Consider the following 72,089-nt stretch of genomic DNA (forward strand, 5'->3'; position numbering starts at 1 on the left):
ATAGAAGATATTTATAGACATTTAGAGAGGCCAAAACGTTTTGCGATAAATGAGATTAATGGCCATAAATCTGACGGTTTGAAAATAGGACGAAAAAGTACCTGAACGGTCACCCACCTTTGACTGTCAATCAAAGGCCTCCAAAACCGCCCAACAGTCACAATACAACATTAACTCGATATGCATGCAACTTAAAGCTTTTCAAACGGCCAGATAACTCAAATCGAAAAGCAAAACGGATATTTACACCTCATAAGCACCTCGCACCACTGCGAGCGTGCAAAGTGCAAAGTACAAAGTGCAAAGTTGCAAAGTGCCACATTACGCACGCATGCGCGCCCGTGTGTGCGAAAGGGGCACTTTGCAAGCAACTTGGAAGTCATCATCAAGATACATACCTTCTTCTTTGATCTTATAGGCCAGTATTTGCATCTCATGAATTTGAGCAAGTATCGGCTTATCATCAACAATAGAAAAATTAACATACTGATCTACGATAAACCTTTTGTTATCAGCATCTTCTGCATTGTACTTGATCTTGAGAGCATTCCACAACTCTCCAGCCGACTCCAATGGTGAATACAGGTCAAAGAGTGAATCGGCTAAAGTGTTCAGGATATGCCCTTTGCATCTGTAGTTGTCAGTATGCCACTTCTCTCGCTCTTTCTTCTGTTCTTCTGTCTCAACTTCTCTAGCAACGACAGTGGGACAGGGCTTTTTTAGGACATAGTCGATATGCAGCTCGGACAACAAGAAAGATACCTTTGATTGCCACCGCTTGAAGTTTGACCCATCAAATCGATCGAGTTTTTCAATGTCACGGCAAGTTTGCAGCCACCATAAAGGTTTTAGAGATTACAACAACAAGCCTTTCGTCTGACTCATTTGGCTTAGGACCAGTCCTCTTCCGTTCTCTGCATTCTCTAACAAAATCGCCAAACTTGCCACAAACATAGCAACTAATTTTCTTTTTATCAGTTGGTTTTTTCCCTTTCACAAAATTCTTTTTTATTTTCTGGGTTTTCATGATTTTGCCACCCTTGTTACTAACAAAATTCACTTTTGGATAACCTTCTTTAGGACTCGAATTCTTTTTGTCACGAAGACGAGTCTCTTCCAAAATTCTGATGTCCTTAAGAAGGACATCTAAAGTGATTTTCTCATTTTTATGTTTTAGGTGATTCCTATATTCTTTCCAGGAATCCGACAGCTTCCCAATGATGACAGCAACTTGGAAGTCATCATCAAGATACATACCTTCTCCTTTGATCTTATAGGCCAGTATTTGCTTCTCATGAATTTGAGCAAGTATCGGCTTATCATCAACAATAGAGAATTTAACATACTGATCTACGATAAACCTTTTGTTACCGGCATCTTCTGTATTGTACTTGATCTCGAGAGCATTCCACAACTCTCCAGCCGACTCCAATGGTGAATACAGGTCAAAGAGTGAATCGGCTAAAGTGTTCAGGATATGCCCTTTGCATCTGTAGTTGTCAGTATGCCACTTCTCTCGCTCTTTCTACTGTTCTTCTGTATCAACTTCTCCAGCAACGATAGTGGGACAGGGCTTTTTGAGGATATAGTCGATATACAGCTCAGACAACAAGAAAGATACCTTTGATTGCCACCGCTTGAAGTTTGACCCATCAAATCGATCGAGTTTTTCAAGGTCACGTCTAAGCAGATTGATGGAGTTGGATGTCGAACCAGAGGCCATAAATGAAGTTCTAAAATTGTTATACCAACCTTGTGAAAATGGATTTCAGAAAAAGGATCTCAAGCCTAGAGGCACGTTCTTAAGATCGCTATCTTTAGAGCTTCAATCGCCCCACTCCGGGAAGACCGAAGATGCGAAAAGGGGTTTGATGCGACTGAGTTCCCAGGATACAACTAGGCTTGAACCTCCAGAGAGTCACTGCTTTGCAAGGACAGATGATCTCTACCACACTTGTACTCTGCAAGCCAAATCGATAAGAAGAAAGAAGAAGATTTTGGAGAGTCGTAAAGTTCTTGTGTTCTCAAAAGACGAAAATAGAAGATATTTATAGACATTTAGAGAGGCCAAAACGTTTTGCGATAAATGAGATTAATTGCCATAAATCTGACGGTTTGAAAATAGGACGAAAAGTACCTGAACGGTCACCCACCTTTGACTGTCAATCAAAGGCCTTCAAAACCGCCCAACAGTCACAATGCAACATTAACTCGATATGCATGCAACTTAAAGCTTTTCAAACGGCCAGATAACTCAAATCGAAAAGCAAAACGGATATTTACACCTCATAAGCACCTCGCACCACTGCGAGCATGCAAAGTGCAAAGATGCAAAGTGCCACATTGCGCACGCACGCGCGCGTGTGTGCGCGAAGGGTGGCACTTTGCACGCAACTTGGAAGTCATCATCAAGATACATACCTTCTCCTTTGATCTTATAGGCCAGTATTTGCATCTCATGAATTTGAGCAAGTATCGGCTTATCATCAACAATAGAAAAAATAACATACTGATCTACGATAAACCTTTTGTTACCAGCATTTTCTGCATTGTACTTGATCTCGAGAGCATTCCACAACTCTCCAGCCGACTCCAATGGTTAATACAGGTCAAAGTGTGAATCGGCTAAAGTGTTCAGCATATGCCCTTTGCATCTGTAGTTGTCAGTATGCCACTTCTCTCGCTCTTTCTTCTGTTCTTCTGTCTCAACTTCTCCAGCAACGACAGTGGGACAGGGCTTTTTGAGGACATAGTCGATATGCAGCTCGGACAACAAGAAAGATACCTTTGATTGCCACTGCTTGAAGTTTGACCCATCAAATCGATCGAGTTTTTCAAGGTCACGGCAAGTTTGCAGCCACCATAAAGGTTTCAGAGATTACAACAATGAGCCTTTGTTCTGACTCATTTGGCTTAGGACCAGTCCTCTTTCGTTCTCTGCATTCTCTAGCAAAATGGCCAAACTTGCCACAAACATAGCAACTAATTTTCTTTTTAGCAGTTGGCTTTTTCACTTTCACAAAATTCTTTTTGATATTCTGGGTTTTCATGATTTTGCCACCCTTGTTACTAACAAAATTCACTTTAGGATAACCTTCTTTAGGACTCGAATTCTTTTTGTCACGAAGACGAGTCTCTTCCTCAATTCGGATGTCCTTAAGAAGGCCATCTAAAGTGATTTTCTCATTTTTATGTTTTAGGTGATTCCTATATTCTTTCCAGGAATCCGGCAGCTTCCCAATGATGACAACAACTTGGAAGTCATCATCAAGATACATACCTTCTTCTTTGATCTTATAGGCCAGTATTTGCATCTCATGAATTTGAGCAAGTATCAGCTTATCATCAACAATAGAAAAATTAACATACTGATCTACGATAAACCTTTTGTTACCAGCATCTTCTGCATTGTACTTGATCTCGAGAGCATTCCACAACTCTCCAGCCGACTCCAATGGTGAATACAGGTCAAAGAGTGAATCGGCTAAAGTGTTCAGCATATGCCCTTTGCATCTGTAGTTGTCAGTATGCCACTTCTCTCGCTCTTTTTTCTGTTCTTCTGTCTCAACTTCTCCAGCAACGACAGTGGGACATGGCTTTTTGAGGACATAGTCGATATGTAGCTCGGACAACAAGAAAGATACCTTTGATTGCCACCGCTTGAAGTTTGACCCATCAAATCGATCGAGTTTTTCAAGGTCACGGCAAGTTTGCAGCCACCATAAAGTTTTCAGAGATTACAACAACGAGCCTTTCTTCTGACACATTTGGCTTAGGACCAGTCCTCTTCCGTTCTCTGCATTGTCTAGCAAAATGGCCAAACTTGCCACAAACATAGCAACTAATTTTCTTTTTATCAGTTGGCTTTTTCCCTTTCACAAAATTCTTTTTGATTTTCTGGGTTTTTATGATTTTGCCACCCTTGTTACTAACAAAATTCACTTTAGGATAACCTTCTTTACGACTCGAATTCTTTTTGTCACGAAGACGAGTCTCTTCCTCAATTCGGATGTCCTTAAGAAGGCCACCTAAAGTGATTTTCTCATTTTTATGTTTTAGGTGATTCCTATATTCTTTCCAGGAATCCGGCAGCTTCCCAATGATGACAGCAACTTGGAAGTCATCATCAAGATACATACCTTCTCCTTTGATCTTATAGGCCAGTATTTGCATCTCATGAATTTGAGCAAGTATCGGCTTATCATCAACAATAGAAAAATTAACATACTGATCTACGATAAACCTTTTGTTACCAGCATCTTCTGCATTGTACTTGATCTCGAGATCATTCCACAACTCTCCAGCCGACTCCAATGGTTAATACAGGTCAAAGACTGAATCGGCTAAAGTGTTCAGGATATGCCCTTTGCATCTGTAGTTGTCAGTATGCCACTTCTCTCGTTCTTTCTTCTGTTCTTCTGTCTCAACTTCTCCAGCAACGACATTGGGACAGAGCTTTTTGAGGACATAGTCGATATGCAGCTCGGACAACAAGAAAGATACCTTTGATTGCCACCGCTTGAAGTTTGACCCATCAAATCGATCGAGTTTTTCAAGGTCACGGCTAAGCAGATTGATGGAGTTGGATGTCGAACCAGAGGCCATAAATGAAGTTCTAAAATTGTTATAACAACCTTCTGAAAATGGATTTCAGAAAAAAGATCTCAAGCCTAGAGGCACGTTCTTAAGATCGCTATCTTTAGAACTTCAATCGCCCCACTTCGATAGGACCGAAGATGCGAAAAGGGGTTTGATGCGACTGAGTTCCCAGGATACAACTAGGCTTGAACCTCCAGAGAGTCACTGCTTCGCAAGGACAGATGATCTCTACCACACTTGTACTCTGCAAGCCAAATCGATAAGAAGGAAGAAGAAGATTTTGGAGAGTCGTAAAATTCTTGTTTTCTCAAAAGACGAAAATAGAATATATTTATAGACATTTAGAGAGGCCAAAACGTTTTGCGATAAATGAAATTAATGGCCATAAATCTAACGGTTTGAAAATAGGACGAAAAAGTACCTGAACGGTCACCCACATTTGACTGTCAATCAAAGGCCTCCAAAACCGCCCAACAGTCACAATGCAACATTAACTCGATATGCATGCAACTTAAAGCTTTTCAAACGGCCAGATAACTCAAATCGAAAAGCAAAACGGATATTTACACCTCATAAGCACCTCGCACCACTGCGAGCGTGCAAAGTGCAAAGTGCAAAGTTGCAAAGTGCCACATTGCGCACGCGCGCGCGTGTGCGCGAAGGGTGGCACTTTGCACGCAACTTGGAAGTCATCATCAAGATACATACCTTCTCCTTTGATCTTATAGGCCAGTATTTGCATCTTATGAATTTGAGCAAGTATCGGCTTATCATCAACAATAGAAAAATTAACATACTGATCTACGATAAACCTATTGTTACCAGCATCTTCTGTATTGTACTTGATCTCGAGAGCATTCCACAACTCTCCAGCCGACTCCAATGGTGAATACAGGTCAAAGAGTGAATCGGCTAAAGTGTTCAGCATATGCCCTTTGCATCTGTAGTTGTCAGTATGCCACTTCTCTCGCTCTTTCTTCTATTCTTCTGTCTCAACTTCTCCAGCAACGACAGTGGGACAGGGCTTTTTGAGGACATAGTCGATATGCAGCTCGGACAACAAGAAAGATACCTTTGATTGCAACCGCTTGAAGTTTGACCCATCAAATCGATCGAGTTTTTCAAGGTCACGGCAAGTTTGCAGCCACCATAAAGGTTTCAGAGATTACAACAACGAGCCTTTCTTCTGACTCATTTGGCTTAGGACCAGTCCTCTTCCGTTCTCTGCATTCTCTAGCAAAATGGCCAAACTTGCCACAAACATAGCAACTAATTTTCTTTTTATCAGTTGGCTTTTTCCCTTTCACAAAATTCTTTTTGATTTTCTGGGTTTTCATGATTTTGCCACCCTTGTTACTAACAAAATTCACTTTAGGATAACCTTCTTTAGGACTCGAATTCTTTTTGTCACGAAGACGAGTCTCTTCCTCAATTCGGATGTCCTTAAGAAGGCCATCTAAAGTGATTTTCTCATTTTTATGTTTTAGGTGATTCCTATATTTTTTCCAGGAATCCGGCAGCTTCCCAATGATGACAGCAACTTGGAAGTCATCATCAAGATACATACCTTCTCCTTTGATCTTATAGGCCAGTATTTGCATCTCATGAATTTGAGCAAGTATCGGCATATCATCAACAATAGAAAAATTAACATACTGATCTACGATAAACCTTTTGTTACCAGCATCTTCTGCATTGTACTTGATCTCGAGAGCATTCCACAACACTCCAGCCGACTCCAATGGTGAATACAGGTCAAAGAGTGAATCGGCTAAAGTGTTCAGCATATGTCCTTTGCATCTGTAGTTGTCAGTAAGCCACTTCTCTCGCTCTTTCTTCTGTTCTTCTGTCTCAACTTCTCCAGCAACGACAGTGGGACAGGGCTTTTTGAGGACATAGTCGAAATGTAGCTCGGACAACAAGAAAGATACCTTTGATTGCCACCGCTTGAAGTTTGACCCATCAAATCGATTGAGTTTTTCAAGGTCACGGCAAGTTTGCAACCACCATAAAGGTTTCAGACATTACAACAACGAGTCTCTCTTCTGACTCTTTTGGCTTAGGATCAGTCCTCTTCCGTTCTCTGCATTCTCTAGCAAAATGGCCAAACTTGCCACAAACATAGCAACTAATTTTCTTTTTATCAGTTGGCTTTTTCCCTTTCACAAAATTCTTTTTGATTTTCTGGGTTTTCATGATTTTGCCACCCTTGTTACTAACAAAATTTACTTTAGGATAACCTTCTTTAGGACTCGAATTCTTTTTGTCACGAAGACGAGTCTCTTCCTCAATTCGGATGTCCTTAAGAAGGGCATCTAAAGTGATTTTCTCATTTTTATGTTTTAGGTGATTCCTATATTCTTTCCAGGAATCCGGCAGCTTCTCAATGATGACAGCAACTTGGAAGTCATCATCAAGATACATACCTTCTCCTTTGATCTTATAGGCCAGTATTTGCATCTCATGAATTTGAGCAAGTATCGGCTTATCATCAACAATAAAAAAATTAACATAATGATCTACGATAAACCTTTTGTTACCAGCATCTTCTGCATTGTACTTGATCTCGAGATCATTCCACAACTCTCCAGCCGACTGCAATGGTTAATACAGGTCAAAGAGTGAATCGGCTTAAGTGTTCAGGATATGCCCTTTGCATCTGTAGTTGTCAGTATGCCACTTCTCTCGCTCTTTATTCTCTTCTTCTGTCTCAACTTCTCCAGCAACGACAGTGGGACAGGGCTTTTTGAGGACATAGTCGATATGCAGCTCGGACAACAAGAAAGATACCTTTGATTGCCACCGCTTGAAGTTTGACCCATCAAATCGATCGAGTTTTTCAAGGTCACGGCTAAGCAGATTGATGGAGTTGGATGTCGAACCAGAGGCCATAAATGAAGTTCTAAAATTGTTATACCAACCTTGTGAAAATGGATTTCAGAAAAAAGATCTCAAGCCTAGAGGCACGTTCTTAAGATCGCTATCTTTAGAACTTCAATCGCCCCACTCCGGGAAGACCGAAGATGCGAAAAGGGGTTTGATGCGACTGAGTTCCCACGATACAACTAGGCTTGAACCTCCAGAGAGTCACTGCTTCGCAAGGACAGATGATCTCTACCACACTTGTACTCTGCAAGCCAAATCGATAAGAAGGAAGAAGAAGATTTTGGAGTCGTAAAATTCTTGTGTTCTCAAAAGACGAAAATAGAAGATATTTATAGACATTTAGAGAGGCCAAAACGTTTTGCGATAAATGAGATTAATGGCCATAAATCTGACGGTTTGAAAATAGGACAAAAAAGTACCTGAACGGTCACCCACCTTTGACTGTCAATCAAAGGCCTCCAAAACCGCCCAACAGTCACAATGCAACATTAACTCGATATGCATGCAACTTAAAGCTTTTCAAACGGCCAGATAACTCAAATCGAAAAGCAAAACGGATATTTACACCTCATAAGCACCTCGCACCACTGCGAGCGTGCAAAGTGCAAAGTGCAAAGTACAAAGTGCAAAGTGCAAAGTTGCAAAGTGCCACATTGCGCACGCATGCGCGCGCGTGTGCGCGAAGGGTGGCACGTTGCACGCAACTTGGAAGTCATCATCAAGATACATACCTTCTCCTTTGATCTTATAGGCCAGTATTTGCATCTCATGAATTTGAGCAAGTATCGGCTTATCATCAACAATAGAAAAATTAACATACTGATCTACGATAAACCTTTTGTTACCAGCATCTTCTGCATTGTACTTGATCTCGAGAGCATTCCACAACACTCCAGCCGACTCCAATGGTGAATACAGGTCAAAGAGTGAATCGGCTAAAGTGTTCAGCATATGCCCTTTGCATCTGTAGTTGTCAGTATGCCACTTCTCTCGCTCTTTCTTCTGTTCTTCTGTCTCAACTTCTCCAGCAACGACAGTGGGACAGGGCTTTTTGAGGACATAGTCGAAATGTAGCTCGGACAACAAGAAAGATACCTTTGATTGCCACCGCTTGAAGTTTGACCCATCAAATCGATCGAGTTTTTCAAGGTCACGGCAAGTTTGCAACCACCATAAAGGTTTCAGAGATTACAACAACGAGTCTCTCTTCTGACTCATTTGGCTTAGGACCAGTCCTCTTCCGTTCTCTGCATTCTCTAGCAAAATGGCCAAACTTGCCACAAACATATCAACTAATTTTCTTTTTATCAGTTGGCTTTTTCCCTTTCACAAAATTCTTTTTGATTTTCTGGGTTTTCATGATTTTTCCACCCTTGTTACTAACAAAATTTACTTTAGGATAACCTTGTTTAGGACTCGAATTCTTTTTGTCACGAAGACGAGTCTCTTCCTCAATTCGGATGTCCTTAAGAAGGGCATCTAAAGTGATTTTCTCATTTTTATGTTTTAGGTGATTCCTATATTCTTTCCAGGAATCCGGCAGCTTCTCAATGATGACAGCAACTTGGAAGTCATCATCAAGATACATACCTTCTCCTTTGATCTTATAGGCCAGTATTTGCTTCTCATGAATTTGAGCAAGTATCGGCTTATCATCAACAATAGAGAAATTAACATACTGATCTACGATAAACCTTTTGTTACCGGCATCTTCTGTATTGTACTTGATCTCGAGAGCATTTCACAACTCTCCAGCCGACTCCAATGGTGAATACAGGTCAAAGAGTGAATCGGCTAAAGTGTTCAGGATATGCCCTTTGCATCTGTAGTTGTCAGTATGCCACTTCTCTCGCTCTTTCTTCTGTTCTTCTGTATCAACTTCTCCAGCAACGATAGTGGGACAGGGCATTTTGAGGATATAGTCGATATACAGCTCGGACAACAAGAAAGATACCTTTGATTGCCACCGCTTGAAGTTTGACCCATCAAATCGATCGAGTTTTTCAAGGTCACGGCAAGTTTGCAACCACCATAAAGGTTTCAGAGATTACAACAACGAGTCTCTCTTCTGACTCATTTGGCTTAGGACCAGTCCTCTTCCGTTCTCTGCATTCTCTAGCAAAATGGCCAAACTTGCCACAAATATAGCAACTAATTTTCTTTTTATCAGTTGGCTTTTTCCCTTTCACAAATTTCTTTTTGATTTTCTGGGTTTTCATGATTTTGCCACCCTTGTTACTAACAAAATTTACTTTAGGATAACCTTCTTTAGGACTCGAATTCTTTTTGTCACGAAGACGAGTCTCTTCCTCAATTCGGATGTCCTTAAGAAGGGCATCTAAAGTGATTTTCTCATTTTTATGTTTTAGGTGATTCCTATATTCTTTCCAGGAATCCGGCAGCTTCTCAATGATGACAGCAACTTGGAAGTCATCATCAAGATACATACCTTCTCCTTTGATCTTATAGGCCAGTATTTGCATCTCATGAATTTGAGCAAGTATCGGCTTATCATCAACAATAAAAAAATTAACATAATGATCTACGATAAACCTTTTGTTACCAGCATCTTCTGCATTGTACTTGATCTCGAGATCATTCCACAACTCTCCAGCCGACTGCAATGGTTAATACAGGTCAAAGAGTGAATCGGCTAAAGTGTTCAGGATATATATGCCCTTTGCATCTGTAGTTGTCAGTATGCCACTTCTCTCGCTCTTTCTTCTATTCTTCTGTCTCAACTTCTCCAGCAACGACAGTGGGACAGGGCTTTTTGAGGACATAGTCGATATGCAGCTCGGACAACAAGAAAGATACCTTTGATTGCCACCGCTTGAAGTTTGACCCATCAAATCGATCGAGTTTTTCAAGGTCACGGCTAAGCAGATTGATGGAGTTGGATGTCGAACCAGAGGCCATAAATGAAGTTCTAAAATTGTTATACCAACCTTGTGAAAATGGATTTCAGAAAAAAGATCTCAAGCCTAGAGGCACGTTCTTAAGATCGCTATCTTTAGAACTTCAATCGCCCCACTCCGGGAAGACCGAAGATGCGAAAAGGGGTTTGATGCGACTGAGTTCCCAGGATACAACTAGGCTTGAACCTCCAGAGAGTCACTGCTTCGCAAGGACAGATGATCTCTACCACACTTGTACTCTGCAAGCCAAATCGATAAGAAGGAAGAAGAAGATTTTGGAGAGTCGTAAAATTCTTGTGTTCTCAAAAGACGAAAATAGAAGATATTTATAGACATTTAGAGAGGCCAAAACGTTTTGCGATAAATGAGATTAATGGCCATAAATCTGACGGTTTGAAAATAGGACGAAAAAGTACCTGAACGGTCACCCACCTTTGACTGTCAATCAAAGGCCTTCAAAACCGCCCAACAGTCACAATGCAACATTAACTCGATATGCATGCAACTTAAAGCTTTTCAAACGGCCAGATAACTCAAATCGAAAAGCAAAACGGATATTTACACCTCATAAGCACCTCGCACCACTGCGAGCGTGCAAAGTGCAAAGTGCAAAGTACAAAGTGCAAAGTGCAAAGTTGCAAAGTGCCACATTACGCACGCATGCGCGCTCGTGTGCGCGAAGGGTGGCACTTTGCACGCAACTTGGAAGTCATCATCAAGATACATACCTTCTCCTTTGATCTTATAGGCCAGTATTTGCATCTCATGAATTTGAGCAAGTATCGGCTTATCATCAACAATAGAAAAATTAACATACTGATCTACGATAAACCTTTTGTTATCAGCATCTTCTGCATTGTACTTGATCTTGAGAGCATTCCACAACTCTCCAGCCGACTCCAATGGTGAATACAGGTCAAAGAGTGAATCGGCTAAAGTGTTCAGGATATGCCCTTTGCATCTGTAGTTGTCAGTATGCCACTTCTCTCGCTCTTTCTTTTGTTCTTCTGTCTCCACTTCTCTAGCAACGACAGTGGGACAGGGCTTTTTTAGGACATAGTCGATATGCAGCTCGGACAACAAGAAAGATACCTTTGATTGCCACCGCTTGAAGTTTGACCCATCAAATCGATCGAGTTTTTCAATGTCACGGCAAGTTTGCAGCCACCATAAAGGTTTCAGAGATTACAACAACAAGCCTTTCGTCTGACTCATTTGGCTTAGGACCAGTCCTCTTCCGTTCTCTGCATTCTCTAGCAAAATGGCCAAACTTGCCACAAACATAGCAACTAATTTTCTTTTTATCAGTTGGTTTTTTCCCTTTCACAAAATTCTTTTTGATTTTCTGGGTTTTCATGATTTTGCCACCCTTGTTACTAACAAAATTCACTTTAGGATAACCTTGTTTAGGACTCGAATTCTTTTTGTCACGAAGACGAGTCTCTTCCTCAATTCGGATGTCCTTAAGAAGGCCACCTAAAGTGATTTTCTCATTTTTATGTTTTAGGTGATTCCTATATTCTTTCCAGGAATCCGGCAGCTTCTCAATGATGACAGCAACTTGGAAGTCATCATCAAGATACATACCTTCTCCTTTGATCTTATAGGCCAGTATTTGCTTCTCATGAATTTGAGCAAGTATCGGCTTATCATCAACAATAGAGAAATTAACATACTGATCTACGATAAACCTTTTGTTACCGGCATCTTCTGTATTGTACTTGATCTCGAGAGCATTCCACAACTCTCCAGCCGACTCCAATGGTGAATACAGGTCAAAGAGTGAATCGGCTAAAGTGTTCAGGATATGCCCTTTGCATCTGTAGTTGTCAGTATGCCACTTCTCTCGCTCTTTCTTCTGTTCTTCTGTATCAACTTCTTCAGCAACGATAGTGGGACAGGGCTTTTTGAGGATATAGTCGATATACAGCTCGGACAACAAGAAAGATACCTTTGATTGCCACCGCTTGAAGTTTGACCCATCAAATCGATCGAGTTTTTCAAGGTCACGTCTAAGCAGATTGATGGAGTTGGATGTCGAACCAGAGGCCATAAATGAAGTTCTAAAATTGTTATACCAACCTTGTGAAAATGGATTTCAGAAAAAAGATCTCAAGCCTAGAGGCACGTTCTTAAGATCGCTATCTTTAGAACTTCAATCGCCCCACTCCGGGAAGACCGAAGATGCGAAAAGGGGTTTGATGCAACTGAGTTCTCAGGATACAACTAGGCTTGAACCTCCAGAGAGTCACTGCTTTGCAAGGACAGATGATCTCTACCACACTTGTACTCTGCAAGCCAAATCGATAAGAAGAAAGAAGAAGATTTTGGAGAGTCGTAAAGTTCTTGTGTTCTCAAAAGACGAAAATAGAAGATATTTATAGACATTTAGAGAGGCCAAAACGTTTTGCGATAAATGAGATTAATTGCCATAAATCTGACGGTTTGAAAATAGGACGAAAAGTACCTGAACGGTCACCCACCTTTGACTGTCAATCAAAGGCCTCCAAAACCGCCCAACAGTCACAATGCAACATTAACTCGATATGCATGCAACTTAAAGCTTTTCAAACGGCCAGATAACTCAAACCGAAAAGCAAAACGGATATTTACCCCTCATAAGCACCTCGCACCGCTGCGAGCGTGCAAAGTGCAAAGTTGCAAAGTGCCACATTGCGCGCGCGTGTGCGCGAACGGCGCGTCCGTTGCTGCACGATGCGCAACAACGTCTGCAATCCACCTAAAGAATCAAGGCTTACCAAAGTAAAGAATAGATAACAAGCTCTCTATTTAAACTTCTTGAAAAACTTTTCTCTCTTAGATATGGGACTAAAACTTTCCTAACAATTGCTGTCTTCTGCGTCCCGCCCAACTCCGGGTTCTCAATGAGCAGCAGCGGTGGGTTGCAGAGTAACAAACGATAAGCGTGAAGCCAGGAAGCAGTGCTTTTGGGAAGTTGTGAAAGTGAATAAGAAGTCGGAAGAAAACAACCAGTCAATTTTTTGCCCAACTACTGTGTCTGTGCATTATCATTTTTTTGTGAAATTGTAGCGATTAGAAAGTGATATAAAAAGTAAATGTAATTTGACCTTGCGTTTAATTTCAGCTTTTGATCCCTCCCCCCAAAAAAAATCGAATGAATCTTAAATGAAATTAAAGATTTGGGTAGGCTGAAATATTTTTTTTGGAGCAAACCCCGTAATAGCATGATTCAATTACTTGACATGCACACGACTCGATTCTCAGGTTTTGAAAGGTGGGATGCTGCAGTACAATGTGATGGGCAATGATACCTAAGTAGTCTTCTAGTCCGATACACATGTGTTGCGCCTCACTGACGAGGCCTTCGAGGATCACGCACCGTTGAGCCTGTTTTTACAAGCGCACTTAGGCGCAGAGGTATGTCAGAGTGTTTCAAGGGGTCCATGGGCGCTTCTTGTACCCTTAGACGAGACCAAATTCCAAACGGATTCTATCTATGTCAGCCATGCCACATATAGATATTAATTTAGTATTTCTAAATATTAATTTATTATTTTTAATAATATGTTAGTAAAAACAACATTTTATATATTAAAACATAAAAAAATTTATTAACTAAATTATTCAAAAAATCCATGTTGCTGTATCTTATTTTTAAAAAAAAAAAATTGGAACACTCGTTACGAACTCTTAGTCATGTGTTGAGTTGTTCCTGTATGTTTGTGACATAGGACTCGACATATTTTGTGTGCTTCAATGGATACATAGATCCAAATGGTGTTTTTGCCAAAAATCGATGCCAATTGGCCCAAATCAGTTTGATTGCAATTCGGCCCAATTCAGGGGTTGAATCAGGCATTTTTTTAATTTTTTAACTTTTTTGTTTTTTAATTTAAAAAACATAAAACCGATCCATTCAGCTGCGAAAATATCAGGTGCAATATGATTGTACAAAATATTTGTGCATTAAGCATCTGATTACCCTCCATTTTGGGGACAGGCCTGTCAGTTGTGGGGCCCAATGCTTGATGGAGGGCAATCAGGTGTTTAATGCACAAAATTTGTGCCATGTGATTGCACCCGATCCGGACTCCATTCAGCTCCCCTTGTCAATTCGTCGAATGGTGATAATGAAGGCCAGGGATAGCGGTGATTTCAAAACACAAGTTTTGGCATATGGCCTGATTCCAACTTGACAGGAATGGGTACCTTTCCACATAGAAGAAAATCAGCCATCAGGTGTGTGACAAAGAACTCAAAACCTTACACTTGCATTATAGTTGATTCATTCAAACAGCTTGCCAGAGTCGGACAAGTATGTGACAAAAAAAATCAAAGTTGCCGTAATGTTACAGGCAATAACAAAAGAGTGTTTACTTAAACTTTGACAATTTGGGAACTGGTCAATGACTTGTGGTCAAGTCCTCGTTCAAAACGTATGAAAGAACCATGTTTTCCAAAAAAAAGAATCCCTACCTCTCACGTTTGGAGGTCTACCGAAAGAGATGTCTCATTTTGATTGACTTAAGGTAGGATGTCCCGTACCTAGGTGGAAAAATCCCTGTATTTTGTTTTCCAGTGTTGGAAAAAGGCTGAAAAGTTGCAAAATTTCAAATCTGATTCTAAAGGGTGCGCTTGTTTCAAAGGGACAAAATCACCTCTACCCCTCGATAATACCATGTTGCCTTAGACGTAGATCTCTCTCTCTCTCTCTCTCTCTCTCTCTCTCTCTCTCTCCAGAATGTCTCGTATCCCCATCTTCTTCTTCCTCTTAGCCTTCATTCCCTATTCAACAACCACCACCTTCAATTTTACTTCCTTCCCCTCGGGCAATATCTCCAAAATCAAGTTCTTGGGCGACGCCTACCCCTCGCCAGAAAGCTTCATCGAGCTGAACAGCAACAACATGTGGAGTTCCGGCTGGGCCTTCTACGCCGACCCCATCACGCTCTACGACCATGGCAGCCGGTTCGTCGCGGACTTCACCACCCACTTCACCTTCCTCATCGACGGCCTCAAGAACAACAAAAGCGCCGACGGCTTTACGTTTTTCCTTGCGCCCGCGGGCTCGATCATGCCTGTAAACCCTTTCGGTCAAGGGCTCGGCCTTTTCAACACCACCACCAACAACAACCCCACCAACCAAATCGTGGCCGTCGAGTTCGACACCTTCAAGAACAATCATGATCCAAGCGCCAACCACATGGGGATCGACGTCAACTCCTGGTACTCCCTCAATTACACCGATTGGGAATGGGACTCAGAGAGAAAATTGAAGGGCGATGCACGGGTGTGGTACAACTCCACGACCGGGACCCTCTCAGCACGCTTGACCTACCGCAACGGCTCGAGGGAATCGAACCTCTCCCTGCCCATCAACCTCACCACGGTCCTCCCGGAGAACGTCATCGTGGGCTTCTCCGGGGCAACTGGGCAGTGGACCGAGCTCCATACGATTTTGAAGTGGGATTTCACGTCTACCCGCGCCCCTACTATGACCCCTGCTCCTGTTCCGGCCACTCCCAACAGTACCCATGATGGGTATCTCCCCCCTGCAGGCACTACTACTGCCAGCAGCGCCCCTACTCTGACCCCTGCTCCTGTTCCGGCCACTCCCAACAGTACCCATGATGGGTATCTCCTCCCTGCAGGTACTACTACTGCCAGCAATAAGCGAGTCGTCATCGTAGTGACATGTTCGCTTGCGCTGCTTCTCGGAGCTTTAGCTACGACTGCAGTTGTTATTGTTATCCGAAGGAGGAAGAATAAAAAGAAGCAGCAGATGACAACAGAGGAGGAGGATGCTGTAGAAGACGATGATGTTGAGGTGATGATCGATTTCGGGATGGGGCCAAGGAGGTTCAGCTACGCGGAGCTCGCTGCGGCAACCAACGACTTCAGCGAGGAGGGGAAGCTCGGGCAAGGTGGGTTCGGTGGGGTATACCGGGGCATTCTGGGGGACAACGGTGAGGCAGTGGCGGTGAAGCGATTCTCCAGAAGGTCGAGCCAAGGAAAGAAGGAATACGTCTCGGAGGTGAACGTGATCAGCCGGCTGCGCCATCGTAACCTCGTGAGGTTGATCGGGTGGTGCCACCAGCGGGGTGAGCTGCTGCTGGTCTACGAGTACATGGAGGGAGGGAGTCTGGACTCGCACCTCTTCGACCCCAAGGCCGGCTCTGTCATGCCCTGGGCTCGGCGGATGAAGGTCGCCCACGGCTTGGCCTCAGCGGTGCAGTACCTGCACGAGGAGTGGGAACAGTGCGTGGTGCACCGAGACATCAAGTCGAGCAACGTGATGATCGATTCAGAGTTCAACCCGCGACTCGGAGATTTCGGGCTGGCGCGGCTGGTGAACCACGGCTGTGCCCCAAACACAACGGCGCTGGCCGGAACGATGGGGTACCTGGCACCGGAGTGCGGGATCACGGGCAAGGCCAGCAAGGAGACCGACGTCTACAGCTTCGGGGTGGTGCTGCTGGAGATCGCATGCGGGCGGAGGGCCGTTGAGCCCACGACGAAGGAGGAAGAGGAGTTAGTGGTGGAGTGGGTGTGGGGGCTATATGGTGCTGGTGCGCTTGTGGAGGCCGTCGACAAGCGGCTGGGTTCGGAGTTCGACCCGAAAGAAGCGGAGTGCATGATGGTGGTGGGGCTGTGGTGCGCACACCCGGACGACGAGAAGAGGCTGACGATGAGGGAGGCGATCCAGGCGCTGAGCTTCCAGGCCGAGCTGCCGAGGCTCCCACCCGAGATGCCCATTGCTGTCTTCTGCGCCCCGCCCAACTCCGGGTTCTCAATGAGCAGCAGCGGTGGGTTGCAGAGTAACAAACGATAAGCGTGAAGCCAGGAAGCAGTGCTTTTGGGAAGTTGTGAAAGTGAATAAGAAGTCGGAAGAAAACAACCAGTCAATTTTTTGCCCAACTACTGTGTCTGTGCATTATCATTTTTTTGTGAAATTGTAGCGATTAGAAAGTGATATAAAAAGTAAATGTAATTTGACCTTGCGTTTAATTTCAGCTTTTGATCCCTCCCCCCCAAAAAAATCGAATGAATCTTAAATGAAAATAAAAGTTTTCAAATGTTGAAATTGAATTTTCAGTATATGTTTCCCATACTCCAAAGAATAAAGAAGCACGTAGTTTCATGCTTCCAAAGCAAGTTTACACACAACTGTGAAAATGGTAATCAAGAGAGAGGCGATAACTTGATTCTCATTGCTGGGAAAGTTAACGGCACTATTGCAGGGACTTCCTGCTTCTTGAATCAAGGAGATCAGTTCCTGCTGGTCAATCACTTTACAACAACCAAATGAGGCAGGTAGCTATCTTTGATAGCTTTCCTGATTTTACATTATCTGATTTACATAACCGAAAATAAGAACAGAAAGTAAATAAAGTAAAATGGTAAAGTAAAAATAGAAAATTATTAACTGAAAATAAGAACACTATCTGATTTACATTATCTTTGATAGCTTTCCTGATTTGCTCAATGAAGAGCCGAAGCCCAGCATAATCGCCGCAGGCAGGGGTCCTAGCCCTCGCATTTTACGCTGCCAGGGAGGCGACGATGTCTCCTGCCCCAGACTCGGTTTTCCCAGGCAAAATATGGAAAAACTATCTCACATTTTAACATTCCACACAAATCAGATCCACTCATCCCGTGTGTCATCCCTATCTTCATACCCTTTTTTGGGATTTCATTGATCCAAATTGTTTTAACCAAATCTGACTCTACAGAAGTAATCTACATCATTCATTATACTTAAGATAGATCGACATTTAAATTGCCAAAATCCAACTTGTATGCAGGTTATTTTTGGTGATTCATAAATTAATGGTTGACAAAATAAAAAATTTGTGATTTAAAAAACCATATTTATTTAGTTGAAAAAATACGATCCAAAGGTAGATTCTTACTTAAACGACCATGTTCAATCCATATAGGGTAAGATTTTGGTCAAAAACAACTTGCATCATAAGATTTAAGATTTAAGAGGGGCACGAAGATGGGGGATGACACAGGGGATGAGTGGAACCGAACTGCGTTCCACAACCCCAAATTCTACAATGTTGGCCTATTATTAGTAGGGCTGGGAAAAAAGAGGAACAGCTTGCCACTCAGCCCTGCTTAAAAATTGAGCTCTACTAGCCAAGCTACAAGCCAACTCATTTAGGTAAATAAGCCGAGCATGAAATGATAAGTTCGTCTAGTATAGGCTCGTTTTACATGTTATATATTTTATGCATATTATATATGTTTTTATACATAATTATCTGTATTTTGTATATTTTATATATTTTTATTTATGATCAAGCTTAAAACTATATATTTTTTTTAAAATGAGCCAGCTAGCTCGTGATTGGTTCGCAATGATCTCGAGCTCAGTTCAGCTTGTGACGAGCTCACAAGCTGAGCCTGAGTAGAGGTGGACGTACCCTTCATGAGTTGAGCTTGAATAAAACTTTGTTTCATACAACTTTAATGAAAAAGTACTGAACTCGCAATCTTAATGTAATCTTTTCTTACCCCCGAATAAAACAAACATCAAATCATCATGCTAGGAAAGTGGCACAAGTGAGCTTCAGTTTTGCCACCACCTATCATTTTTTAGGTATAAATCTTTTCAAACCTATCATGCTAGGTATAAAAGCTTTCACATGAGAAGGCTGAGCTGACAAATTTTTGAGAAATCTGTACGTACGTATTCCCATCAAAAGCATTTCCTTTGCATGGGAATGAAACATAAGGGATTCTTGGCAAGGAAGTACTCCTAGCTTTGTCCTCTTGGCAGGGAAGGCACACCAGTGGGGTTTGAACTTTTGAACTCATTATGAACATAGCTCCAAGGTTCAACACAATGCAGGTGGCTAGGGTTTCATTTCCATGAGTGTCAAACCCCTGACGGTAAGGGATAAGCCCTTGCTCAGCCGAAGTCAGATGACTCCTTGGAGGCAAGGGGTGTGTCACGGGTTTACACTATTGGGGAGGCGACGATAAGTATGACAAAGATCTCTTATCCCGAGGGTGGTTTCCCGTCCTTCAAGTAAAAAAATAAAACTCATGATGAACGTACACCGAGTTTCATGACATTGTAATATTAAAATTATAAGTAAACTAAGAGCTGCCTCTCAACTTAATTAAGGGCCCTTTAGCCACGTTCTCTTGCATCATGATCTCCATCCAAGGCCATTTATTCAGAACGGCTTCTGCAAGGTGGCCAAATTGGGATCTATCATGGATCGAGTTTCATCTTTTAGGCCCACACCACAAACAACGCTGATCTGTGATTTGATATGGCAATTTAGTCCTCTATAATATGTCCTCCATTTCTGTTTGGGGGCTTTGATGCCTGTCATCAAGTCCCCTTGTACTGTTTGTTCCCCATATTTTAATGATTTGTTTTAGTTCTTCCTCAAAACTTAATTTCTATTACTTATTTTAACAGCCTGACTTTTCTTAATACAGCTCAAATCCTTGATTTTAGTAGGAAGCTTTTTTTTTTATCATTTGTTGATAAAATAAATGAATTTATATTATTTATTTCAGTAAGGATTGAAGGTGTTCTAGTAATTCGGTTTGACTACTAAAAGCTTGTTAAAACCTAAAAATCGTGAAACTGCATGATTCTTTCACACATCCAAAACATAAAGTTGAAAAGTTTTATTCTCCCAATATAAAATTGAATTTCCTTGGTATTGCATGTTAATGCTCTCATGCTAACAAAATTATACTTTATTTTTTAATATTCATGCTTTCATTGCAAAATATGCATATGTAATGAATATCTTCATAAAAAAAATTGAAATTTATTTTAAGTAAAATTATATTTTTTTAACTATATTTTAAGGTCTTTTTTACTAATTTCTGATGCTGCTCATTGCACTCTCCTCTGCTTCTTATATGCTTCAAGATTCATGCATCCAAGCATTTCTTAAGCACTCGTGCATGCTTCATGCTTCACCCTTCACAGTTTGTATAAAGCCTGCAAGTTGAGTGGCTTATCGAATTGTCGCATAAACCTAATCCCATACCTCTTTTCCTTTTCTTCTTTCGCTGATCCCGCTCCCGTCGTTCGCCGGCCCCACCGTCCGCCGTCCGCCGTCCGTCGGCCCCGCCGTTCGCTGCCGCCCGGAGACAAGTATTAAGCTAAAATACAGACAGAGGGTCCCCCCCCCCGCATTTTCCGGCAGGGGGTCGACCCCCTACCAGAACAGACAAGGGGTTAACCCCCTATGTTTCGGAAGGGGGTCGATCCCCTGCTGTTCCGGCAGGGGGTCAACTCCTTGTGTTTCTGCAGGGGGTCGACCCCCTACGGTTTCGGTAGGTCATTGGGTACTGGGCTTCTCAAGACCTATGCAAAATGTTTTCATTTGCCTCGGTTTTTTTTTTTGTGGTGACTTCATTTTAAAACAGTATTTTTTGCAGATTTCTTAACGGAACCCGCTTGTGCTCAACCACCCGTGGTAAGTAAGTGACAAAAACAATGCAAATCGGGTAAATACCTATGGTGAGTAAGTGATACAAGCGTATCACAAGTTATTTAACTTATTAGATGTAACACTTTATTGTTCACACACTCACTTAGTTGTTGATATTTAGGGTTGCTTTGTTGGAGTTCGGAGATCATGCTGAGCATGATTTTAATGTATGAATATGGAAGTGTTCTTATTTTTGGAGTACGGATTTCATGCTAGGCATGGTAGTAGTTAGTGGAATATTGAAGTGTGTTTGCTGCAGGTACATGTTTGCCATTTGTTTGATATGAATGATTACGATGTATTGCAATGTTTGATGTAATTGTATCCATGCTTGCATGTAGTTACTTTCAATTTGATTATGGCTTCCATGTGAAATTGTATAATGAAATCATGCTTCAAATGATTGTATCGTGTCATTAATAGTTTGCACATGAAAATATTAAGTTATCAATGCATGCATCATAATTCTTGTTATTGTATGACATCATATATTGCATGATAAATTTGATATTTTTTCATTATAGCATTCTGATGATTCTCTTTTAATTGGTTAGGTTATTATTCGTAAGATCATACAATAAAATAACTGCAAACCGTGAATGGATGTACCGTAGGATAGTGGACAATGAGTTATCACACGAATATATGGATAGTGTTGAAAGTTTTATTAAATTTGCAACGACAAATGTTAGTATAGTGAATCCCACAAGTCGGATTAGGTGTCCCTACAAGATTTGTAAGAATAATCGATTTGTAGAACCTCATGGCGTTAGACATCACCTATACAGGAAGGGTTTTGTGAGTGATTATCAGAATTGGATGTTTCATGGAGAAGAATTTAGAAATAATTTTAATGCACGAGCGAATGTGGTGCACGATAATCCATATATGGATTTGATATTTGATGTCGTAAGAACAGAACTGGGTTCTGCTATGAGTCCTAGTGATGTAGGAACTGCCGTAGATGAAGAATCACCAAACGATGCAACTAGTAGATTTTATGATTTACTTAGACATGCTGATGAACCACTTTGGAACGGTTGCGAGAGTCACACTATCTTGTCTGCAGTTCTTCAACTAATGAATTTGAAGTCCGAGTATAATTTGAGTCAATCATGTTTTGACCGTTTGTGCATGATTGTGAAGAGTATGTTGCCCAAAGATGAGAAATTGTCATAAAATTTCTATCATGCGAAAGTTATGGTCAACGCTCTAGGTATGGGGTACAAAAAGATTGATGCTTGTCCAAATCACTGCATGTTGTATTTCAAGGAGCAGAAAAATAACATATCATGCCCGTCATGTGGGTATCCTCGGTTCAAGCCAAAGACAAGAGGCAATGGTAGCATAAGATCAAAGGAAGTTTCATACAAGTCGCTCCGCTACTTTCCTATCACTCCTAGATTGCAACGATTGTATATGTCTTCAAGGACAACTAAACACATGAGATGGCATGCAAATAAAGTTCGACATGATGAAAATAAGATCACGCATCCTGTTGACGTTGAAGCTTGAAAGCACTTTGATCGTACTCATCAAAACTTCGCAATGGAAGTGCAAAATGTTAGACTCGGTCTATATACAGATGAATTTAATCCATTTGGGGGTAGATCAACTCCATACACATGCTGGCCAGTATTTGTAACTCCATACAACCTTCCACCAAGCTTGTGTATGAAACATCCAAATCTTTTCTTGTCTCTGTTGATCCCTGGTCCGACCTCACCTGGCCAAAATCTTGATGTATATTTAAGGCCATTGATTGATGAACTAAAAGTATTGTGGGCTGACGGTGTTACCACGTATGATACCCACAAAAAACAAAATTTCAACATGAAGGTCGTTGTTCTATGGACAATCAGTGACTTCCCTGCATATGGTATGCTATCTAGTTGGAGCACACATGGGAGGTTGGCATGTCCGTACTGCATGGAGGATTCCAAAGCTTTTAGATTGACGCATGAAAGGAAGCCTTGCTGGTTTGAGTGCCATCGTCGATTTCTACCCAGCGACCATCCGTTCCGACAACAAAATAATGTGTTTAAAGCAGGCACAACTGAAATAGAAAGTCTATCTACAAGATTGTCTGGCATAGAGATTTTAAGAAGATTGTGATACTTTCCAAATGTATTAACAGATGCCCGCAGTCCTACACCCTTCTGTGGATTTGGGAAGGATCACAATTGGACGAAGAAATTTATTTTTTGGGAACTACCGTATTGGTCGACCCTATTGATACGACATAATTTGGATGTGATGCATGTGGAGAAAAATATGTTTGATAATGTGTTCAATACAGTAATGAATGTTAAAGGGAAAACGAAGGATAATTTGAAGGCCCATATGGATTTAAAAGTAATATGTAAAAGACCAGAATTGGAACTCAAAGAGTATAATGGCAAAGTACTGAAACCAAAAATAAAGTACGTGCTTGGACCTGATCAAATAAAACATGAGATTTTCAGATGGATATGTCTCTAACATTGCTCGGGCTGTGAAGATTAACGATAGACAATTATATGGGTTGAGGAGCCATGATTGTCATATCTTTATGCAACGATTGTTACCCCTAGCATTCCATGATATGTTAGACAAACCTATATGTGGGGTATTGTCTGAGTTGAGTAGATTTTTTAGAACATTCTGCGCATCGAAAGTCGTAGTATCTGATGTAAAGAATCTCGAGGACTCTGTCGTCACCACTGTTTGTCTGCTAGAAAAGATATTTTCGCCAGCATTTTTCGATGTTATGGAACATTTGATCATACATTTGCCATATGAACTAAGGGTTGGTGGCCCTGTGCAATATCGATGGTTGTACCTATTTGAATGGTATATGTTTTTTTATATTTGTCTCTTTAATGACTGTTATTTCAAATTTGAAATGTATATTTTTGCCAGATGCATGTTTGACCTCAAAAAAAAGGTTCATAATAAAGCAAGAGTAGAAGGCTCTATTTGTGAGGCGTACACTTTAGAAGAGATTTCAAATTTCTCATCTATGTACTTTGAACCTCACATTCCAACACGTTACACATGCCCGCCCCATAACGATGATGGAGAACAAGTAACTGTAGCTAACAAGCTGTCGATATTTCAACCACTTGGGCATCCATTTGGTAGTTGCCGATCAAGGCTCTTGACAGATCGAGAGCAAGACACAACACATATCTATATTCTTTTTAATTGCTCAGCAATCGACCCATACATCGAGTAAGTATATATAGACGCAACACAATTATAAGTCCTTTTATGTTCTATACATGCATACATGGTTCGGTAATATAAGTATTTGTGGTTTGCAGACGATTTAATCTGGAGTTGCAAAGAGAAGTTTCACATCTCACTGATGCAAAAGTACAAAAAGAACGTGAAACTAAGTTTGTGGAGTGGTTGAAACAGTTGGTAAAGACGCTAACATAAATTTTGTACTTGTAAACAACACTAGTTACTTAATTGGTCGTGATCACAATCATTGTTTATGTCTGTGCGTAGGTTTGCCATGGTGATGTTAAAGATCAAGAAATATGTGGTTTAGAAAATGGTCCGACCAAAGTTGTGCAATGCTACAACAGGTACATCGTAAATGGTTATCGATTCCATACAAAAGATTACGATATAAACAAATCAATGATGAATAATGGCGTGTGTGTCATGGGTAGCAGCTACAGTGAAAATGAACATGATTACTACGGTGTTATAGAGGAAATAATGGAGTTGACTTACTTAGGCATAAATAATAGGGTAACTTTATTCAAGTGTCATTGGTTTGATCTAACTGCAACAAGACTCAACAAGGCTTCAGGCATTGTGGAGGTGAATAATAAATAAAGGTTTGGAACATATGAACCATTCATATTAGCCTCGCAAGCTCAACATGTTTATTATACTCCATATCCGAGTATAAAAAAGTCGGATAGAAATGAATGGTGGGCAGTTTACAAGGTGAAGTTCAAACTATACCCTGAGTATGATCAGTTACAGAAAGACAAGTTAGTTGAAGACAGTGATTACTATCAATCAGATGATATCTATGACTTCGCTTATGGTCACGATGTTGCGCATGATATGCATGTCATATCTCCATTGGCCGATGAAACATTCATAGAAGAATGTGATCCAAATGATATACCAAGTGGATGGGTAAACAATGAAGAACAAGAAGAATATGAAAGTCAAACAAGTGACGAGGAAGAATTCTCAAGCTAGTGAGCAAAATCTTATAATACAAACCTCTATTTGAATGCATTGCAATACTTGATGTGAATGATTTGAATTATTTGAATGTATTGTAATACTTGATGTGAATGAATGAGTTGTATTGCAATACTTGATGTGAATGATTTGAATTATTTGAATGTATTGTAATACTTGATACGAATGATTTGAATGCATTGCAATACTTGATGTGAATGATTTGAATGCATTGTAATACTTGATGCGAATGATTTGAATGCATTGCAATACTTGATGTGAATGATTTGAATGCATTGTAATACTTGATGCGAATGATTTGAATTATTTGAATGCATTACAATACCTAATGTGAATGATTTGAATGCATTGCAATACCTGATGTAAATGATTTGAATGCATTGCAGTACCTGATGTGAATGATTTGAATGCATTGCAATACTTGATGTGAATGACTTGAATGTATTGTAATACTTGATGTGAATGACTTGAATTATTGTAATACTTGATGTGAATGACTTGAATGTATTGTAATACTTGATGCGAATGAATGAGTTGTATTGTACTTGATGTGAATGATTTGAATGTATTATAATACTTGTTGCGAATCATTTGAATATATTGCAATACTTGATGCGAATGATTTGAATGTATTGTAATACTTGATGCGAATTATTTGAATGTGTTGTATTACATTTGTTATTTGTTAGAATATGGTTCGTGGAGGTTACAGTGGTCGTTCATCTAGTAGTAGTCAAGACCAACCTTCATCTTCACGGGCTCCAGTGATAGGTATATGATTTAACTAATTGGATGCTTGATTAGTTGAAATGCGTATTCTGAGAATTTCTAACGTATTTTTTTACAGATGATGTTTCGCCTGTACATGACCCACCTACACCAGTTGATCACACAAGTCAGGAGCCAACACAAGAAGCAGGGTCTTCTCAGTGTGGCACAAGAAGACTCATTCGAATAGTGTATATCAATAATCGACCATAAGTATTTTGTTTTCAATTATTGCATATCTTATAAATATTTTATATTGATATTTACTGTGTACTAATTCATGTGCAACACGAGGTTTGAGCCACAAGAAGTAGTACACGAGATTAAGAATTCACTTCTTCAACATCTACCAGGACCAGTCGCTCAATGAAAAGAGTATCCAAAAGAGGTGATAGATAGATTGTGGTCCTCATTCACGATATACAGTTGTTTATCATAGTTAATGTGTTTCCTATTTAAATTTTTTTAGTCATGTCTGCTAACTTTCTAAAAATATTTGTAGGCTTCGAATCGCTTCGCAACTACGGTGGAGGAAAATGATGCAAGGAAGGTGTGGCAGAAGATGGTTGCCAATCGATTTGTAGACATGCTGCACAATATGAAGACTGCAAAAAAAAAATATCTGGCGGAATAGATGATCCACTACAGTGGAAGGGCCATGACCCTATTACTATCAGAAGAGATTATTGGGATGGAATGTGCGATAAGTGGGCGGTGGATGCATTTCGAAATCGCTCTGCGAAGGCTGCACAAAATCGAGCGAAAATGCCTGAAGCTCATCTACACATAGGTGGATCTAGGATATTTGGGAGCCACCTGAAGAAAATGGTAACTCATCAATATATAATATTAATTTTATAAGTATTGTTGCAAACTTGTTAACTAAATATTTTATCATTTAACTTCGCAGGAAGTAGAAAACTGAGGCATTGTACCATATAAAGATGTGTTTGTTGAAACACATAAACGGAAGACAACAGAAGACTTCGTATCAAAGAAGGCGAGAACAACAACGATATGTATTTATTCTATTAATAATCATTGCAATATGCAAGTTATCATAATGTTATTATTAATTATTAATGCATACTTTAAACATTATTTTGTAGGAGGCATATGAGCAACATATGGTTGAGCGATATGGAGATGACGCTACTCAGCATCCATCATTTGATCCTGCAGTATGGGTGACTGCAGCAGGTGAACCCAAAAAGGGTTGTGTGTTCGGGTTTGAGAGTAATATGAACACTTCACCTGTTATTGCTTCTTCCAGTTATGGCTCATAGACTTCTTCCGCCGACATAAGCTCTAAGCAGCAGCCTATTCTTTTCGGTGAAGATGTATGCCAGATCGTTAATGACACAATGCGTGACTACTTCCATGAAACCGTCGCCGACGTTCTCTGAGCTGAGTTCAACAGTTTTTTGTTGAACAGGGGAACTTTGATTGCAGGTCCCTCTCAGGGATGAAAGCTTCATGCAATATATTGCATGTCGTTAGATTTCATGTAACTTTGATTGCCTTAACATATTCAATTTTTTTGACTGCCTTAGAACGCATATGAGCATGCTATAATCACATATTCAGTTTTTTGACTACCGTAGAACACATATGAGCATGATAAAATCACATATACAGTTTTTTACTGCCTTTGAACACATATGAGCACGATAGAATCACATATACAATTTTTTTACTGCCTTAGAACACATATGAGCATGCTATAATCACATATTCAGTTTTTTGACTACCTTATAACACATATGAGCATGATCGAATCACATATATAACTTTTTGCCTGCCTTAGAGCATATATGAGCATAGTAGAATCACATATAGAGTTTTTTGCCTGCCTTAGAGCACATATGAGCATGCTATAATCACATATAAAGTTTTTTGCCTACCTTAGAGCACATATGAGCATGATAAAATCATATATAAAGTTTTTTTGATTGCTTTAGAACACATATGAGCATGCTATAATCACGTATTCAGTTTTTTAACTGCCTTAGAACACATATGAGCATGCTATAATCACACATTTGGTTTTTTGACTGCCTTAAAACACATATGAGCATGCTAGAATCACATATAGAGTTTTTTTACTGCCTTAGAACACATATCATTCATGATAGAATCACATATAAAGTTTTTTGCTTTGCCTGCCTTAGAGCACATATGAGCATGATAGAATCACATATAGAGTTTTTTTTACCGCCTTAGAACACATATGAGCATGCTATAATCACATATTCAATTTTTTGACTGTCTTAGAACATATATGAGTATGATCGAATCACATATATAGCTTTTTGCCTGCCTTAGAGCACATATGAGTATGGTAGAATCATATATAGAGTTTTTCTAGCTGCCTTAGAACACATATGAGCATGATATAATCATTTTTTACTGCCTTTGAACACATATCATTCATGATAGAATCACATATAGAGTTTTTTGCCTGCCTTAGAGCACATATGAGTATGATATAATCACATATAAAATTTTTTTACTACCTTAGAACACATATGAGCACATGATAGAATCACATATAGTGGATAATTTATTTCAATATATTTTGTTTATCAATACTGACTGTTCTTTTCTTGTGTAGGTTGCTAGCGATAATCAGCGTAGCGGAGCTGAAGGGATAGATCAAGGCAATGAACAAGAAGACGCACAAAATCTTGGCGATGATTAGATTATTGTGTTGAAGAAGTTCTATTTTTTTTGTTTCAAAATTATAATTGTTGAATTGTAAATAATTAAACTTGTTAATTTTAAAGTGGAACGATTAATTGTTGTAGATTCCTTTTATATGAAATTTTATGTGTACTTTATTTTTTATTTACAGGAAATATAAATTGTACATAAAATATAAATTGTAGCGTTCTCGATATTTAATTTTCAAATAATTTTTTTAATTTTTTTTTTGTTCGTGATGGATTAGCGACGGATATATCCGTCGCTATACATATAATTTAGCGACGACTTAGCGACAGATGTAAATCCGTCGCCAAACCGAGGTCGCCGTTTAGTACCGGTGGATTTGCGATGGAATCTGTCATTCGTTATTCCGTCACAATTAACGACGAAATTATTCTGTCGCCAGTTAGCGTCGAAAAATTCGTGACATAAGCTGTCAGTCGCCTCTTCGTCGCTAAGCCGGTTAGCGATGAATTAGCGACGGAATGAGGTCGTCTCTAATCCATGGCTTTGTTGTGGTGTGGTTTATATATTAGAAAACATGTTTAAAGATGTGGCGACAGAGAAATAATATATAAAAGAGGACCTTCTTAGGTGGGCAGGTAGGAAGTTTAAAGATAAATGTGTGCAGTATAGTTGGGCAGCCTCTTATTATATCGTCATAGGGCAGATATGGCGACAGACAGAGGAATGACAACATTTTTATGAACAAAGTTAAATCCCAGATTTTTTTTTTACAGGAAATGGTAAGAGCAATAAGAGAGCAGGTTGTCTGAATTTTGGGGGACTCTGAATCAGAGGTAGCATGTAGATAGAGACACCTAAGGGACTGGTCACCCCAACCCCAACGCTAAACATGAATAGCATCTTAAAAACGAAGGATCACAGCAGGAAAGAGAATGAAACATTTGGTTAGACATAATCAAAGAGTCTGGAATAGACGGGAAGTGCTCATTGAAACGAGCATGGCAGACATGGCGAGATGTCGGAATAGTAGGTTGGAAGGATGAGGTAGCTCAGGCCATATTCCGTTAGTATTGGTTGAATATCTGTACAACTAGCCAGAAGGGGTATGGTTCAATCTTAGAAAGATAGGCTCCAGACTGACACCAATTTTTGAGTAGGTGATGGTAACAGTTAAAAAAATTAATTCAATGAACTGGTAGGGGTCTTCCTAACCACAGCTTGACTATAAAAAAATACTTGTTTTTGCGCATGTGTTTGTGATGTGTAAATAGGTTTTTGAAGAGATTCAAAATCAATAATCCGAAATACTGCAAAATTTTAAGATTAAAAAATGTGTTTTTTCATTACATAAAGCAACACAACCAAAGTTTGCTTTGTCACTAAGAAGTTCAATATGAGCTATGGTGAGTTATATATATATAGAAAGAGAGAGAAAGTTACTGAAATATGAGAATTACTGCCTACATGCATTTCATATCCTGTTAGGCCGCTCATGGCAATTTGATAGGAAGACACTGCATCTTGGTGATAAGAACACCTATTTATTTAGGCTAAATGATAGAAACATCAAACTCGTCCCTCTTAGAGAGACTTTTCTATCTAGTATTCTTAAGCTAGTAAAGAAAACTAGGTTAAATCATGAGGATGGTATTCCTTAGCCATTGTGGCTAAAGAGGTTTGCATTGTGGTTCATGATGTCCTTTCTATTGTGCGATCTTTGATTACAGAATATCAAGACATGCAAAATGATTTTTTGATGTGTTACCTCCTTTGAGGTTGATCCAACATGCCATTAATCTGATCATGGGGTTTAGTCTTTCTAACTTGCTTGTTTATCGCATGAATCCTACTAAAAGTATTGAATTGCAATGGAAAGTGAGGGAGCTCCTACACAAGGGCTTTATTAATACTCTATGCATTGCCAGCTTTGCTTAGCCCAAAGAAGGCTAAGAGTTTCCTTATGTGTGTTGAGCGACCAACAAGATAATTGTCAAATATCGATTCTCGATTCTTCAACTAGATGACAAGCTTGATGTACTAGCTGACTCAATGGTTTTCTCGAAGATTAATTTAAAGAGTCACTAATCAGGTTTGAATTCGCGAAGGAGATGCATGAACAATGCCTTTTAGAACTCGAGATGATCTATAGGAGTGGCTACTGATGCCTTTTGGTATGTCAAGCCCACATAGTACATTCATGAATGCTATAACTCAGGTGCTTCAACCGTTTTTGGGCAAGTTTATAGTTGTGTATTTTGATGACATCTTGGTACACAACCCATGTTTCTTATCTTAGTAGGTCTTAGAGGTTTTGTGTAAGAAAAAAGTTGTATGTGAATGCCAATAAGTGTTCATTCTTAACATGCAGTCTTATATTTTTAGGCTTTGTCGTGTCATCCTAGAGTGTTCGAGCAAACCCTTCAAAAGTGAGAAAGGTAGTTGATTGACTAACCTTGCTAAATCTGGGCAATGTGCATAATTTTCATGGGTTAGCCACTTTCTATCATAATTTCATACAAAATTTCAGTATTATTGTGGCCCCTTCATCGAGTGTCTTAAGAGTGTTAAGTTCTAATGGACCCGAGCAATTGAGAGGGCTTTCGATATCATTAAGTACAAGATGAGTCATGCCTTTGTGTTAGCACTTCTTAATTTCTTTTTTAGTATTTGTGGTTGTGTGTGATGCCTCAAATGTAAGTATTGATGGTGTTTTGATTCAGAATCACATCTTGTATTCTTCTTTGGCGAATGAGTTTTATGCTGCGGTACAAGCATTTCAATATTGACACTACTATGTTATTTGTAAAGAGTTTAATTGTACCGTATACTGACAATAAAGCACTGTTAAAAAATTAAGTGCTAAGCCACAGTACGTCAGCTACCTCAGGAAATCATTAGCCACCATAGAGAAAAAGTCAACCATTCTATCAATCAATACAAGGTCAAATGGTTGCTCTGGCAGTTCTTTAATGGACTAAACTATCTTCACACGTACTAGAGATATCGTTTTGTTCTTCAAGTTATCTAAACATGCTTTTATTACTCTGCATTGTGCCCTTAAAACCATATCCATTGGCATAAATTTCATTAAGTTAAAAGATATTCTGATTGGCTATAAGTTGCAAATTTACCTTTGATTTGTATGTGTTTTTCAATCATGTGCAAACTTTGTTTACTAAAAATAACTTTTATTCAGCAACTGGATTATACATCGAGATCTTAAGCCATCTAATATCCTGGTATGATTTTCAAATGTGGTGGTGCAACTATCTCAAGTTCATTGATCAACATATTGACCATTAATGTTTCCTTCGATTCATTATCTTTTTCTACTCCTAACAAAGTAGCAAATGTGCTTACCCAAAAGAATAGTTTTTTGTCGTCCATGTCGGTCAGTGTCATAGGATTTGAAGTGCGTGGAGATGTATCCGTCAGACTTTGATTTTAAGGACATTTTATGTATTTCTAATCCGTGTCCATCCGACTTTTCTTTTGAAATTCATGAAGGATACTTGTTTAGAGGGAATCGTGTGTGCATCTGTGCTTCTTCCCTCATGTTGTTCTTAGTATCAATGTTGCATGAAAGCGGCCTTACAGGTCATATAGGTCGGGATAAAACATATGGTCTTGTGAGTGAACACTATTTTTGGCTTAGAATAAGACACGATATTGATAAGTAGTTTCAAATGGGCACAAGCAAAATACATGACTCTATATTCCCCCTACCCATTCAGACCATCCCTAGAAACACATCTCAATGGATTTCCTCTACCTCATACAACTTGTGGTTTCATTCTCATTTTGGTTGTTGTCGACCAATTCTCTAAGATGGCTATATTCATCCCATGTAAACGCACTACCGATGCCTTACTTGCAGTGGCGGAGCCAGAAGTTTTTCGTTGGGTGGGCAGACTTTGGGTGGTGATGATCGACCTGTATCGATGGCGCAATGGATCGAAGCCTCCGTGGTGGTGAAGATCATAGATCGAGATCGAAAGCCTGTTTCGGTAGTTGAGCCACCTCCTTTTCGGTGGTGATCCAGCAGCGAGCCAAAGGTCTTCCAACTGAGGTTCCTCCTCAGCTCCCTCTTGGAGGGGGACAGTCCTCGCCACAGCATGAGGCGGAGCAACTCCCTCGGCTGGCTCTATCCCATGTCCACCGTCTCTTGCGTCTGGGTGCCATAGGGTACTCTCTCTATCACAGGGAGGCTTGATCTCCACTTCTGCACCACCCTGCTTTGATCTTCTTCGACAAGCATTCGGAAGGAAAGAATGCAACCACCAAATCGTGCAGAATGAAGAAGAAGACCCGAGTCATATCATATTTCGACTTGGTTTCTAATTCGGGGGTGGGCGACCGCCCACCCATGCCCACCCCTGGCTCCGCCACTGCTTACTTGTAGCTTCCTATTACTTTAAGAACTCAGTGCGTTATCATTGGAGGACGGACCCAAATAAAGAGTCCATTTTTGTACATATACCTATATAGCAGTGCCAAAGTGAGTGATGGGAACCTACAAAATAAAATATGCAGATTCTGTTTTTAGAAGTTTCTTTTGTTTTTCTTTTAAGTTCTGAATACATAAATGTGATTTACATGTTAGGAATTGGTTCTTGGATCGTCTGATTGAACAAGTGTTTAGGTTTTATAGTGTTTGAAAGTTGACAACTAGCCCAAAAATCTTGAAATTTTTTTGAAGCTTGACAAATCGTGTTTAATTGGAAAAACATAATGTAGGTGTCAATTCTTAGCAAATCAATTATGTCGAACACATTTATCTGTTAGAATTGTGAAAGAAGTACCAGAAAGCTAGGGACATAAAAGGCTCTGATTTAGGTTGGATGTATCCAGTATCAAATCCCACTAATCAGATATTGGCTAATCTAACTTGGATTCAGTTTCGGATTTGGATGAAAAAAAGCTAATACCGAATCCAAAAAAATTGCACGTAATCAGATTCGGTCATGAAATCCTCAAACCCAATCCAAATCCGATTACTAATTGGATTCAGTTTTGTCAACCGAAAATCTGACTGATTGAATCCAGAATCAGGTTTGATATCGGATGCGTTGACATGCTTACATAAGCTCATTTCAGCTGATTATGCAGGTTTGGAGACAAAACGATAAGCCTCTTAGCACAGGGGCTGTCAATGGGTCAGATCAATCCCAGGTGGGTCTAGACAGTCTGACCTGGGTTTGGGTCCGATCAGCTTAGCATAAGAAGGGCCATGCACAGATAACAGGAATCACAGATACTGGGGTCCTTTGATAAGCCAAGCTCGGGTCAACACGCTGCTCAGATCCTTGAATCCTGCCTGAATAGCCAATAGGACTTTGTTAAATGCTGCTCCAACCCGGGTCTTACCGGATCCATTTTGGTTAAGAATCGGGTGAGACCCGCCCGGACGACGTCACATATGACATATCGAAAGCACGCGTGCAGCACACGGGTGTTCCGCCTTTTGGTGGGATCCACGTGTCATCTGAACTCCGGGAACTCGGACAAAGGCGGTGGGTTTCCTTTTCAAGATTGTATTTCTGCGAGTGTTCGTCTCTGGAGACGAAGACGACGACGGGAGAGGACGAAGGAGGGGATTTCTTTTGATTCTGTTTCTTGATTGTTTTCAATGAAAGGTTTGGTTGGTTTACTGATTCATCTTTATTTTTTAGGGTATGATTGTGCTAGGCAGGGCTGATGAGATTGTTAAATGTGATTTTTTTGGTTCTTTTTCCCCTCTTTTGATTCTGTTTCTTGCTTGTTTTCAATGAAAGGTTTGGTTGGTTTACTGATTCATCTTTATTTTTTAGGGTATGATTGTGCTAGGCACGGCTGTTGAGATTGTTATATGTGATTTTTTTGGTTCTTTTTCCCTTTTTGTTTGATTAATTGGAACCAAACACGGGAATGGTGAGAGAGTTTGTTCCTTGTATTGATATCGTGGAGTGCGATCCTTTACCTCTTTTGAGTTAAATAACGTTTATTTATTTATAGTAGCATTGCACGCATAAGATGAAATGATAGAAGCTGGATTTAGCGTGCATAGGATGAACATACTGCTGCTTGTAGGAACTGATTTGCTTTGGTTTGTGGGAATGCAATGCGGGTTTTCTTGTTGGAGAAATAAGGATTTAGATGGAAAGTGTAAACAATGAATATGCTGATAAGGTTCGTCCTACTGGTGGAAATAAGCGTGTCTTCCTATATAGGCGTATGGAGATCATTGATTGGAAGTTATGCCATGAACTTCAAAGGTTTGAATGGATTTTAATGCGGTTGGTACCTTTATCTTGTATTTTGCAGTGGATAACAGGATCAGTCAATTGGGTGGTAAGAACAGAGATGATGCATGCTACATGTTTATCTCTTGGGTTACACGGTGGGTAGCAGAGGCAGGGGATTATGCTGGAGCACCAGATACTAAAGTACATTCCCTACGAGAAGGAGAGAATTAAGTGAATGGTAAATGTTCACACATAGGCTTTGCCTTGGGTTGCAGGCACAGACAATTGTGTTGGAAGGGCAAGCATATGAGTGGGCTCCCTCGGTGTGGGAATGTATAAAAAGAGACATGATTTTGGTAAAGCTTCTAGAGAAGGGACTCAAAGCATGTTTTTTAAGCACCACAAAAAGTGAAGTGGTCTTCTACAAGTTTTTTGGGAAGGATTAGAGTTGAGTACTCAAATGTCTGTTGGGAACATGGTAAATGAATTTGCTTTATTATGAGTTGGAAACATTCTGTTGGAGTATATCTTGTGATTTGCAGATTGTGTGATTAAGGTTATGTTGAGAAGTAACAATAGAATGGTGTTGCTACAGTTTGATGAGGAGTTGGAACCTCAAGAATCGTCAAGATTAGAAACATAATTCGAATGTGTATACTTCATCCATGTTTGTTTAGCTGTCTCATTTGGACTGCCCTCTTCAATAAGGCTTCTCTTTTAGCGGTTATCCATTTATCCCTGCGACAATTTAACTCTTTTTTTCCTTTTAAAAACATAAACCATGATTTTCATATTAAGGACTAGTGGTGGAAGCTATCAGTTTACACTTTTTTCACTAAATATATGCTTGCAACTATCTTTGGTCTATCACTTTAGAATCTTTTAACGTACTGATTAAGAGTCTTCGGACATTCTAGTCCCTTCACATTACCAGATTTAGGTGGAACTTCCTGCTTAGATCTTGTCCACCATCATCATGGTCGTAGATCACAAGTTAACACTACTGGGTTATGTTTGAATCAATGTCCACTTAGATCATGGTGTGCACAAAAATCAATGTGCAAGATATTGTAGTATGAACAAAATAGACGAGCAGTTTGGGGGTACAATTAGTTCAAGACTTTTATTCTCAACAGATGCAAAATAAACACAACCAGAGAACCCTGAGACTGTGCCAAAGTATACTTGACAAGTTTAAATTTCATTGCATATCAAATGCCAGGTGCAGTTTCTGTAAATGTGCCATATATCTTGGAATATTTATGTATTGCTTTTTCCTACTAACTTTTTGTTGAAAGTGGCATAACCTGGTGTCTGATCTGATCATTGGTTACATCAAAGGATTCAACTGCTCCAAGGTATCAGAATGTTGATTATTGGTAAGCAGCTTGAGATGTCAAGTTAGAGGCAGACTTTCTCTATGAATGTTTATTCCATACAAAGAGTAGGTAGCCTTTTAAACCCTGATAAACATCAAAGTAATCCACGGCCACATGCTTGGGTGGGCTTGACAAGACAATCAGTATCTGAATGACAGGGACTCTTAACCTATCCATGGTTGTGCTGAATATTCATATCGACCCCTAAATGCTGACTTAAGGCCATAAAGCATTCTTTGAACAATGGACATAATTAGATTGTGTGTATAAAGTAGGCGGAGTCCATATATATACCTAAATCACAAGACTATATCACTATATCATCGATGTATAGTTTTCTATGCTGCATGGACATGAGTGCGAATACAGGGTATGAATAGGAACTTTTAAAAAGGCCTGTCTAACCAAGTTATGAATGGAGTAGAATGGACTTATTGAAAAGGTCAGATGCTAGTTTTTTCGCTTAGTCGATTTTCTTAGAATTTACTGCAAAAGAGGTTGAAAATCATTCTCCTTGGGAAAAGGAGCCACAGGGTCAGACTTGTGACTACCATTCTTAGGGATATGGACCTTTACCTTCTTGGGTGTGAAAATGATTACAAGAATTTTCACTTGTTGGTTAGAATGTGAGAAAAAAAAATGCTGTCCTTTGGATGATTCTCTCAAAAACTTGAGAAAGTGATTCACTTGAATGTGCTTGCATTGCCCTTAATGTTACAGTAGAAGGTATTCATTTTCATGATCCCTAATGATTGTTCATTGATACATGATCCAATTAGATAAATGTTCGTACATGGCAAAGTTTTTTCAAATATCAATCTAGTAAAAATCAAAATGTATTTGAATCTGGTATCCATCCAAAACCTGTCACTATTATACCGGTATATCAGTTTGGGTTTGGGTGCTAATTGAGTCAGATGTTATAAGGGATTGTCGAAGACTAAAACCAAGCTTGAGTCCAAGCTGAGATCTGATAATGCCCATCTGGTTAGGTCAGATTTGGTTAGACCTTGAGCTGAACCAGTCCTGGTTCACACTGTTATCTTTGTTCAAATTAAGGACAATGCAATCATGGGTTCAAAACTTATTTTTTGCCACCATAGGAAAAATGATCATCTCTTGATCTGGTTGGCTCTCTAATTTTTTTGGATTGGAGCTCAGGTTTAGATTTTTTTTTATGAAAATCATGGCTTCCTCATTTTTCTACCGATTGAATTTGATCAATAAGAATAATGGAAAATGAGATATAACATAAGATGGAAAACTTGTCAGTGATTTATGTTTGAATGTTGAGTGACTATGGACTATGGAAGTCTTGAGTAGAAGTGAACCACATTAATGTCGATTGAAAAATTAAAATGTTGACTGTCTCTCTTCTTCTGTTGAATAACACATTGTGTATTCACAAATTGCTCTGTTGGTCAAAGATGAAAGGATTTGCATTTGCTTCAATCGGGTTTTGTATATCTCTGATTTTTCATTTTTACCTGTAAATTGATCTAAACTGCAGAACCAGTTTAATACATTCAAAGAGCAACTACTGCAGTTTGTGTGGTAACTAGCTGATCAAAATGAACCACATCATCTTGAGAATTGGTCAAGGCTCAAGCTATGTCACAGGGATTCGGCTAGCAGGGTGCCCGTCGACGTGGGTGCGGCACCGGGTGCGGTCAACCAGACCCTGGGTGCGGTCAACGGACCCAGGGTCATTTTGGTCCAATTTTTCGGACTTTAACGAAAAAATTTGCCAAGAATTTTTTTTAATATATGTCACAGGGATTCTCCAACTAGGTGCCGCACCCGCACCCGATGCGGTCAACCTGACATTGGGTGTAGTCAACGCACCCAGGGTTATTTATGTCCAACTTTTGGACTATATATATATATATATATATATATTTTTGCTGCACCCCCGCACCCGGGTTTTTTGGAAGTGCCGCATCCCCGCACCCGCACCCGCACCCGCACCCGCACCCGCACCCATGTGACATAGCTCAAGCATTATTGTGCATCAATACTGATGTCCCTCATCTTCATTGGATTGAAGAATGGCGAGTTGTCTGCTATATTGTGGATGACCTTGTTGACACTGAAGAACAAAAACATTATAAAGATTGATTTTTTCGGTAAGTATATTGCTATGTTTTGAATTGATGCATACAATCTGATAATTTCATGTGTTTGTATGTTTTGCTGATGAAATGTTTTCCCTCGTCCTTCTTTTGTGGAGTTAGCCTGGTTATGTGGAGATGTTTCATCCTGTTTCTCCTTTTATTTTCCCTTTCCGAAAAGTCATGTTGGTTTAGCATTTGAAGAGGTTGATGGTGTAGTGAACTTTACTGGTGCACGTCTTCAGATTTTTAGTTGTAGTAAGATGTCTTCTGGGATGGTTATCTAAATGTTATATTTGCTCTCTCTCTCTCTCGCTCTCTCTCTGAGCCTGTTGGAAATTCAAGATGTAGTGTGGTCAATATGTCATGTCAATAAATGCTTTAGTATAATGGAAACACAGCTTTTAATCTTGCGGATGCATAACTGCGTGCTGAGAATGCATTCTTGTGAGATTATACTTATGAACAATCTCCAGTGATGAATAATTGAAAACACAGGCACACGACCAGAGAGATGCATGCAAAGCACCAACCACCTGTCACATGCATGTCATGCTACCATCTTGCTGTCTCAAAGGAAAATTGAAAAAAAAATGGATTATGCTGATTCAACCTGTTAATATGGACGAGGTTGGGTGCGTGGTTGCTACACTGACTCCTGCATGTATTTCCCCCTTTTATCAAACTTGTCTCCAGTATTCTATGACACAACTTGTTGATATGTTGCAGGGACACACCATCTTGGTAGTGTGTCCATGGTGACACGACCAGACATGTGGACATGGATGCTGATGCGTACTGCCACTATTTTAATGTGTTTTAATATTATTTTAATATTAGAATATCAAAAGAAAGGTTGTCTTCTTGATTAAATTTGAAAAATTTCATGTCACCTATTTTCCAAAAAGTTTTCAGACTTGTGAGCCGAACACACTTTATGCATTCTCTTATCTGCACATCTTTGAGACATAGCTCATTGTTGATTCCAGTGATTTTGTTAGAACTTGCAACTAATTGGCCTTTTCTTTAATTTCATCTCGAGTAGTTCATGTGACATAGCTTATCATAGCTTCTTTAATTGCGTGTGTTAAGGAGGTGTTGGATGCACCTAGGCAGGATGAATTGTGGTATTTCACTTTAGTTATGCTGCATATGAAAGTGTCGCAAGTTATCTTAATTTTTTGGATAAACTGGTGCATCCAAACACCCTTCTTGTGGATATGTTTGGGATGCTTGGAGCACCTCGCTCTATGACCTCGAGAGTCTAAGTCCGGTTGGTATTACTTTACAGAAGGAAAACATACAACGAAAACATGGTTAAATTTGTTTTTTTTTCTAATAACTCAATTTCTTTCATAAAGTTTATCATTCGTAACATGCAGAAATAATGATTACATAAGTATTCAATGACAAGAAAGTACACTAACAAGTATTCTGCTGTAAAGTCGAAGTAATCGATCACGTTCTGCCTGCGCTAGTGTGCCTGACTTTAACTTACAACTATAATGGACTCTAAGCTTCTAGTTTAAGTTTAGTTTTCGACACACTATAAAAGGTTTGTATGTTTTAATTTTTCTATCTTAACTCTCTCAATCAAACATTCACTTACACCAAACTATAACACTAGGTTGGTTATACCGGTTATAGCCATCTATAGGCGTAGGAACCCGCGTAGAACACTCAAATTCTACAATGTTGGTCAGACTATGAATCATACACTCCCAGTGATCCTTGGATCACCAGGCACTGCAGTGAAACAATAAGGGAGACCCCACCGGTAGCTGTAATGAAATATGCGGAAAAGCAAAGAGTGCATTAAGCACTTACAATATCCACTAAGGAACAAACAAAAGGGCTAACACCAAAACCCACAAGAGACAACACAACATAAAAATATAAAAGTCTTATTGAAAAGAGAGAGAGCTCTCTTAAGTGAAAAATACAAGAGGGGTTCACCCCTATTTATACACAAGAGGAGGAGAGGGGGGATGGCCAAGAGGCCTTAAAAGGAGAGCCACCTAGGGGCTCCCCATGTAGTCGTTGGGAGCCCCCAACGGTCACAAATGTGACCGTTGGGGGCCCCATCGACTACATGGTGGGGCCCCTTTTGTGTGAGCAAAAAACATAAAAATAAAAATATAATTTACAAAAAATAAACAGGAAAATAAAAGAAGAAAAACAAGTACCCCTATCGGGTACTTGTGAAATGACTAAAATACCCCTATCGGGTATTACATATATATATATAAATATATATATGAATTACATGTATTTTAACACCCTCCCTCAAGCTTTACGGGGATATAACCGAAAGCTTGTTAAGGAGAAACAAAAAGCGAGGAGCAGCAAGAGCCTTAGTGAAGAAGTCTGCCAACTGGTACTCTGATGTGACGTAAGGTAGTGCTATGGTTGTTAAAATATGTGTATTATCGTCATTTGTAATCTCGTATATATTTATATTCATATATATATAGATACATATACATATATATATATATATATATGTATATGTATATCTATATCTATATATATGAATATAAATATATATTCTTTATTCACCCAAAAGGGTATTTCTGTAAATTCCTGTTTTGCGCATATTCCACTTTGGAATATTGCTTGTAATTTTCCATTTTTATTTTTTATTTTTCTTCTTTTTTCTCTTTTTAATTTTCGGCTTTTGTGCCACATAGGGAGGCTCCCCAAAGAGTCGTTGGGGAGCCTCCAACGGTCACATATGTGACCGTTGGGGGCTCCCAACGACTCTCTTGGGAGCCCCCTTTGTGGCTCCTTTTCTTGCTTATAAATAGGGGCTCTCCCCTTTGTATTTTCGCAGTTCTTGAGGGAGCTTATGCTCCATTTGTAATGGGGTTTTTACCCCTTGTCCATTGTTTCTTCAATGATATGCAACTTATGACTTTATGTCATATTTTTCCCTTTTTATGGGTTTTATGGGTTAGCACATTATGTGCTTGTGTGGTTTCCCTTTAATGGGTATATTTGCACTTCACGTGCATATGTATGGGTTCATTATTGAACCCAATGTATTCCAACTCACTTTCTAACATGGTATCAGAGCAAGGTCACGATGGGGTTGTCCTTGGGTGCAACGGAAAGCGTGTCGCTCAAGAAATGGTGAAGTATTCATTGCTCTTCCTTTTTGTTTTGAAGTTATTCGGTATGTATCCCTTTTCTTAAGTATTATGCATTTGAAAATATGTTTCTTGCATATAGTTTGTTCGTTTAATGGTTATGATAGTTGAATTATGTCTTTTCACATTTCGTATGCTCGTATATTTTAAAAATATCTCCCTCAAATTTGGTGAACTCGTTTGTTATTCAAATATATAATTTGCGTCTATCTAACTACTCATCGCATATAATAGCAATTTATGTTTTTTAAAATTACCTTCAATTATGTGAGATTTATAATTCCTATATAAGTATCTCATGATTGACCTATAAGTTAATTTTTAAATTATATATATGATTTCTTGCTAAAGTAATGATCTTTGCTTAAAATTTCTTAATTCTCATATGAACCCTAATTTGATTTGAGTTCCTCTTTTTGATTATGAATTTTAGTGCATTTTTTGAAAAATTTGATATAATCCTTATATGAAAATCTCTCACATCTAAAATCTTTGTTGAATCCTAAAATAGTTCTTGTTAATGATAACTTATAAGAACTCCTAAAAGTTTTTCAATGTTTCTTTTTTGAAAAATTGTTTATGATAAACCATTAGGAAAGATTTTTTAAAAGGAATTTCTCACACTACATAGAGTGCATAGTTCATCTATTGCATCCTTTTGGTATAAATGATTTCATTTTTCATCTTTATAAACTTGTTGGTTTGTATTTTTCATAAGGTTTCGAAACCTCTTAATAATATCTTTTAAAAATGCCTACATTGGCCATAATATGGTTTTCTTTGTCCTCAATCGCAATTGTTAAAGTTTGAGAATTTCAAGCATTGCTCTTTTTATAAAGTGCATACTTGCTCACTTTTGTGTATTTTTGTATTTTGTGCACATTTGTTTCTCAAATATTTGCGCTTGTATGTTTGTTTACACCTTGGTGTGTATTTGTTCAAGTATTGTATGAGTGCCTTCGTGCACATCTTTTATAAAGCCTTTTGTGCTTACATGTGTATTGTCTCTTCGTAGACATTTTTGCATTATGGAGCCTTTATGCACATTTCTTTTTGTGAAAAATATAATGAATTTAGATATTGAGTCCTTTTTAAATCATTGTAAGTGCTTTTAGCACTTTGTATGTTTCCGCATATCTCATCACAATCAAAGGTTTTTTTAAAATTGTTGTATGGGACTTAATCCCTAAATCTATAAATTTTCAAGTGTTTTAAATATTCTTTGCTTGAGTATTGTGTTAAAGCCTTCTTTGTGAACCATTATGGTTCTTATGATTTCTTTGATTAAAAGCTTGATTGTCTTGATGAATTCTTTATGTTGTTGTGTTTATTGCTTAATAAGTTTTTGGTATAAATGACTTGTTTGAAGATTAAGCATAATTTGTGTTTATGCAAAATTGTTGTTATAAAGCACATTATTGATTATTGGACCTTTTTTAATCGGTCCTCTTTTCTTTGAAAAATGATTCCTAAAGTGTTTATTGCCTTTTTGTGGCATTTATATTTGTCCATCACATGTTATTTAATGCATCATTGTTTTGGCCTTATTATTGTTTTATTAGAGATGTTTGTTGAGGTGAGTTATGGGCACCTCGTGTTATATCATTTTAGATTGTCCAAATTGCCATATTGTAGATGGTGGTTGAGGTGAGTTATGGGCACCTTGGGACTCTAGAATGATTTGATATATGATCTCTAATTATGAGTGTGACACTCGTTGTTATGTCTTTTTAGATTGTCCACTTACCATATTATAGATGGGGGTTGAGGTGAGTTATGGGCACCTTGGGACTCTAGAATGATTTGGTATATGAGTGTGTCACTAGTTTGATGTTGGCCATTGATCTTATGGATGCTCTTATTTATATATAAATGTGATGGATATATGATGTTTTAAGGTATATTGAAATCAAGGTTTTAGGGATTATTGCCCAACCTTCCATTGTTTATGAAAATTATGAGTGCATTTGCACATTTGTGATTTTGTGCTTTTTTGCACAAGTGTTTCATATGTTCTTGGTGTGCGTATGTTCACACATTTATTTTCAAGAATTTTATTTTATCGATTATAGTATCTTGTTGAAGATTTTTTTTTTACATGCATGTTATTGTTATGAGAATTCATTTTAAAAGGAGTATTGTTTTATTCGAGGTTTATTTTCATTACAAGTTTATTGCCTCAAAAGTCTTTTCCTTTTATGCCCATTATCTAAGTGTCATCATATGTAGACAAGAATTTTATTACACCTTCGTGTGTTTTTAGCCCTTTGTTGGCTTTTTGCTCTCTTGGTCTAGTAGCTGAACACATTTGACTTGAGTGTTTTTATATGTAGACAAGGCACGTTGATTCACACCATGGTGTGTGATTTTTAGCCTATGTTGGCGTTTGTGTTCTTGTTCTAGTCGCTTAGAAGTATGCCCATGGTTGGCTTATTTCACTCATTTCAAGTGCCATCTTATGTAGACAAGATATGCATTGTGTTTTAGCCCATGGTTGACTTATTACTCTTGTTCTAGTAGCTGAACATACTTGGTTTTAAGTGTATTTTTTACGTAGACAAGAGATACTTTTTAGTCCATGTTGGCATGTATTCTCTTGTTCTTGTCGTAAATGCACTTATTTCAAGTATTATTATATGTAGACAAGAGGTTCTTTTACACACCTTTGTGTGTGTCTTTGGCCTTTAATGGCTTTTATATTCTTGATCTAGTAGCTTATACACTTGATTTATGGGTCTTGGAAGACTAATGAGGTAGTTGTTTGTAATGGATGAACTATTGTTGAAATTTGCAAAATTTCATTCATGACTTGTGTTTTTTATGAATCATATTTTTGATATGCATATCAAGTTGATTTCTTAGCATTTAATCGATATATTAAGTGCTTATGGTTTTTGCCACCCTTATATGTAGAATGTGTTTTTTGTCAATTAAGTGTGACTTTCATAATCAATTTTAAAACCTTGTGAACTCTTGGGTTTATTTTGCCTAAAGTATGCTTGGAAACTTCGTTTCTCTTGTTTGGGACTTCATTACATGTTTGAAGCATGATCATTAATGAGTTCTTTGAGTATTAATTCATTTAATGATAAGTATATGCATATGCTCTTTATGCCCTTTTTTGGGCTCTCATTCAATAAAGCATAGGTATTTTATGCCTCTTCGTAGGCTTCTTGTGGTATCCCTTTGTGAATCATTTTGTTATTCTCCATTATGGGGTTATATTTGTCCAATGTTGGACCTTATGAATGCATTATGCATTCTTGCAATTTATTTTTGCATAATTTGCTTCCGCTCAGTTTGTTTTAACATAATGTATGATTTTGAAACTTTAAGTGTCATTTCTGCATAATTTGCATAATTTCTAACATAGGTCATCCATAATTATGCTAGTTAGAAATGGTCCATTTGAGTAAAAGTGCAAAGATATGTTTTACTTGTTTCTTTGTTGATTCTCTACAGGATCGCTAAAGATGTGGAACATTAGATGCATCATGGATTCGATCGATGGGGAATTGGACTTGAAGACCTAGCTCAAACTGTCATGAAGATGGAGTTTTTTCTTAAAGACTTTTGAAGAATTGGACTTCGTCTCAAGATTTCCCTTTGATTTTCCAAACTTTCGGGTTTTTTCCCCGCAAAGTTTGAGGGGGGATGTTAAAATATGTGTATTATCGTCATTTGTAATCTCGTATATATTTATATTCATATATATATAGATACATATACATATATATATATATATATATGTATGTATATGTATATCTATATATATATGAATATAAATATATATTCTTTATTCACCCAAAAGGGTATTTCTGTAAATTCCTGTTTTGCGCATATTCCACTTTGGAATATTGCTTGTAATTTTTCATTTTTATTTTTTATTTTTCTTCTTTTTTCTCTTTTTAATTTTCGGCTTTTGTGCCACATAGGGAGGCTCCCCAAAGAGTCGTTGGGGAGCCTCCAACGGTCACATATGTGACCGTTGGAGGCTCCCCAACGACTCTTTGGGGAGCCTCCTTTGTGGCTCCTTTTCTTGCTTATAAATAGGGGCTCTCCCCTTTGTATTTTCGCAGTTCTTGAGGGAGCTTATGCTCCATTTGTAATGGGGTTTTTACCCCTTGTCCATTGTTTCTTCAATGATATGCAACTTATGACTTTATGTCATATTTTTCCCTTTTTATGGGTTTTATGGGTTAGCACATTATGTGCTTGTGTGGTTTCCCTTTAATGGGTATATTTGCACTTCACGTGCATATGTATGGGTTCATTATTGAACCCAATGTATTCCAACTCACTTTCTAACAATGGTTCCTCTTATGTATTCATCACATACGTAATGGCAGTCCATCTCAATATGCTTAGTGCGCTCATGGAAGGTGTGATTGCTTGCAATATAGATTGCGCTTTTGTTGTCGCAACACATCTTCGAAGGAGTAGAGATGACAATGCCCATATCACTGAGGCGGCTTCTTAGCCACACAAGTTCCATGGTTGTAGTGGCCATAGCACGATATTCCGCTTCCGTCGAGGACAAGGATACTTTGTGTTGCTTCTTGCATCTCCAAGAAATCTGCATCAGTATAAGCAATTAAATCAAGTGACGAGGCAGAGGAAAGAAAAACTCCCTTAGTTATGGTATTTTTGATATATCTGATGATTCTTAAGACTGCACTCATGTGCACGGTTGTAGGTGCATGTTGAAACTGACTGACAGAGTGGACGACATGAGCAATGTCTGGCCGAGTGATGGATAAGTAGGTTAGAGACCCAACAAGTTGCCGGTAGGGAGTAGGATCCTTGAGAGGTGTTCCATCTTCCAACCTTAATTTTGCATTGATGACTTCTGGGGTTTCTGTCTTCTTATCATCGGAGATACCAGATTTGGAACATATGTCAGCAGCAAGTTTCATCTGAGAGAGAATGTACCCTCGAGGAGAGTACGCAACTTCAATTCCTAAAAAATATCTTAAGAAACCAAGGTCAGACATATCAAAATTATCTTTCAAAACCTTCTTAATATCATTAATGCCTTGCTCATCACTTCCTGTGATGATCATATCATCAACATAAAGTAGTAAAATAACTACTGAAGACCCTGCACTTTTCACAAACAACGCAGTGTCAGTATAACATGAACGAAAATTCAAACTTGTCATTACATTACTAAATCTGTCATGCCAAGCCTTTGGGGCTTGTTTTAAACCATATAATGTCTTTTTAAGTTTGAGAATTTTATTTTTACCAATACATACTCCTGGTGGGGGATCCATGTAAACTTCTTCATTTAATTCACCATTTAGAAATGCATTCTTAACATCGAGTTGATAGATAGGCCATTTTTTCACTGACGCAATAGCAATAAGAGTCCTAACACTAGTCATTCTAGCATCAGGTGCGAAGGTTTCTTCATAATCTATACCATATTCCTGAGCATATCCTTTAGCTACTAACCGTGCTTTATAACGTTCTAATGAACCATCCCTCTTAGTTTTAATTTTGAAGACCCATCTACATCCAATTGATTTCTTTCCAGAGGGTAACAAAGTTATTTCCCAAGTTTTTGCCTTTTCAAGGGCACTAAGTTTTAAGTTCATGGCTTCAACCCATTGGGGAATTATATTTGGCCTCATTATAGTGTGAGGGTTCATAAAATGAATGCAACCCAATTAGACACACTCTATATCTTGGAGTTAGGGACTCATAGGAAACAAACCTATTAGGAGGATTGGAGATCCGACCGGATCTCCTTAAAGAGGTTTCTTCTAGATTGGATCCTTGAGAGTATTTTTCTAAGGCGCTCATCTGAGTTTGTTGACCACGCCTAACATAGGTTTGGATTGGTATATCTATAACATTATCAAGAGGAATTTCCTCTAGGTCATTCAAAGACTCATTAGAGATTTCCTCTTCTTGAGGAGTCTCATCTTCTTGAGATAGAAGATCAAATAAAAAAACATATTCACTTTCGTCAATATCTTTAGTTTTCACAAAACCATTTTCATTTTCCAAAAATGTTACATCTTTGGATACATAGAGTTTATTATTTTTCAAGTCAAAACATCTAAAACCCTTTTGATTTTCTCCATATCCCAAGAAAACACATTCAATAGCTTTAGGAGATAATTTGTCCCGTTTATGAGTAAGGACAAAACATTTATATCCAAAAATTCTTAATCTATTGAAATCGGGTGTTCTTTCAAATAGTTTTTCATATGGAGATGTATTTTGTAAAGATGAAGATATCATTCTATTTATTAAGTAAGTTGAGGTTAAGGCCGCTTCGACCCAAAAACTCTTTGGAATTTCTTTGGAAATAAGGAGTGTCCTAGTGGTTTCCATGATGTGTCTCTGCTTTCTTTCGGCCAAGCCGTTTTGTCGGGGAGTCCTAGGACACGATCTTTGATGACAAATTCCATGTACTTCTAAATAGTTTTGAAATTCATTTGATAAATATTCTCCACCCGAATCGGATCTAAGAGTAGAGATATTACTTGAAAATTGATTTTTAAATATCATATGAAACTTTTTGAAGAAGTCAATGACTTCGGATTTTAAATTGAGAAAGTAGATCCATATATACCTAGTGTAGTCATCGATAAAAGTGACGTAATAGGAGTACCCTCCTTTAGACATGACGGGGGAAGGACCCCAAACGTCCAAATGGACTAACTCAAAAGGTCTTTTGGACACAAAAGTTCGGTTTGGAAAAAGAGTAGATTTCATTTTGCCAAAAATACAATTCTTGCAAACAAAATGTTTCTCATTACAAAATTTCTTTCCAAATGGAAAGGAGTACATTTTTGAGAAACTTGGATGTCCAAGTCTTTGATGCCAAATATCAATATTTTTATCTTGGACATTGTTACAAAAAGAGTTAGTGGGGAGTTTCAAGTTGCTCATGTAATAGAGATCTCCCTCCTATGGCCTTGCCCAATCTGCTTCTCGGACCAGAGATCCTGTATAGAGCAATCCTTAGTTGAGAAGGAGATTTCAAATCCATGATCACATATTTGAGCAACAGAGAGGAGATTTAAATTAAGTTGAGGTACAACTCTCACGTTTGGCACAAAGAAATCTTTTGAAAAGTTTAAAGTTCCAAAACTTTTTACTTGTAAGGATGTACCATCGGCAGTTGAAACATAAGAGTTTTTATAATTATTACATAAATCGGAAAGCTCATTTTCAAGTGGGGTCATATGAAAGGAAGCTCCAGAGTCAAGGATCCAAGACGACATATCTGGAGGAGAGGAAGAAGCTATGGCGGCACCCGAGGTTGATGGTATCTTGAGTAGAGTTTGTAGTGCTTCCGATAGTTGAGCAAGAGAAAAAGATTCCTTTCCTTTGATGGCTTCCTCTTTCTTTTGAGTAGCTTCTTCAACGGAAGCAACCTTATTTTTAGGTGCTTCATTCAACTTAGGGCAATTAGGTCTTATATTACCCGACTCTTGACAATGATGGCAAATGGCTTTTCTATAGTTGCCATTATAATTATTTTGCTTCCCAAAATGTGGAGGTTTGTAAGCTTTCATATGGTTGCCGGGTTTTGATACGGCCAAGACATCATCTCCTCCTTTAATCATGCCAAGACGAGTTTCTTTTTGGCATATTTCGGCAATGGCATCTTCCAAGGGAAGAGGCTTAGATCTATGTAGGAGGGAAGATCTAACTTGTTCATATTCGGGCCTAAGCTCATGCAAAAATTGGAAAAAGTGCTCTTTTTCCATTTGTTCTCTCCTTAATTCCACATCCACACTAGAAACCCATTTTGGTTCTAGTAAAGATAGTTCATCCCATAGGGGACCAAGAGTGCTAAAGTAATCCCTTACACTCATTTCTCCTTGCTTGATAGTCCGGATTTTTTCTTGAAGAAAGAATTGACGAGCAAGGTCTTTTTGAGTAAACATACCTTTCATAAAGAACCATGCTTCATTCGCCATCCGAAACTTGGCAATGTTGGCGCAAATTTTGAGCTCCACATTGTTCATGAACCAAGCAAGAATCTTGGCATGCTTGCTTTCCCAACCTTCCACTTTAGATTGGTGATCTTCAATGGCCTTCATGCGGGCAATGCCTTCAAGAGTTTTTTCTTGATCACCATCCATCTTAGTTAGTTGGAGTTGTGGTTCCGGAACGGTGCCCATAACGTATCCCCAAAGTTTCTTACCTTTGAGGTTGTTCTCCATAGCGGCGGCCCACATCATGTAGTTGGAGCCATTGAGCTTGAAGGAGAGATCAATCTTTTGTTCTCCTTCCTATACGACTAGCTATATTAAGAAGAAGAGCATAAACAAGGCTCTGATACCATGTAATGAAATATGCGGAAAAGCAAAGAGTGCATTAAGCACTTACAATATCCACTAAGGAACAAACAAAGGGGCTAACACCAAAACCCACAAGAGACAACACAACATAAAAATATAAAAGTCTCTTATTGAAAAGAGAGAGAGCTCTCTTAAGTGAAAAATACAAGAGGGGTTCACCCCTATTTATACACAAGAGGAGGAGAGGGGGGATGGCCAAGAGGCCTTAAAAGGAGAGCCACCTAGGGGCTCCCCATGTAGTCGTTGGGAGCCCCCAACGGTCACAAATGTGACCGTTGGGGGCCCCATCGACTACATGGTGGGGCCCCTTTTGTGTGAGCAAAAAACATAAAAATAAAAATATAATTTACAAAAAATAAACAGGAAAATAAAAGAAGAAAAACAAGTACCCCTATCGGGTACTTGTGAAATGACTAAAATACCCCTATCGGGTATTACATATATATATAAATATATATATATATAAATTACATGTATTTTAACAGTAGCTAGCTGAGAGGTCAGGCTCAAACTCAAACTCAAACTCAGCATGTCTCATGCTACATTCTAACCATAATGACTTTCAACCATTCATGGTTGTCTAGACTTTCAGATACTGTGTGAATATAACCCTAAGTCATATTTTAAATTTATTATTTTGAACCTTACTTTTAAGCTCATGTTTCACTTGTTCTCCTACGAGTAATATCGTGAAATAATTATGATAGATTTCACTCTCAATCTCAGAATGACATTAGGGTTCACACTTTGTATCATACTAAGTATACAACGAGATAGAGTCTTTACGTCGTTAAATCATCGGTGACTCACTCTTCATAGTGGTTGCACTCTAGCCGCGAACCAGGTAGCCTTTTTCCACAAGTCTCCACTTCCGGTATTTAAGGGGTTATGCATGCTAATCTTAATGTAAAATTCACATGACATGACTAGATTCAAGGGACTCGAGGCTAATTACAATATCATCATAATACATATTATTTGTATATTTGCAGATTATAACATAGATATGTTATCATAAAAATAATCTCTTTCTAATATGCATGACGTGACTAACATGTCCATGTAATCATCTCATTGCAATAATCTCATGCATGATCATTTTATGCATATCATGCTCACATTCAAAAGCTACATTTCTAAAATGCTAATATACAATATCAATAATAATATGCAAAACAATATGGTTTGTTCATAACTAAGATTACTTATAATATCCCTTACATCGAATATGAATGTTGTACTCTAGTCGCAATCGAGTTTCAAGAGACTCTAACAACAGAATCTGATCATCACACACGCATGTTTATATTAATACACGTATCTTCTTTATATTTTAACAAAATTATCAAAATACCCCTTTCGAGTTGACTCGTCCAATCTCGATTTTTGTGCCCTTGATTTGACTAGAACCCGAGGATTAAAAGATTTCTCATTACGATATGAGTCCAACGCACCAAACCTCACTCAATTTTGAGTTCGAGGTGTAAAGTTATACCTATTTTACTTAATTGGATATTGAGTACACTTAGGGGTAATTTGTTCATTTTAACTCTTATGATTTGATCTGACTCATTCTAGGTCAAAACAGGCTCTGTCTAAGTTTAGAGTACTAGGTTTACTGAAACTAGTCTCGACCTGTCTCAGTTTGGTTTAAAAAACTCAATTAGATCCTCAAAATTCATAACTAATCACAAATTGGATCCAGATCCTGATCTGAATTTAGATCCAGTTATGATCTAGATCCAAAATTGTTAGATTGGATCCAGACCCAATTTTGATTTAGATTCAAAACTGATCCATCCAGTTATGAGTTGAATCTCGATCTGATCTGGATCAAGAACTGTCAGACTGGATTCAGACCCAATTCTGATATCGATCTAGAACTGATCAATCCAGTTGGATCCAGATCTAATGATGATATGGATTCAATACTGATCTGAACTAGATACAATTCTGATATGGATCCAGCACTGATCTGAACCAGATCTAGATTTGTCAGATAGGATCTGGACCCAATTTTTGTCTGGATCCAGTTCAATTTGGAAAAGTCCAGACCGATTCGATCGAACTGGACCCAGATTTGTTCTGGTCCAAATTAGACTAGATCCAAACAGGGAATCGTGGCCTAGTCAGACTCGACTCGGTTTGGTTCACACCTAGACCGGTTCGATCCAAACCGGTATAATTAAATTTTTTTTTACTTGGTTCGGTGACCCAGACCGACCCAAGTCGGCCTGCTGGGTAAAAAGGTGGAAGGGGCACACCCCTTCTCGACTTTCCCCTCTCTGATGCAGAGGGGCCGACAACCAGAGCCGACTCTCTCTCTCTCTCTCTCTCTCGGCAACAAGGCCGACAGCCATGGCTGCCAGCTTTATTGTCCGAGTTTCTTTTTTTTTTGTCCCTCTTAACAACCAAAAAAGAAGGGACGAAGGAATGCATACCTGCGGTGGTGGTCGTCGACGAGTTTCGGTAAGCCCCCCCCTCTCTTTGCAACTCTTTCTCATTTTGTTTTTTTTCTTCTCCTCTCGCTCCTGTCACTTTGTGTATCGATGGGGTAGAGGTCATGGTGGGTGAGGATAAACCTCACCCACCCGTCGATCGTGGGGGCCGAGGTTTATCCTCACCCCCCTCTACGAAGATAATGGGGAAGGCAGTTCTGCAAATGGGGGAACCGTCTTCCCCTTATCTCTTTTTCTTTTACCTTCCCCACTCGACGTTCTCGTCGGGTGGTTTTACAATGCTACAACGTGATTAGGTTTCCTTTAGAAATCCAAGCTGTAGCCTCAACAAATTTGAGTTTCGCAAAACTTTGTAGTCTAGTTATGATGTGCTGAGTTCATCTTTCCCATGCACATATTATGCATTGCTATGCGAAGCGGATAAAAAAATTTGGTTGACCAGATCAGCAGATCCATTCCTTGGCAACACATGTATCTTTGAAATTTTGAAGGAAGAGGACATCATCCCAACCATCCAGCCCCGTTTCTGCACAGCTCTACAGACAAGCAAGGTAGTTTTGCAAACCATCTCTGGTGTGAATAGGTTGCATCTTGCTTCACTATAATTCCCATGTGAAAATTCTGATTTAGTTCTGAGTTTTATGTGCATTGTCACCAGTGTTATTAAAAACGCGCTTCAAGGCGCAAAAAGCGTGCCTCGCCTCAAGGCGAGTGCCTTCATGCCTTGAGGCGCATGTATAAAGAGCAAAAGCCCCGAGGCGTGCGCCTCATACGCCTTGAGAGGCCCCTCATTTGACCAAAAATTAAGGTTAAAAAAAAGGGCCCCCGACCCTATATCTGTTTTCACGCAGTCTCTCTCTCTATCTCTCGTATTTTTCTCACGAAATCTCTCTCTCGTCTCTCACACAGTCTCTCTCTCGTCTCTCACACGCAGTCTCTTTGTCATTTAGATATGAAAGAAATTTGTATATATTTTTCTTCTGTTATTTTTCTGTGTGAAATAGCAGTCTGCAGTTCGATTGAGTTCTACTCTCCTTTAGCGTTAAATTTTGGGCTGGTATACAACATGAAATAGATAGAATTTATGTTGTACAACATGCATTGTATATACATTTATATGTATGTGTATGTGTGTGTGCATGCGTGCATGTTTGTATTGGCAGCTACTGATTATGTTAAAAACTCGATATAACATAATGATTATTTGTGAATGTCTGAGTTGCTAGTTTGGCTTTTCTGTTGGTCATAATGTTTATTTTTAAAACTGGTAAAGAACAACATTAGTGGTTGATTTTTACTCTATGTTGTTTCTAAATTATTTTTGTTGTTTTCTTATCTATGCTTGACACCTTATTTTCTTATAATTTTAATTGTGGCTTTAATGTTACTCATCTTCAAGCCATGGTATTTATGCCTCTTTACTCAAAGACCACTGCTTGTATTTTGCATGTCACATAGTAGAAAACAGAATTAGATTGAGTTTCAAATCTGTGTAGCAGGTCACATAGTAGAAAATAGAATTGTTGCATTAATGTTACTTTTACATGTTAATCTCATATTTTTCAGTATTTATTTGAGTTTTTTTATTTCTTGTTGGTTGTTGCTTCATCAATAAAGCATTTTTTATTTATTTGTAATTTTAGATATTTTTTATAGTTTTTTTTTAAGTTTTCAAATTTTTTTTTGAGGCTTATGCTTTATGCCTCGCCTCAGATTTTGGTGGAGCGCCTCGCTACGCCTCAACGCTTTTCACAACACTGATTGTCACTATCATCCTGTTCCATGTCTTGATTTATCCTGTTTGACGTGTTCTAGTATTTGATGGAAATTCTAATTTGAAGCGAATAAAAAAACTTAGTGGATGTCCATTGCCATGTATGAGACTTGTTGGTAGCTTTCTCCTGCAAAGGACATGACAGACCTCAGTGACATAGTGTTTTTCTTTTCCTCGTGAATTTTGAATTTGGCAGTCTTATAATTGACATTAAGGTATCTCCTGCTACATACTTCATATGAAAAATATTCATTCTTTATTTGAAGGCATAGGTCATTCACTAAGAACGCTACCAAAGCACTGAGCATTAAAGGAAATGTAGTAAATGGAAGTAAAATTGCAAGATGGAAAGTTCCAAGACGTCATATCCGGTCACCATTTCAGTCAGGTGGCCTTTTGATTTTGGTAAAGCATCACACTGCGGTTGAAGACAGGTAACTTTGTTTTTCACCTTTCACCAATCAATTCATGAAGCAGGCATAATTGCACTGGATTTTCTATCTTGATCGCTTGAGCACCCCAAGACACTATCTATCTGGTTCATTACACAAACCTGTGCTTCAAGACATAGAATATAGTTTGCCGTCCTACTCAAGAGAGAAGTTCCGTCCATGAACTTTCCGCCTGGAATGAGGCTCCTCAACTTCTTGGTTTGCTTGCTTATTCTTCTTTCCGATGCAACTGATCCGGAACTCCGTCTGCTTGATTGCTTCCTTTTATGGATGTCGTATCTCAGAACTCTCTTCCTCCCTAGTTTTTTGCACCTCTGTTTTTTGCAATTGTTCTTTTTCACAACATTATTTTCTCCTTCCATTTGGGAGATGTTACTGATGGAGGAATGGTTCGAAATTGCACCATCATCAGCAGACGCCATGGCTATCTCTGCTGCTTGTTTGATCACCATTCTTTTCTCTAAGATGCTCATCTCCCTAAAACCGAGGCCACATACTTTGAGGCCCCAAATAAATCTTGCCAAGAACTCGTTCCTCAGTGCGGAGGCCATGGTTCTATGGTATTGCAAAGATAAATGAGAGGTGAGATGGCTTTATATCACCCTAACGTACTGAAGGTGCCAATACTGAAAATTGGAGAACGCTGACACTAGTCAAAAGAACGTGGCGCAGAACCTTATTCAAAAGATGCTCATGTCTTCTACTTGATTGGTCAGTGGAAGCGTGATAAGACCGCTTCACTATTTTGACTTCCTACCTGTGGGTCTACTTTTTGTTTTCTTTCATACTTTGGTTGGTAGCACCAGCAGTTCAGTTCCTCTGATGAAGCACATGACAGCGTTCATCCATATATGTGAGAGTAGGGCTGGGAAACGAACCGAGCAACTCGTGGCTCTGCTCATCCCAAGCTCGTTCTTGTTCGATGGCAAGCCGAGCATGGTCTTCATTATATATAGCCAAGTTGAGTACGAACAAAAGTTGTTTGTCTTGGCTCGGCTTGTATAGGCTCGTTTAGATAGCTTATATAGAATTATATATATACTATGTACTAAAAATACATGCTAGCTCAGCTGGGTGGTTGGGAATACTTGTGTCTATTTTTCACTATGAACTCTTTGATAAAAAAATAATTTTTTATCAAGGCGAGCCAGTTTGGGCTAGGCTGGTTTGGTTCCTCTGTACGAGCCGAACCCAAACGCTATATGGCTGTAAACCAGACGAGCCCGAACTGTCCGGTTGGTTTGGCTCGTTTACCATCTGAGAGAGAGAGAGAGAGAGAGAGAGAGAGAGAGAGAGAGAGAGAGCATTTATTGCAAAGTGGTAAGGTGGGCCAGGGAAACGGCAAAGGGTGTTCGTAGAAAAGAGAGGCAAGTGCATAAAAAAGGGCATTTACTTGGACAAAGCTGAAAAGTGGAAGTTGAAATGCACATGTTAGACGTGACCCACCACGTTGTAACATAACTGTGCTCTTTGAATAGTGCCTCCACTGTTTGTACTCGTTCGAGTAAATTTCTAGTCAGTCAGCTTTACAAGACAATACAAAGTAGGCTGTTTTCTGCTTTGTTTTTTGTTACAGCAACCATGAAGGCAGTTGGAAAAAGTTTGGTAATGTAAATGTCTAAAGGGGGTCAACCAGGCCGACTCAGGAACGGAAGAACATGCCGCTTCTGGTAGGGACCATGCTCTTGTCCAATAAACCTATCCGCTGGCAAAGCAAACGTCACATGGAGTCCACATGGGTCGAGCTTTAATAGGCAAGTCAGATTATGAGGGCCCCTTACTCCAAGGAACCTCTTCATCAAGAAAACTTTCTACTACTTGGGCGCTCTTGTTCCACCTGTGTGTGTTTATTATTAGCAAGTGGTAATACTTGACCTTGACAAATAGATTTTAAGTCTTACTAAGTTCCATCAAAATGTACCAAGAATGTAAATTGAGAGAGAGAGAGAGATTAACGTGCTGGTCTTATTTTTATCTTGGATTTTTGGCCAATTTTAGGATAGCAATGATTATCTCATAAGGATGATTCTTGAAGATGAAATCGACCATGGTTGCTTCATTTTCTATTAGGGTTTCTTTCCTATAAAAGTGTCAGCCAAATCTGCTGCGTTGAAATTGCTTATAGTTATGGCTTAAAAATTTTCAGATTGCTTTATCATGGGCCACGTAAGGCTGGGTGGTCATGTCCTAACCTCAGAGTTTTACCTTGTTGGGAGGCGGGCCAATTAAGAGTCTGGGTTCTCGGTGGGGGGTTTCTTTTGTCATCCAAAAAAGTCAGATTGCTTTGAGTACAAATTTCTTGTTAAATGAATGCTATGCAGATCCCAAGCTTATTTTCTATATGCTGTGTAACATTGATATCTACATATTTTCTTTGGTGTATTTTCCTCATATTATTGATTTCGTTGATCCGGTGGAACCTTTTTTTTTTTTTTCTTGAAAGATTAATTTCGCAGAAAATGATATCTATAGAAAAAGCAAGGAGAACAACGAAATACAGAAAGCACAGTAAATGTAAATCGCTATAAGAATATCACTCAAGAGAAAGAGTTATGTGGTTAAACATATTGCTTACATCCACGATAAGAAAGGAACTTTATCTTTTTCTTATTTTTTTTAATGGACCATGGATCTTCTTGACAAATATGGTTCTTATCAAAGTACCAAAACGATAAGAACAAATATCTAAGAGGAGCAGCTTCAAGGAATCCATATCAAGGCTGTTATGCAAAGAGGCCTCCGATCTTTGATAGTCTCTATCCTCTTCAACACTCTCCCTCAAGTTGAGGAGAGTAAATGTTGAGCGATCCCAACTTGCTGAGAATATCCACCAAACTTGTCTTTGGTAACAGCCTTTGTAAATATATATCTGTTAATTGATCATGGCTTTTAACATATGGAATAACGTTTTCTCCATTCTGAACTGTCTCCAACATAATAGCAATTGATCTCGATGTGCTTTGTCATTTCGTGAAAAATTGAGTTAGCAGCGATGCAGATAGCTGCTTGATTATCATAGAAGAGCTTCATTGGCTTTTCTGGAGTAAAATCTAATTCTCTTAATAAAGCTTTTACCCAAATGAGTTCACAAAGTAGCAACAGTCATAGCTCTATATTCAGCCTTTGTGCTTGATCTGGATATCACATTTTGTTTTTTTTTTACTTTTTCAAGAGACTAAATTGCCTTAACTTTAATGCAAAAATCGGTGGTAGATTTTCTGTCTGAAGCACTTTCTTCCCAGTCAGCATCACTGTACCCTTCTATTTTAAGATGATCATTATATTTCATCCACAACCCTTGGCCTGGAGAATTTTTTAGATATCTTAATATGTGATTTACAACATTGAGATGAGATTGTCGTGGAGCATGCATGTACTTGCTGACTTCACTGATCGCATATGTGATATCGGGCCTAGTAACAGTTAAATAAATTGGTTTTTCCACTATCTATTGATACTGCTTTATATTGCTTAGCCGTTCATCATTGGCTAAATCCAACCTATAGTTCACTTCAATAGGTATTTCGACCGACTTTGCACCAAGCTTCCCAATGTCTTTAAGCAAATCTAACGTATATTTTTGTTGAGAAAGGGAAAACCCTTTTTTTGAGTAACCAATTTCTATACCAAGAAAATACTTTAATTTTTCCAAATCTTTGATATCAAAGACCTTGTGAAGATATTTCTTCAGTTTCTCAATTTTCATGTTGTTATTGTCGGTGACAATTATATCATTAACATAAACCAAGACAATTATATCGTCAACATAAACCAAGACGATAATGATGGAATTTTCATCTTTGTGAACAAACAAAGAACTATCTAAAACACTTCTTTTGAAACCTGGCCCCATAAGATCTTTACTCATTTTTTTGTACCAAGCACGTGGAGACGGTTTAAGCCCATAAATGGTATTTTTTCAGTTGTAAACAAAATTTTGCCCTTTTTCATGACAATATCTTGGAGGAATTTGCATGTACACTTCTTCTTCTTGAAGATCACCTTGTAAAAAAACATTTTACGTCTAATTGAAAAAGTTTCCAACGAGAATTTCAAGCAATAGACAAAAGAATTCGAAGGGTTCTCAATTTTACAACAGGTGCAAACGTTTTTGTGTAATCTACCCCTTCGGTTTGAGTAAATCCTCTAGCCACTAATCTGGCCTTGTGCCTTTCTAACGTCCCATCACTTTTAAATTTAAGTTTATATATCCACTTACACTCAACAATTCTTTTACCTGGAGAGACCAAATCCCAAGTGTTGTTTTTTACTAAGGCTTGAAGTTCCTCTGTCATATCTTGTCTCCATTCTGGACGTTTGAAGGCTTTATCAAATGTCGTTGGCTCCATGACAATTGAAATCTTAGACAAGAAGGCTGTATACGAGGGTGACAACAAGTTATAAGCAACATAAGAGTTTATAGGATATTTAATCGCACTATAAGTAACATAGTCTCTCAATTTTTCTGGTGGCCAAGAAATTCTTTATGAACGCCTAATATTCGAAAGATTGGCATCGTGTTCATCAGTAAAAGTATGCATATCTTGACTTGATTCAGTGGAGGAGTTGAGAGAGATACTATTTTCTTGGCTAGTCTCAAGAGAAATATTAGGCAAAACTAGATGGTCAAAATGAATTTGACTTGGCACGTGATGCTCTCCTTGAGAACTTTGTTTAAAATATGTTTGATTTTCATTAAACATGACATCTCGGGAGACTAACAATTTTTTCTTTTCATTATCATAACAACGATAACCCTTTTGAGACGGGGAATACCCTAAAAAAACACATCTGATGGCTCTTTTTTCAAACTTGTTTCTATGAGTGGGAGAATTCCAAACATAGGCAATACACCCAAAAGTTTTCAAGTGTTCTATAGAATGCTTTATTTTCTTCAAAATCTCTATAGGAGATTTGTTTCCAAGATGCCTACTAGGAATTCTGTTGCAATTGCCTCATTCTAAAAATGTTCGGGCACTTGACTTTAAAATAGGAGAGCACGGGTGACTTCCAGGAGATGTCGGTTCTTTCTTTCGGCAACTCCATTTTGTTGCGGAATTCTACAAGAGGTTTGGTGCTCCATCCCATTTTTGTTTCGAAAATCAATAAATGACAAATTTATATACTCCTTCCCATTGTCGGTTCTCAAAGTTTTAATTTTCACTCCACACTGCGTGAGAACCATATTATAAAAAATCTGAAACTTGGAAAAAACTTCATCTTTGAACTTTAGAAAATATATTCACGTAGCTTTAGAATAATCATCAATAAGGACAAATAGTATTTGAAGCCATAATAAGAAATAGTGGGTGACAGACCCCAGGCGTCAGAGTGCACCAATTCAAAAACATGAATAAAATTGTTTTCAGAAGAACCAAAAGGAACTCTGGTTTGTTTAGCGTACCTACATATTTCACAAGTATTACAATCAAACTCCATGCCTGGTTTTAAAATCTGTAAGACTTGACTCGAAGGATGCCCAAGACGAAAGTGCCATCTATTGTCCTCCACTTTATTAGATGCAACTAGTGCTTTATTCCGAGCATTCAAATAATAAAGACCACGGTACTCTATTCCTTCACCAATAGTCTCCCCCATTGTCCGATCCTGAAAAATAACAATACAGTTATGAGTCTTGGTGATTCTACTAACTAACATAAGATTAGAAGCAAGAGATGGCATGAAATAATGCTTTACTAGCTTACCCTTTTTCAGTAAGTTGAACTTCTCCTTCACCCGTGACTCCAATAGAACTGCCATTGGCAATGGTCACGGGTTTGCTATTAGGGAGATCCTTAATTTTATTCAAACTAGATTTGAACCCTGACATGTGATCAGAAGCACTCAAGTCAATTATCCATGGGTGATCACATGTTTGAGAAAGAAAAACACTATTACTTGTAGGTTCGCTCGTTTCTTTGATGGCAAGAGCGGCAACATTCTGTTTAGTAAAATTCTGAAGAAGCTGAGTCATGTTTTCCATTGTCACCGGAGTTTCTGTTTGATCATCATAAGCAACCTGCGCAGACTTATACTTGCTATTGGGGTTAAACGGTTTTTTTGAAAGCTTCCAATACCTATCCCTATTATGATTATCTTTCTTGCAATATGTGAAAAACATTTTCTGTTTTTCTCTTTCTTTCTGCACAACATTATCTCCTCATTCCTTTTGATTTGATATAAGAGTTGATCTTCCATCAGGCGCAATTTCGATCGTGTTGGAAGCATTCATAACATTTCTTCTGCATTCTTCACGCATAACAATAGAACAAACAACATTTAAACTAGGGAGATCTGAGGACATGAGTACCTGGCTGCGAAGCTGTTCATAGTCTGACCCTAGGCCAGCAAGCATTTGAAAAAAAAAATCATTCTCACACCATTTTTTGAGAGTGGCAGGATCAGATCCTATAGGAGTGTATGAGTCCCACTCGTCTCATAGTGCACATCATGCCAATATACTCACTGAATGGACGATCCCCCTTTTTCAACTCACATATTTCTTGAGATAGTTGATATTGCCTAGCAATATTGTACTGTTGTCCATACATCTCCTAAGCCGCGTCCCAAATGGCTTTAGCAGATGAGAGAAAGATGAATCCATGGGCTATCTTGGACTCCACTGAATTTAGCAATCACGCCATCACCAGATGATCACTAGACTCCCACTCTTCTGACTTTGGATTACCAGTTGGTGGCCTCGGTTTAGATCCGATAACATGGCCAAGTTTAGATTTGCCACTTAACACAAAAGCAACAGACTTGGACCACGAGAGATAATGGAACCCATTCAATGGTTCAGTGGTAATCTTTAGAGAAGCATTAAACTGATCCCGCGGCCGGTGTTGAGAGTTTTCAGTTGCAACACTGTTTGATTGTCCTTCCTCAGCTATAAAGAGAAGAAGAGACGAATAGCAACAACAAGGTTGATAACCTGGCTATGATACCATGTAGAAAAAGCAAGGAGAACAACAAAATACAGAAAGCACAGTAAATTGCTATAAGACTATCACTCAAGAGAAAGAGTTACATGGTTCAGCATATTGCCTACATCCATGATAGGAAAAGAACTCTAACTTTTTCTTATTTGTTTTTAATGGACCAGTACAACAACCAATATATATGGATCTTATCAGAAATCAACAAAGTACCAAAACGATAAGAACAAATATATAAGGGGAGCAACTTCAGGCTATAATGAAGGGATCCATATCAAGGCTGTTATGGAAAGAGTCCTCCGATCTTCTATAGTCTCTATCCTCTTTAACAATAACAAATGATGGGAACAGGTGATGAGCAGTTACCAAGGTTCCAGAAACAGAGTGCATAGAAAAATACAGAGCTAAAAAGAAGGAAAAACCTGCAGAACAGGGAACAACATGGTGAATCAATCTCGACGGATCACCATGCATCCGATCCCACGATTGCCAACCCATGTAAAATTTGTACTCGGCCATTTAAGCCTAACCCATTGATTGTCTCAAGCTAATCTTTCAGAATGAGACAGTTGCAGTGCAGACCTTTACTGAGTGAAACATGCATTGAGTGTAGGAACCCACAGTGTGTATTTGTTTGATCGGTGATGTGCGGTGGTAGCATGTCACGTGATAGGTAATGATATCATCATTAGTGCATTGTTGTATGGCGGCACAGACGTGGAACATTGTTTGGCTAAGCAGTGTCAGCGGATCCGAGGATGTTGTCTTTGAAGATTTGGTTAAGGACCTCTCAATTTGCAGGAGTTTTTCACGCAGTTGGATGCACGAGGGTGCATGTGGGTTAGGGCTAATTCTCTCAAGAATCACCTTAGATGGTTTCAATCGAGTATGGTGACTTAGGGTTGTGCGAGAGAATGCCTAGGCACCGACGAATGAGTTTGAGTGGTGCTCTTCGCTATGGTGTTCAATCATTAACTAATCTTCAGACTGGGAGCTGCAAGGTCTTGTTCTTTTAGTGGCGATGTTTGATGTAGCGTGTGCATGAAGTCGCAATACGCTCCATGGCATGTAAGGCTAAGACAAAGTTTGTGCTCTTTTTCGAAAGTGATAGATAGTATTGGACGGCTATGCACTAAGTGGTATGGACTATATAGAATACACATTTGAAGATGCGTTTGATCAACTTCTGTTAGGCAGTTGCGTATGAGGTGGTGCGTAGGGCCAATGAAATGATTCATCACATGAAAAAATGTTAGTATATGGCCTTTGGTCGTTAGGCTAGCCAGATTGGGCAGTGCATTGTGGGTTTGCGAAGCATTTTATGCCCGTGACAAATTAGTTGCAAGTGAGCTACTGGAAGGCTTGCAGTGATAAGGAAGGACTGTCACGCCGCACTGGCTTATTAAAGAAATAGGCACGTGACAGATTGATATCAAAGCAAAAAGATTCACAGAGACCTTGTTGTTTATGAAGTGTGATACTGAAGAGGACAGTGATGATTTATCTTTGTTACGTAAATTTGTGTAGCTGAAGTAGTGTTGATCGAGCATAGAAGCAAGATGTTGGCAGAGTGGTATGGGTTATCTTATCGATGATAAGTAGAAGTTTAAGGTTGTTGTTCAGTTGGCTAAGGAAACGTGGATAAGCCAAAGATTCCTACTAGTTGTGCGTTAGGCTCGTAGGCGGAGCGTGATGTTTGTCTTGTGCATGCAAAGAATGCACAATAGATTTGGCTGAATGGATTTGCACATTTGGGTATGAGAGACTCAACTAAACTTTTATATTCTCTCCCAAGATTATGGGTTAGCGGAGTGCCTATCTTCGGTAGAATACTCATTGTTTTGGTCTCTCGAGTTGGCAGTTTTTCTGTAGATTGCGTGTACAAAAAAGTTGTTCGTGGCTGGTAGGTTTAGTTTCTGCTGGAACGTTTTGCTAACTCAGAGAGAGAGTTATAGCGTGCTGGCTCTGGATGAGAGTTGTAGTGTTGGGTCAATGTACCCTTGTGAGGACGAGTGCCTAGGAAGATACTTTGAAAGACCTCTTTAGGGTGATATGCAAGTAGGCGTTTCCCACTTGAGGACTAGTTTGGACCGTTGAAAAATTGCAAGTTGGTGCCTTAAAGATGTTGATATCCCTGCGACAAGCGTTGGTGGTCGTTCTTCTCTGTGAGGACCACGAAGGGCTGAGAATTGCTCTTGCTGGGGTTGGAAGGCACCACAACCATGAGTTTGAAGACGATAAATTTGTCATGCAGACGATGATGACTCGCTTTTGTATGAGACTTCACTGGAGTCTCACGAGCAAAGAATGCTCAATGTTGATGGAGTAGAAGATCATTGTCTAAGTGATCGAATACACGTTAAGGAATGAGACATGGTGTGTTAAATGTTGCGGCGTTGGTGGATGAAAACCAGAACAAGTTGAGTTGGGTGAAAAAAACAAGTAAACCAAAGATAAGTATAAAGAAAAACTGACATATCTGTTAAGATTGTGTTCTTACCTGCACCAGCATTGTCGGTGACGACAATGGTTTGGGTGAGAGAGAATGTCCCGGACTAGTCCTTCAAAATGAGACATTTGCAGTGCGAAACTCTACTGAGTGAAAAATGCATCGAGTGTAAAACACGCGGTGTGCGTTGGCTTGATCGGTGACGTGCGATGGTAGCATGACACATGATAGGCAAAGGTATCATCGTTAATGCATCATTGTATGATAGTACAAACGTGAAGCGTTGTTTGGCTAAGCAGTGTCAGCAAATCAGAGGATGTTGCCTTTGAAGATTTGGTTAATGACCTCTTAGTTTGTAGAAGTTTTCACACGTAACGGTTGGATGCACGGGGGTGCGTGTGGGTTAGGGCTAATTCCTCCAGGAATCACCTTAGGTGGTTTCAACTGAGTATGGTGACTCTGGGCTAGGTGAGAGAATGCCTAGGCGTCGGCGATGCTCCTCGCTATGGTGTTCAATTATCAATTGATTTTCGGACTGGGGGGCCGCATGATCTTGTTCCTTCAGTGACAATGTTTGATTTAGTGTGTGTATGAAGTCGCAATACGCTCAATGGCATGCAAGGCTAATGCAAAGTTTATACCCTTTTTCGGAAGTAATAGTTGGTATTAAACAACTATGCACTAAGTGGTATGGACTATATAAAATACACATTTGGAGATGCGCTTGATCAGCTTTCGTTAGGCAGCTGCGCATGAGGGGGGGTGCAGGGACAATGAAATGATTCAATACATGAAAAAGTGTTGGTATGCAACCTTTGGCCGTTAGGCTGGCTAGATTGGGCAGTCTTACGCATCGCAGGTTTGCAAAACATTCTATGCCTGTGACGAATTAGTTGCAAGTGAGCGACTGAAAGGCTTGCGGCGGTAAGGGAGGACCGTCGCGCCACACTGACTTATTGAAGAAATAAGCGCGTCACACTGACTTATTGAAGAAATAGGCCCGTGACATTCATAGACTAGCCTTTTAATGATATGCAGCAATGTGCATTGTGTTCCAAGATAGCAGCTTCCATTCATTCTCAAGCACACTTTCATGCACTCACACGCCCGTTCACACACAAACATGCACACACACGTACGCGAAAACACTAGTTTTATGGGCCAAGGAAACTGGTGCATTTTGGCACTTGCTTGAGATGGATCTGCCATTGCACAGTGTTCCATGGGTGCAAACCAGTTTCCTGGTTCATGTGAATGTCGGGACTGTGCAATCAGTGGCATAGCTAGGATTCATGTGAGGGGGGGGGGGTTGGCAAACAGGGGTGTAGCAAAAAAAAAATTGGTGTGATAGTCGGGGGTTCGGGGCAGCACCCCCAAAAAAATTTTTTTTAGATAAAATAAAAAATGGCTACAATTATTAATAAAAATCTATTTCATATGGACAAATCAAACTATTTGCTGCAGTTAGGGCTGGACTGGGCTACAAAAAATGGATAAAAATCTATTTCATATGGAATCTGGGCTTGGCTTTTAAAAAAAATAAAAAATTTAACTGTTTCGGGAGGCAGGACTGGGCTACCCCCCCCCCCCCCCCCCCCGGCCTCTGTGTGCAACCCTACTGAGCTTGTAGCTTGTTTGCTTTACTTTTTTTTCTGGATAGTCCAAGGGAAAAACCCTCTCAGCACCCACTACACATTGGTTGTTCTTCTGTTTAAACTTTTGAGGTCCCCCTTGCCCACTGAGGAGTACATCCAGCTTCAACCTTGTGGCAAGGGATGCCACCCATGGGTTTTGAACTTGTGATGTCCCATCAACTTGGTGACAGTCACAAGTCACTCGTACCAGATGAGCGGAGCCCTTGACCGAGCGGTAATATCCAATGCATATTCCAGCCAGTTGTGCATGTTACCAAGTATGCACTTCATCCTGTAAAGGCTTTACCGATGTATGTTCTGGTTTGGCTGTGTATGCATACATCCATTTATTGCTCATAGGGATGCAAATGGTTTGAACTTTGGGTCGGGTATAGCCAATAGCAATTCCAAGTAATTGGATATTGATTACTCAGACTAGAATTTGGATGGAAAAATTCTAGGATCTGAATAATTACATTCTATTGGATTCGGATATCCATCTAAACCATATTCATTCTGACTAATTGGATTTGGCAACTGATCAGATATCAGATAAATCCGGTATGTTTTACATTCCTAGTTTTTTTAATCTAGTTTTTACTAACCATCACAGAATTCAAGGAATTTCATCTTTTGAGTTTGGTTAATTCTGTTCTACTTTGTTTACCTTTTACCCTTCTTTTGGTGTCGTTTTTTTTATTCAGTGCATAAATACAATTTATGGACTTTAATGCCAGTTTAAACATATTTCTGAGTAACCTGGAAATGCAGCGTTTATGAAGCCTCTTTTACCTTCAAAGGCACATCCAAACCATCAAAGGCTGCTGTGATCCTTTTGGCAGAAACGCATGAATATCAAAGTTGGCATCATCGACAGTTTCTTTTAGCCAAAGTAGGAAGGAACGTGTTCTATTGACTGCAGGACGAGTCAGTTTAGCAAGCAAAAGTTCTCACGGAAGTGGTCCATCATACAAGAAGACCTGGGTTTGGACTCAAAGGTCTGATTAATACATGAATCTGGGTATAGTTTGTGAAATTTTATGCCAGACTCAGGACTGACCCGAGTGCAAATTAAGACCCACAAATTTTCAATGTAAAAATGATAAAAAATATTATTTTACCAGTTATGGTTGGGTCTGGTTTATGTAGTGCTTATTTGGTCCGGGTATGATTTCTCTTACCCAAAAATCAGGTCCTTGTCTAGTTCCACCTGAGTCCTAACCAAACCCAACCCAACCCGTTGACACCCCCCTACTGTTTTGACCCCATTCAATTTATCATATAGAAAAGTAGTGGACCGGTTGGTTGAGCTACATGGCTTGCAAAAGGTAGGCCTAGGATTCGTTTTCTACATGGCTGTAGCATGGGACTTCCAAGGTAAATACTGTAATCCGGAATTTTTAGAGCATCTAAGGTTTTGGTGATAAAACAAAACTAAGCTTTTTTTTTTTGATAGGCAAGCTTGAGTTAGGCAGACCTATACCAGATATCTCTTAAGGCCCATGTGGCAGAGGGATTCGAACCTGGGCCTTCAGCTTGGCACACGACCCCGCTTACCACATGGGATATCACCTCGGTGGTAACACAACTAAGCTTTTGATTTCGTTAGACACACCTAAATTTATGCTTCATTAATTACATCTCCGTTAACTTGGGCAATTTTTTAATAAAAGGCAAGCTGGGTTTAGGCAGACCCTGAAGTTATACAACCATACCTTTGGGATTTGAACTAGCAACCTAGGTGACGGGCACTAGCAGCTCCTACCAGACAAACTAAGCCCCCGTTGGTAGCTCAAAATCTAAAGTCAACTTGGGTTATTGGTAGCTCAAATTAAGTGAGAAAAATAAAATAACATCGCCACCAATGATTTTCATGGAATGTTTCAAAACAGAGCCCTGAATTTATTTACATGTTTTTTTTTTTACAGAAAAAGCTGGGGTTAGGCAGACCCCTATCAGTTATACGAAGATACCATTTGGGGTTTGAACTTGCATTGTGCCAACACAAAGTGATGTGCACTAATTTCTGCTCTTAACAGAGGAAACCCGTGTCCCGGGTCGAATGAGGCATGCACAGTGCGAAGCACTACTGAGTGAAAAATGCATCGAGTGTAGGAATGTGTTAGCTTGATTGGTGATGTGCGGTGGTAGCATAGCACATGATAGGTAACGATAACGTTGTTAGTGCATCGTTGTATGACAACACAAACATAAAACATTGTTTGGTTAAGCAGTGCCAGCGGATAAGAGGATGTTGCCTTTAAAGATTTGGTTAAGGACCTCTTGGCTTGTAAAAATGCTTTTCCACGCGTAGCAGCTGGACGCACGGAGCTGTGTATGAGTTAGGGCTAATTCCTTCAGGAATCACCTTAGGTGGTTTCAACCAAGTATAGTGACTCGGGGCTAGGCGAGTGAATGCCTAGGTGGTAATGAATGAGTCTGGGTAGTGCTCTTTGCTATGGTATTCAATCATCAATTGATTTTCATATTAGGGGTCCAAAAACCTTATCCATTTGATGACAAGGTTTTGCGGTACTGTGTGTATGGAGTCGCGATACGCCTCATGGCATGCAAGGCTAAGACATTCGTGCATTGTTGGCTTGGGTGACTAAAATTAAGAAAATGTGTCTCACAAAGATACTTGAGCGCTTGGCATACATTGGTAAGGGCCTTGGAGATGCACCATGCTCCTCATGCCACACGTTGAATATTGGTTAAGTCGTTAGTGTCGTATAGGTACATTTTGGCCGATGATAACGTACACTTGCCTATGTGAGTGGCAAGATATATTTGGTCATTTGGGTTGGAGGTGCTAACCGGTATGAGACAATTATGCACGTAAGTGGCTATCGAATGTGCGAAATCCATGCTGGAAGGATTTTTTAAAAGAAAAAAAAAGTTTGCTAAGTTGAAGTTCTACTGTGTAAGAAGATATGAAAAAATGTGTTGTGAGGCTGACTAGGCCGCAAGGCCTAGTGCCGTACAAGCATTCCTTAGCTTGAAAGGCATGAAAGTTGGCCTTGAAACTTTAGCCGGTGACAACTGGTATCAAAGCAGATTTGAGAGCAATGACACGTTCGATAATGAGTTGTTTTGAGTAGGAGCATACAAGTGCCTAAGTGATGGATGTGTTGGAGAGCCTTTGGCCAGGTTTCTCTTCACGTTGCCAAGGCATGTTCGAAGCACTGAAGCTGAAGTGTGATGCTTCATGGTGGAGTTAGCATGAAGGTTGGTTTGCTGAAAGTGGGTTTGGCTATATAGAAGGCCGTGTATGTAGCCAGATCAGGACAGTAATGTGCAGTTCCTTTGTGGGCATAAAAGACGATTATTTTTTTTCATGCCTCAAAAGCTTTGCGATGTACAATAGCATACAAAATGTGCATTTAAAGAGGATGGATCCTTTGGGTCATGACGACACTGAAGAGAGCAATGTTTGCTTGTTATGAGCTAGTCAACCATCAAGTAAATGTCCTAAAAATCAGGGCTTGTGCATGATAGAAGGTCACTATGGAATGCGGTAGACCATTCTTAGAGTTGCTGAAGACACGCTAAAGTATGAGGCTTAGTGTGTTCAAAACTTGTGATGACTGCGGGTTGAAGCCAAAAGTGTAGGAACGCCTTAGGGTTAAGGGTGCCTTGGGTGTTGAGGGCAGCGTGAGGAGTAGCTCGGCTGTCGCTCGTGGTTGAGGACAGCACGAGGAAGATTGCCACAATTGTTGCTCTGTGTTGGTGGCAGCATGAGGAGAAGCTCGGTTGTCGCTCGTGGTTGAGGGCAGCGTGAGAAGGACGGCCTCAATTGTTGCTTCGAGTTGAGGGCAACGTAAGGAGTGCCTCGATTGTCGCTCGTGTATGCCGACATACTTTCCACCGACCATGATCGAAGGGATAGGTGGTGTGCAGTCGAGTATGGTCGAAGTGATGGAACCTGAAGTGATCGAGCCAATGAATGGGCAATGATGGCTTATAGGGGACTCAAGGGGAGTCAAGTGAGGAGAACCTCTAGAATGAGCTTCATCTTGTTTTGGCAATTTGTGCATGGGCCGCATGGTCGAGTGGTGAAGTCGGGGCGAAGGGGGGCACCCGACTAGGTAAAGTGGCAGCATGCAAAGAGGGCACATGTGCGAAACGAGCTAAAACAACAAGAAGTTGTGCGGGCATGGGTGACTCGCTTGAGAATTGAGTCTACGCTCGGGTTTCATGATTGCGAGAAAAGAAAAGGAACCAAATGAGATAAAGGAGCACAACATCCAAATGGGTTGCGTTGTTGAAGGGAACTCCTTGATCGTTAGCAAAAAGATCATCGAGGACGACGATGACTTAAGTGGGGAAGGGTGTTGCACACAAAGTCTTGAAGGGCCTTGCATCATGCCATTGGTATGGGACTTGGTGCGAAAGCGGAGTATGCATAATCATTGAGGACAACGATGGCTTGAGTGAAGGAGGATGTTACACACGAAGTCTCGGAGAGCTTTGCAACATGCCATTGGTATGAGACTTGGTGCGGAAGAGGTGTGTACATGTAACAGAGGGTGTCCTGTGCCTGGGTTCGACACTAGGACTGTGCAAGGGGGCGTGGCATGTGTGCAGGCGTGGTGCAACACAGATGCGACATCAGATGCATATATGTGTGTGGTGTGTGGTTGAATTACCCTTGTTTAGGTGAGAAGGCACCCCAACCATATGCATAAAGATGACAAGTTTGTTGTGTAGGCGAGGATGATCAGCTTAGGTATGAGACTGTATTGGGGTCTCACGAGCAGAGAATGCTCGATGGTGATAAAACAGAAGATCACTATCTAAGTGATCGGAGGCACGCTAAAAAATGTGACTTGGCATGTTAAATATTGCGGTGATGGTCAATGAAAACCAGAACAAGTTGAGTAGGGTGAAGAAAAAGAGTAAACCAAAGATAAGTACAAAAGAAAACTGGTATATTAGTGAATAATGTATTCTTACCTACACCGACATTGTCAAGGACGATAATGGTTTGGGTGAGAGAGAATGTCCTGGGTTGATCTTTCAGAATGAGGCATGCATAATGCGGATCTCTACTTTTAAAAGATCCTTTATCTCAAACTCCTAATTGATTATTGTATGTCAAAATTTTACAATATGAGCGTGCCAATTCTAAAGAAAAATATTGTTATTATAGAGAGTGGAGCTTTTGGCCTGAGATTTATCAACATTTCCATGTGAAGCTTGTTATTCTCGAATCATCAGAGATGTGGTTGCTGTTGAAAACAGGACGATTGAAGGGAGAGGGAACCCAGATTATGTGGAAGCATATCAGGTCATGTTGAACATGAGTGTTTTTGCTCGTGGTCGTCTGTTTGCATTTTGGATGAATGCCACATGGTTTTGTTGACTTTTGAGCTTTTTAAAATGAAAATCAGATGGCCATGATTTCAGCATGACAAAAAAGGCTCATGTTCACCATGACCTGATCTGCTTCTATAGTAGGGTCATTACCGATCATAGGTTACACCCAAGAAATATGATCCAAGGTATCATTTTTTTATTGCTCACGTGCATGCGCGTGCACACACACACACACACACATATATATATATATATATATATATATATATATATAGAGAGAGAGAGAGAGAGAGAGAGAGAGAGAGAGATGCTATGGGAAAAGGAAAAAAAATGAGAATGAAAGGTTATATATGGGGGATGCTGGCCGTTGGATTTTAATAAGATCCAACGGCTAATATGATTAAGTTTTGATCAAGTAGGTAACGATCAAGCAGCCACCACTTTTTCTCTCTCTTTCTCTCTCTCTCTCTCTATATACTAATATTACAGTTGATTCTAGGTACAATCTAGTTGGAATTTCACAACCCAAGTTGTTTTGTTCCAATCTAACCTCGTAGATGTGTTTAGTGTGGTCGATTTAGTGAGAATTGCCCCTCGGATGGCATTTTACGGGCCAAACAACATGTTTTTCAGTAAGAAAGAATCGGTTACAACCATCAATTTTTGCATCACCAAAAAGATTAGACTGGTCAGTGATTTTTTTTTGAGTATAAATGAAATTTATAAGAATCAGGATAGGAAGAATTAATACATGCCGAGAATTGATGAGAAATCAATTCTTTGCAGAAATTTCTGAGTATGTTTCAAGAACTTACATGTCAACCCTGACGTAACCCACCCAACCCAAGTCTTGATTGGGCCGTTTAAGCTCAAGTCTTTCCTTTAATTTCCACTGAATATGAGACGGACAATAATCTTTTGTTCAAAATTAACTCCTTGAACTTACTACCGTTTCTGTGAAGCCAGAACCCCCTCCATGTTAAGAGAAGCCAACACCTACAAACAGGGGCGTAGCTAGGATTCATGTGAGGGGGGGGGGGCAAACAGGGGTGTAGAAAAAAAAAAATTATTTGTGTGATAGTCGGGGGTTCGGGGGCAGCACCCCCGAATTTTTTTTTTTGAGATAAAATAAAAAATGGCTACAATTATTAATAAAAATCTATTTCATATGGACAAATCAAACTATTTGCTGCAGTAAGGGCTGGGCTAGGACTGGGCTGGGCTAAAAAATGGATAAAAATCTATTTCATATGGAATCAGGGCAGGGCTAGGACTGGGCTTTTAAAAAAAAAAAAAAAATTTAACTGTTTGGGGAGGCAGGACTGGGCTACAGCCTAGTCCTGCCCCCCCCTAGCTAC

General features: G+C 39.3%; 1 pseudogene across 1 annotated transcript; it reads left to right on the plus strand.

The window, feature by feature from the left end:
• Window positions 1–15,291: 15,291 nt before the first annotated feature.
• Window positions 15,292–17,368, plus strand: LOC149835002 (L-type lectin-domain containing receptor kinase IX.1 pseudogene; annotated as a pseudogene). Its single transcript, XR_016432575.1, has one exon. The product of XR_016432575.1 is annotated as an L-type lectin-domain containing receptor kinase IX.1 pseudogene (transcript).
• The last annotated feature ends 54,721 nt before the right edge of the window (window positions 17,369–72,089 follow it).

This window comes from Nuphar pumila, chromosome 6 (genome assembly GCF_984573655.1).
Source record: "Nuphar pumila chromosome 6, dmNupPumi1.hap1.1, whole genome shotgun sequence".
Taxonomy (NCBI): Eukaryota; Viridiplantae; Streptophyta; class Magnoliopsida; order Nymphaeales; family Nymphaeaceae; genus Nuphar; species Nuphar pumila.